The following is a 72089-nucleotide window of genomic DNA, read 5'->3' as shown; positions in this document are numbered from 1 at the left end:
CACTGGGACAGTTTGCCGGTCTGTTTTCATTGACTCCAGGTCACGCAGATTGGTGCACCTATGATGTGGACAGTGGAGACAGTAAGCCGGTGAAGAGTAGGATTCACTTGGTGTCTGATAAGGTCAGGGACACCATCAAGGAGGAGGTTTCCAAGAGGCTGTCCCTACGAGTGACCGAGCCCATCCCACAGCCCATGGGCTCTCCCAGTGGTACTGGACCCTAAGAAGACCAGCGTTGGGAAGACTGAAGTTCACTTTTGTGCGCACTACAGGGGGATCAATTCTGTCATAAAGACAGAGGCTCATCCCATTCCTTGGGCAGATGAGCTCAATAACAAGCTTGCTGCTGCCAAGTACATAAGTACCTTTGACATCAAGGCAGGGCACTGGTTGTTCGGTATGACAGATGGAACAAGAGAGGTTAGCATTCTCAACACCAGAAGGACATTATCAGATCACAGTGATGCCCTACGGACTGAAGAACAGCCCAGACACTTTTCAGCGGATGGTTAACCAGGTTTTGTCTGGTCTGGAAAACTTCAGTGTCACTTATTCAGATGACAATGCTGTGTTCAGCCAACCCTGGGAGTATCACTTATCCCACCTGAAACACATGTTTCAGGCACTGCAGGTCTGACTATATGGGAAGATCACTTATCCCACCTGAAACAAGTGCTTCAGGCACTGTAGTGTTGACTATCAAGGCCAAGATGTTCCAGATAGCACAGGGCACAGCGACTTACCCAGGCCACCTGGTCGATGGAGTTAAGAAACAATCTCTCAAAGGAAAGGTACAGGTTGTGAAGGATTGGACATCCCCACCACACAGACATAGGTTAGAGCTGTTCTAGGTCTCACCGGGTCCTACTGGTAGTTCATCAAGAGGTATGGGACCATTGCCATGCCCATGTCTGATGTAACTTCCAAGAAAAATGCAGAATGAGGTTAATTGGACCCCCGCCTGTCAAACCTCCTTTCAGGATTTAAAGGATGGATTGTGCAGGGCCCCAGTTCTGAAAGTGCCAGACTATGGTCAGAGTTCGTTATTCAGACAGACCCCTTAGATTTTGGGATTGGAGCAATACTAGCTTAGCTTAACTCTCAAGGGGTAGAGCAACCTGTCACCTACATTAGCAGGCAATTGACAAAAAGGAAAAGGAACTTGGCAGTTGTTGAAAAAGAGGCTTACATGGTTGTCTTGGCCGTAAAGAAGCTGAGACCCTACATCTTTGGGTTATACTTTACAATCCAGACAGCCTCTTCAATGATTAATGGCCATGCAAGCAGAGAAACTTAAGCTTTTGCATTGAGCCATATCTTACGGGGATTAGATATGGACTTCCAGCACAACCCAGGCTCCCAGCATGGAAATTCAGATGGCCACAACCCAGGCTCCCAGCATGGAAATTCAGATGGCCACAGCTGGTACTTTTGCCTTGATGATGAACCATACACTCAGTAGGCTGGTGGAATACATGTTGAGGCTGGGGGGCATGTGAATAATTCAACCATCTGCATGGTGGGTGCGCACTCGCTGGGGCTTTTTAGACATTTTGAATGATGGTAAATCAAGCTCAGGAAAATGTATGGGGTTAATCTGAACATATTTTGCGATGCTAACTGCACGACATACACATAGACGTGTGTGCTCTGGGTGGACGAGGCATCACCAGAAGGGGAGGGACAAACCTTCCTACTGCCATAGCCAGCCTGATTAACTGACAGGATCCATGATCCACACTGTTCTTTTGTTGAGCCCTGCAGCAGGTGGCAGCAATTAACATAATTAACATACAAATAGAATGTATTTCAAAAAGGCCCACATGGGGCCTGGCTGCAGAGGCTAACAAAGGAGACAGGAAAACACCAACACCCTCTCATATGCACTGTGTCAACCTGAAGCCAGCTCCCACCCTTCGATCTACAACAGACAGGAAGATATGTTGGACTTAGTAGTACATGTTTACACCCCTTTGCCTTTTCTGTTGCAAAACACTCTGGCTTTGACCTCACACATACATGAGATTGTTGGTGGGGACCCAGGATTGGTCCATTAAGGTACGGTTAGCCTACACCAATCACTGTGGCCAATTAGGCTTTAAAAGAGGGCCGAGGCTCTCTTTTGGGAGATCATCGGAAGACTTTGCAAGGAGTAGCAAAAATAACTCATCATTGGACTCTGGCTGAAGGTACAGTCTGCATAACATCTCCCACCAGTGAAGGAAAGCCAAGACCTCCACAGAGGGAAGCAGGATCCCTCCCGTAAACATCTCCCAGGGAACAGAGGGATATACCAAATCCAGAGTCCCCTCTGCAGCTCCAGAACCGGGTAGCCAGCCAACACACAGTGTGCCTTGCTAGGCTCTCCAGCAGGCTTCCTAGGTCGGAAGTGCCAAAGAGTCTCTGAACTAAACCAAGGACTTGGCACCTGCCTGCAACACTCTCCTCAGCGTTGGGCCGTTTGTCTTAAAGGATGACACAAATCCAGTGAAGAAGTAGGAGTGCACCGAAAAGCATCTATTGACATCTGCCTAAACTGACATTTTCAAGCCAGTCGAGCAGCACGAGCTGCAACTGACTGCACTGCTGACTGCTGTTACGCCACAGTCACTGAAACCATCCAAGACACCTCAACAAGGGATTCAGAAATGCCAACCAGCACTGAGACAACAATCCCTAACCCCAGAGCCGTCATGTAGGCCAGCTTGCAGAAGTCCATCCAGCTTTGCTCACCAAACTGCCTGACACCTGATACCCGTATGCTGTCTCCTGTCTTCAACTCTGTTGTAGAAGCTGCAAAGTACCCTGAAACTGACTGAACCCTGTCGAGCAACACGTACTCTTACACCACACCGGTGTCTCCTTACCGGTGCCCGGTATCCCTTACCGCCAAACTCAGAATGAGGCCCAAGGACTAGAAAGGATTTAGATCTGTGTGAAACTTCTTGTTGTTTTCCAGTGTTCAGTCTCAATTACATAAACTTGTGAATGGTGTATGTCCCTTTATGTGTGTACAGAAAAGTTGTGCACATAAAGGACCAGAGCACTGACTTCAGTTCAAGTTGAAATGCTGTTGCATTTGCAAACAAATTAACCCACATCACAAAAGGTACACATTTGAATAGTATTGCAATGATTGTTTTTTTTCAAAATGTGTACTTTTCTCAAATATATAACACAAATCAGAAAACAGTCTCCTCAAATGCTTAAATAGACACAATTACCAGTCTCATTAGCCATCTGTAAATGAATATGGAAAAAAAAGATGGAAAAAAGATGGACGAAACCCATTCAATCCCTTTGATGCAAATATAGTACACTATACATTTTCATTTTTTGAATCACACTGTTCTCGAAACAGAAAGAAATGGGGTTAATTGATCTGATCCCTCCTTCAATGGAGGTCAATTGGCATTGCAACACTAGACCAAAATATTATATTCACAATAGGGTATATAATCAAACATTCTTTGATGCAGAGATAAATAGTTGCAATGTATTTTTCTGCATGTGCCACACAGAAACACATGTGTCTGCATGCTACATACTCTAAAGGTTGACAAATCCTGCCAAACGGACATGACTCATTTAAAAGTGGATACATCTTGTCAAATGGACCTGACTCATTTAAAGGCTGATCAATTCTGCAAAATAAATGTTGATGTAAATGTGGACTCTAAACTGTTTAGACGGGAACCCTCGGACATTGGAATAAAGTTAGTTGATCAAGCGAATCCTGGTCCTAGATCTGTGGCAGAAGTTGGCCGTGTCGTGATTTCCCTTCCTGCAAAGTCTACTGGATCAGGGATAAGGGATATTTCCATGACATATTCCCCACCCTTAAAAGATATTTGTAGAAGGAAATCTCTTATGCCTATGATTGATTATTCCTCCCTTAGGAGGTTCACTCAGAACGTTCTTCTCACTAATGTTGAAAAGTCTAATGAACCAGAATCAAGGGAATCACTTAAAAAAAAAAAGTTAGCCTGGGTACATTAAAAAGTTGAACTGGGTTGCGTCAGAACTCAGAACCTGAGAGTCGTTCATAGGGTGCAGGTTGACAACTGGTGTTCCACGGATAATCTGGATTGTATTGTCATTGGTTGCGGTCAAAGAAACACCATTATTTTTGAGTGAATGTAAAAACCTCAGGACTATGTCATCTTCCACCAAGCTTAGAGTTACTCTGGACGGATTATTATGTTTCCTCAAAGGTAGCTGTTATTTGAATGACACATATCTGTTTTTTGATGACCTTTACTATTTTCTCTTCATTTCATTTATTTATGTTTAATGTGCATATGTATCATGTACTCGCTCTTCGATGCCGACAGGCTCTGTTCCAGCGTGTTATAAATACAATAAATAAATAACAATATGAGCTTTTGGGGATTGCAGCCAGCTGCATATTATAGAGTGTGCATCTCATTAAAGGAATTCACACCCATTCCATTTATGTACATTTCTGGATGCAGGTTTACCAATTCACTGTCCATTGTGCAGGGTCTATCCTCTAGGCTCCTCTACTATGCAATTGCAATTATTTTTCCATAAAGGAAATCGACTGACAAATCAATATTGTTGTTACATAACTTTTAGACAGGTAGTGATCTGCCACTGGAATCACTCTCTGTGTAGTCTGACGCATTAGCAGAATTTGCACACTAGTTCGTCACAAAGCTTTAGTCAAAATGTGTTTGATTTTGTATGTGCTGTACTGTTATTTTGTTGTATGTTTTCACAAGTAACCTTTGTTTTGTGGAAAATACACTGGTTCTGAACTGTAAACACCCCTGGGACTACCATATCCATATAGGTGTTTTTTTTAAATATTTTCCTTTGTCATCATACCATGTTATTAACTGTTGAATACGTTGATATATACAACACTTCCTACCATATACTTTAACCTATAAGAATACGTGTTTTTCTTTTTCAAAACAATTGGGTACAAAGGGAAACACCCTATTGTTCTAGGTCCTTTATTATTCTAAAACTTTTCTTTCCTTTTCTTTTTGTTATGAGTCCATCGCAAGCCTTAGCCTTACTTATGGTTTTACAGTGTGAAAGTGTTTGAGTGCGATAACATATGTTGGGAGCCCACCCATGTAACTTGTTGGCACTTAACAACTTAACAGCATACACATGTGAATTAAGCAAGTGCTCATAATAAGATAGTCTATATGACTGATCTCTATCCCTATGCACTGAGTCAAAGGGGAGATAGGGGTGTAATTCAATCTTACAAGCCACTATTGGTGCTACATATACAAGAATAGAGAAGCCTAGAGAAGGCTTGTTTTGGCTGTTCTTGCACCTGACACAATGCGCCTCAGTATAATGTTGGCGGTTATGGTATGAACAGTGCCAGTAAGGCACTGGCACCGTTCATACTGTACCACCTAATTACGAGTTCTGCTCGCAGGTGCCTGACAGCCCACTAGGTCTGACCCGGTGGGCTGTGCGGCACCCACTACCAGAACTCGTGATTGCACCGGCACCGTTATCAACGGTGCCAGTACAACCATGCTCCCCACCCCAATTCTGCCCTTTGGGGCAGAATGGGGTTTGGGAGCCCCGCAATACCGCAAATGGGCAATTACCGGCCCATTCAACGTAATGAGCCGGTTATTGCCCAATCGCGGGTTGCAGTGCCGGTAGTGATTTTGGCGGTAGCCGTGTCTGTAAAGCAGGCACAGCTACTGCCAAACTCGTAATAAGGCCCAACGAATGGCAATAAAATGCAGACGTGTAACAAGTGCAAGTGGAACTATAAACAAAGTGTCCCTAAAACCTAGGTTGACTGTCCAATAATTGTGTTTTTAGACACAATGTGATTTAGAGGTGTTTGGTAGAGGAGGCCTCTGCACACATGTAACAAACTATAAAGAGTAGTAAGTATTAATGTGTAAACCTCATGAATGCCACAGCAAAGAGAAGTAACAAGTTAAACACACAAGCAAATATCATGATTCACAGGAGTCCGCGATATTTAGGTATTTAGGTAATCCTATTCCCTTTTGTATCTAGAAATAACATGATATAAAGCACTATAGGGTAGCATAGTGTATAAGATATTAGTGCTGTACAGAAATGGGTTTAATATAGTTGACTCACATTTTCCACTTTGGATCAGCCTACATAAGTGGTACGACCAAATCGTTTCACTTTGCTTTGAGCATATGTAAGTATTATACCTTATATTGTTAGTCGGCTTCAAACTCTTCTTGGTATAATGTTAACTGCGTACTCTGCTGAACTAATGTTGATTCTTCTTAAGAATACAACACACAGTACTCTATCTCTGCAAGCGCTAAATAAAATATGCACCCATCATATCAGCATTGACCAACCGAAGAGGGCTTTATACTCTATTACAGCTCACCGACTATACTTTGCCTTCATCAATGCTAGATCTGTAATTAAGAATGCTGTCAACATTAACGACTTTATCTGTGCTAATAACCTAGACATACTTTTTATAACTAAGTCCTGGTTCACATCTACATGCACTCCTTTTTTTTCCATCTATTAGTTCCTGATTCTTTTCCAATTAAGTGGCCTAATAGGGAAATACAGAAAGGTGGTGGAGTGGCTATTTTGGCCAAAACAACACTGGAGTTGTTCAATTCCCATTCTCTTAAATGGGACCTCACCTCCCAGATCTTAACCTGTTGATGTTGCGTATCTCCCAATGACTCATGCCAGGTTATCCTGTGTTATTGCCCCATGGTGGCTGCTACCCATCAATTGGCCTAGTAGGATTGTTGTCTCTGTCTCCCCATCTTACCCCTCTGTTGCACCTCCCTTGCCTCGACGTGCCTTGTAACACTTGTATATAGGCATGCTTTAAATGCCATATTATACCATATCATATCATACATACATTGCATGCATGACAACAGGATGCCTGCCACTTACCTTGCACACTTCACAGAATATATTTCCGCAGTAACCCATTTCCTACAAAATCCGCAAAAATATCACAAAAAGCAGCACTGAATATCTTAGCAACTTTAAACAAGTACATACAGTGCATGCATACAAACAGGATGCCTGCCCCTTACCTTGCACACTTCAACCATAGCCTTCTGCATTTCTCTGTACAAATAGACCTTCTGCCACAGTTTTTGCATGCACACCACAACGAGAAACCTTATTGATCAATGCCTTAGCCTCCACAGTCCCATTTCCATGCCTGTCATGCCTGTCATCCTGAAAAGGCCCCAATGTGGCACGTGTAATCCTGAAACTAGCGCAGAATCTGTCAAGTTATCGTGCTAGGAATGGGGGGAATTTCAAACAGGGTAGGGGATTGGGTCTTTAGTCATTGCTCAGAAAAGATTTTTTTCTTTTTTTGTCGTGTTTCTTTACATGCTTGCAAACAACCTTTTTTGTTTTTTCTCTTTATATGACTTTCTGTTTGCTTCTCCTCCTTACATCTTTACCAAATTCTGGTCAACGCTTCTTGCACAGTGTAAAAGAAAATAGCATTGCCAATGGCGGTCAAACAAATGCCATTTGCATGGAAACAGTGCACATTTTGCGACTTCATGATCTTATAGTGGGTGGAGAACATCCCATCAGTGCACATAAAATCAGACATGCTTCTGTTTATAAGACACCTTCCGAGCTCTGGCTGGGGACAAATTACACTGGCATGGTCCCATATTCCTCTTGGTGGTATGCATGAGAAAACAACCTTGGCAGTGGGAAAAATCTGCATCACTGCATTCATCAACTTCTTCAGGTGACGTAGCAAATGTCCACATGCCATGTAAGCCAAATGTAGACTTCCATAATGGACCACAGTAAAATTCACAGTTGTGACAGAGGCCACTTATCTGCCAAGTTAACCATCCAGCCGAAACTGCACTGACAGAGACTGCCCCACAAACCGTCCACTTCTTCCAACCTGAAATTAGCAGCAATGTCTCTTTGCACGGCATAACTGTGCAGATCTTGCACAACGGTATCACCCACGATCAGCACTGTGCATCTCTACCTCTCTACCAACCTCACCACATCTTCTCTAAGTGCTTGTATTTCCGAAAGAGTAACATCTTTATCTAGTCTTATGTCATCTAAAATTTATTTTAAGTGTGTTAATTCTTGCTCACTCTTATTAAACAGTTTCTTTCTCTGAGCCATTTGAGAAGGGAGAGCGCTGCATCTAGCTTGAAATTCCGTGTCTAGCTCCCTCTGCTTTAATTCCACTTTTAATTGCTGCACCTAATCACATTCATTGTCCAAACTACATTGTAACTTGCTAATAACTTCACTGTCTTTCCCTTGCATCTTTATGGATCTGTGTAGCAGGAACCACAGTTTTGTGCACAGTCTGATGATGACTCCTTGTGTGTTTTATTGCACGGAATAGCCTAATGAGGCACATCTACACAATGCTTCCTTATCAGACATATTTTCAAATGCCTCCTTTCCTACATCTGTGGTCATTCTTTTTTTCCATATTGTCACATTTTCTGAGGACCAAACTGCATGGGCATAATGCTTTGCCACGAGGTAATATGACAATTCAGAAAACTCAGCCTGAATCTGGGACATGGTGGCACTATTGGCAATTAGACTATAATGAAAGACAGATGAGCACACAGTACTGCACTACCTCACAGTACTAATTAAATCAATGAGTGCACAATATGGTTATGATTTAGGATGCAAGGCCAGGCCCAGTAAATATTTTAAAGTGTCCTGGCCAATGCACCAAATCAGTAGGATATATTTGGGTGGTATATCTATGACTTTGTGGTATTTGTATTGTAGTATTTTGCTATGGTGGTATTTTTCTATGGTGGTGAGACTAATTTCAGAATATTGCCTAATAATTATTTCACCAGGGTTACTAACAACAAACAAATACTGGACTTAGCATACTCTTGTCTGCTTGTGGTATCCTATGTACAATACCATTTTAAGCACTTGTGACTGTCTTTCAAAATACATTGGTAATTTCACATCACAAAATAGTTGTACTCGCACACACGCATAGCACCTCTGAATGTTTTAACTCCCATGAGTAATTTACCTTATGTTTTGCCACATGTGGTAAAATGTGAATTACCGCCTGCGGTAAAATAGGCTTACCACCTGTTGGGCCTCATATTATGTGTTAACAATAACTCTGACACATAATCAAATGCTAGTCCATTTCGTTTTTCTCTTTTATGGTTTTATAAAATGTTCAAATTCAGAAAATGACCAAACAGTTGTATTTTGCTGTACTCCTTCTGTACTCCTTTAGAGAGATTTACATTTTAGAGATGCATTTCATAAGAGAGCTTGCACTAATTAAATAGTTTTTCTAATAATACGCATTAATTACACATGTGGTTGCTGGCTGGATAACACACAGTTTGATGTAACCTGGAATGTTTCTCTCATACAATTCATGGCAGCTATAATTCTCTTATCTTAACAAAGCCGGCTTCAAAGTGGGAATCCGTTCAAAATATAGATCATGAATTACTTTAAGAAAACAAACATATTTCTATCACACAACCTTCAAGCATTTCTCACGTACATCACACACTCCTCAATTACTGTTATTTTTACATATATTAAGCTGGCAATATTCCCTGACTCAGCTTTGCAGTAAATTCTTCCCCAGTCTTTCTGCTTGCCTCGCACAGGGTCAACCCAGATAAAGATTCTCAAAACTTTGCAGTTCTTCTAAAGATGCCAACCCAGAAGAGAGAGACACACAGCCCACCAATCAGCTTGCAAGCAATGGACTCAGTCTGCCCAGGAGCCAATCACTTCTGCCTCCTTTGTCAGTGAGTGCCAGAATAGGAATGCCTCTCTAACTCTGCCTCAAACCCTTTGTTCGCCAAGAACACGTTCCCTCGACCAGATCCTCCCACTAAAACATCACGCAATATCCTATGTGCCTTTCTCATTGTGCTAACTGCATTGCTGACTAGAACATGCTAATTTTTTCTTGTGCTTCCTGCACCAATACAATGCACATTGTTCAGCTTACAACACAGACACAGCTGCACGTTTAAATTCCCATTTTCAGAGCTTCATGCATTTTGCTCAATCTGCATCCAGCTTATTTCATGGACTAATTTGAACTAAATGTTATTATGGAAATCGGGTACTTGTTAAATGGGTTTTTGTTAATTAGTATATTAGATTCATGTTAGTATTATATTTCAGTGGAACTCAGCTCATTAAAATAGCATCATGGACCAAAGTGATAATTTTCTAGCATGTGCTTTGTGCATTGGCATCTATTTCAATTCAGCCTGTGACTCAAACTCTTGAGTCGACAATGAGTCTGACACCCTTGGCCCTAGTTGAAGTTCAAACCTTTGCTAAAATGGAATTCTGAAATACAGAATGTATAGGTTGAAATGTAGAGTCTAGATGTTGAAATGCGAAGCCTAGATTCCTCCTACAGTGCTATCACAAAACCTCTGCAGGATCATGAGCTTGCAAACCTACAGGAAGAGGAATACAAGTTGCTGTTGTCAGAAGGTGATTCTGTCCCAAACACAAATGGTAGCAGTACCACTCTTGATAACACCACACCGGTCCACATATCTTGTGATGGTACTCAGTGTTCCACTGTAAAAGTTAGACAGGAACAAGATGTGCTGGCATGGAATCATCAGCTACAGGATGGGGATGCATGAGTATGGACTGTTAGTCACCTCAGAGAGCAGCAATAAATACTGAGGCATTTGCAGCAATCTGTGTGCCAAATGGAACTGCAGATGCCAGTCTAGAACAATCCAGGCATACACCATTATCTCCAGCAGCTGCGCAAACCACAAACAGTGCAGGCCCAAGTACAGCACAAATGTGCCCAAGCCTTACCTTTGCCTTCACATTCAGGCACATAGGGCCTGATTCACTGAAGTGTTTTATAATGACGCCATCCCATAGGAAAATGTTCCATGAATCAGGCCCATAGTGAGTATGTCTTCAAGGATGCATAGGGCCTGCACATTTGGGGGATTTTGGCTGATCACCCAGCAGACTGTTGTACATTAGCAGCAGACAACAGCGGCTCCTGGAGGAGATCTCAGATAACATCACCCAGATGCAAAGAACGGTGGTCCATGGCATTGAGGACATACACCAGAAGCTGATCTCCTTAAAGTACTTGGTTGCAATTGGAGGGATAATCCATGCATCTCTCTCGCACAAAGCCTTAGTGGAAGAGCTTCAGGCATTGCAACAGTTTGGAGGTAGCACTCTAACAAGCCAGCCACCTGGAAAAGATGAACATGTCTGATAACATTGTGACGAGATGCATGGTTACCTACAGCAGGCTGGTTTGGCCCATTCATAATACATGTGGGTTCACATTGGAAGAGCCCACATTGAGTACTTTTAGTGATGCACTTTCTTTCTTTTAGTTGGACCTTCCCAGTTGATTTTATTGGTGAGGTTTAAAAGTGGCATTTGGCTTCATATTCTGTATCTTCATTATTTAAGTTGTCCTGCTTTGTCAGATTGCTGTTGGCCTACCACTGTTCACATTAGTGAGTTTGTATTTTGTAAGATATTCCCTTTGTTGATAGACGTCTAATAGTGAATGTGTGAGAATTGGTAGGAAATCCCTGTTTGTTTTGGTGCTGGATTTTCATTCAGATCCTGTTAGTATAGATTGGTTTGAAAATGGTCATATATATATATATATTCAGTAATGAAACTTTGTTAAAGGGACGTTATGGTTAAGTTGCGTTACTAAAAACCTATCAGATTCAGTAAAAAAACGTTGTCAAAGGGACGTTATGGTTCCAAGTAAAACCGAAAAACCCCTGAAATTCGCCAGTTATGGTAAGCTAAGCAACTATAACTCGCGCCACCACCGTGCACTGCTAAGACTAACACCCAGGACATCAAAGATGACATCACAAATGTCAAAAAATGAAACTACTACAGAAAAAGAAGCGGTGGATAACACATAAACGAAAAAATGGACCAGTTTATGGCAAATTTTACCAATTTAAAAAAACCTTGTGGAAGATCACTTAAAACTAACAACAAGATACCATTGTCCCACCTGTACTTGCCCCCCCTCACCATATCCCACTCATTTAACCCCAAACCCTCTCCATGGACCAAAACATTTTATATGACATTTCCTTCCCTTCTTCACCTGATCCCAATTATGTTGAAATCCCTAATTCTCCCGTTTTTGTTTCCGTTTCTGCCCCACCTTCTCAGTCATAAATTGTTAATATATGTCAAATAAAGTTACTTTTTTATTTGTAATTAGTTTCAGTTCTTTTTGTTAAAACCAATTTAGGTGTCCACGGACAGCGCGGTTGTTCGGAAATGTTCGTAAATAGACAAAAATATAAGTGTCCTGAGGACACTATGGCCCTCATTACGACCCTGGCGGAAAGTGACTGACCGGACCGCCACAGCGTAAATAGCGTTTCCGCCATTGCACGATGGAGCAAAGTGCGGCCCATTCCGACCCATCGGGCACGAGCACCACGGCATGGCGGAAGTGCAAAGTCCGCGATGGCGGAAATGACCCCAAAACGGCCCACACCGCCGCCGTACGGCGCCCTAGGTGCAATACCGCCACCCATCATAGCGGACACCGCAGTGAGCGCCAACCGGAAAGTACGGTGACCGTAAATATACGGAAACGGAAGTAAAAACATGGGCCCGGAACGGGAAACAACACGCCGTACACCTATAAAACCACAAAATCCACACAACCACTAAAAACACTACCCTGAGACACATCCCAACCCGTCATCCACCCTAGTGAAACCAAGAAAAATGGGAAAAGTAGCGAAGAAAGCGTGCGACCGCAAGCGGCAGGTCCACTTCTCCCGTGAGGAACTCACCGTGCTTACAGAGACCCTCCAGGAGAATGCCGCCGCCGTCTTCTCCACGCAAATGACCAGGACGGCACTTGCGAACAAGAAGGCCATATGGGCCCTGGTGGCACAGCGGGTAAGTGCGGTGGGGACCGCACCCCGCAACCCACAGCAATGCAGAAAGCGATGGGACGACCTGCGGATACGCGTCCATAGCATACTTTCTGCCAACCGCAACATTGCCACAGCCACCGGGGGAGAATCGGAATCACCCATCAAGTTGACCCCCTGGGAAGAAATCTGTGCCTCCACCATTGGAATGGAGAGCATAGAGGGAGTCGGAGGGATGGAGAAAGGAGTGCAGACATCCGGAGAATCAGGTAGGTGGCCCAAATAAAACCATGCCAAATCCACAATGTCCAATCATGTGAATCACATGTGTCCACATAGCGCAACAGCAACACATGGCCAGGAGAACGTCCACACACATTGGCCTGATAGCGCACTTTAAAACTCACAATAAATACATAAATAATTAAAAACCCCAAAAACACCCACTACACGTGCAGCAGGCACACCCTAACTGCAGGGTGCCAAACAACTGCACCCTCACTCCACACACAAATGAAAGCACCTCCAAGGCCCCGACCCAAATCACCCTCAGGTACCACCCCAATGCATGTGATACATTGCCATTCCAATTCCCACAGACCCATTAATAACGCTCGCCCTCCTTTACTCCACCACAGGGTCCGATCCAAACGACGAGCTTCAGGACACCCCTACCAGCACACCTGCAAAGAGGGCCAAGACCGACGGCCAAAGACCCTCCACCTCAGCTGCATGCATCAAGACACGGCAGCAGCACAAATCAAGTGGCAGCACAGAGGAGGGAACATCAACAGGCACCCCAGCAGCCAGCATGCCCACAACAGCAGCACCACAGGTCCCCCCAATGGATGCCACAGAAGGCACTGCCTCTGGTGGCAGCAGCACCATAGGTGACACCCCATTAATGGCAGCATGCTCCGACACAGAAGACGGGGATGTCGAAGTCAGATCCATCCATGACCTGTCCCAATCCCCCTGTCTGTTCCATTCCGTACACCATGAGGATACCACGCAGGGGCACCCACAAGACGACGACTGGCCATCCCCCACAAGCCCTGTGGCAGGGCAACATGAGGCGAACAGCCACTCTGTGACACCACCGCAAATGGCCATGGCCCAGCAGAGGCAACAGTCCCTCGACCAGTTAATCGTGCAACAGCAGCAACTGGCCACGCTCCTCAAGGACCATGCCGATGAATGTGGGGGCACTAAGGCAGACATAGAAACATCAACTGAGACACTTAGGGCAGAAATGGAGAGAAGTACAGAGACACTAAGGGCACAAATGGAGAGTAGCACCGAGTGCCTGAGAGTACAAATGGAGAGTAGCACCGAGTGCCTGAGAGTACAAATGGAGAGTAGCACCGAGAGCCTGAGAGTCCAAATGGAGAGAAGCACCGAGAGCCTGAGGGGGGAACTGCATGCGACGTCCAAAGACGTATGTGCCGAACTTGCCGCAGTGCGCCGTGTGCTCACTGAGCTCTCACAAACCCTTAGGGACATGCATGGACGTGAGCAGGCAGAGACATCATCCGTTGCAAGTTCCGTCCAGGGCAGCCCCCAACGTAGATCTGGGAGGAACCTGCGCTCCACAGGCAGGGGTGCCCCTGATACCCGCAGAGGGGGCTTACAATAGCGACTGCCCACTGACAATGAGCATCTTTGGACACTGGTGTTCGGGGGGGAGGTAGGAGGGTGGAGGGGGTGTGTTGGGCTCACTTGGGTGGCGGGTCGATAGGGTGTTCAACATGATATCACATATGCCATAAACAATGCACGATCAACCAATGAGATGTGTGGACAATGATCTTTGTGTACTAGGCCATCATAGGCGTACAGTCCATATTGTGCATGTACCAGACACACACAGTGCCACGAGTCCCGTGTCCATGTATCAGCCACCAGGCGTGAGTGCTAGAAGCATGCATCAATGAGATGCTGACGAATGTCACGGCCCTCCTGTGCCTCGCGGACTCCTTGAGGTGCTGCCACATCCCCACCCTCATCATGACCATCTTCAGGTGCTTGCAGTTCTGCGTCAGGGGGCATGGGCACATTTCTACGTACGCACATGTTGTGTAGCATGACACATGCCATCACCATCTTTGCCAGACCTGCTGAGGCACCGGAAACGTGTCTTCAGTAGGCCGAATGCCTGTTCAATGACTACACGGGTACGTGAGTGGGCATGGTTGTAGTCCTCCTCATGCTGGTCCCGTGGGTTCCGGACTGGTGTGAGGAGCCATCTCTTCAGTGGATATCCGGCATCACCTGTATGTGGACGATAAACGAATTATGTGGAATGCCATTGCTACGTACGCACCCCCCCCCTTCCTGCCAGGTCATTGCCGCATCACATACCCCACATCATCATGCATGAAATGAGACTCACCGAGTAGCCAGGATCTGTACCATGCGTGTCGCTCCATGTAGCGTGGTATTGTTGAGTTCCTCAAGACCATAGAATCATGGGTTGATCCAGGGAATCGGGCACAACAATGTGTAATGATCCTGTTGGAGTCACACACCATTTGTACATTCAGAGAATGAAATTGTTTTCGGTTGCGGTACTGGGCCTCCATGGCATGTGGGACGACCAATTCCACATGGGTGCAGTCGATGGCACCAAGGCAACCCGGTATGCCGGCAAGTGCATGGAATCCCACTTTTGTGTTGGTAATTTCCTGCTCCGAGCGTGGTAGAGAGATGTAGTCGTCTGCGTGCTGCAGGAGGGCATCGAGCACTTGCAATAGTGTCCGTGAGAACAGTGGCTGAGAAATGCCATGCAACTGTCCGACTGTGTGCTGGTAGGTGCCTGTGGCCAGGAAGTGGAGTACAGACACCACCTTCAGTAGGGGTGGGATGGCGGTTGGGCTATCTATCATGCTGACAAGGTCAGCCTGTGTCATGTCCACAATGGCGGCTATGGTGTCCCGGTCCAAACGGTAGAGGGTGTGGATCTGCTCATCAGTGAGGTTGAACGGATGTGCTCGGAGGCGTGGGATTGCGGGCTGCCTGCGTGGTGGTAGTGGCTGTGCTGGCGGCCCTTGCTGGCCCTGCCTTGCCCTCCTCCTCCTCCTGCGTCTCCTCCGTGCGGCCGGTTGTAGTTGGTGTTCGTCTTCTTCTTGGAGTTGGAGTACTTGCACTGCTATCAGGTCCCCCAGGGCCAACATCGCGAGTCCTGCCGGTAGCATTTCGGAGTGGGTGTGGTTGTGGGAGGAGACTGGGTGTGCAATTTATGTGTTTTCAGGCTGTATGGCCTCCACCTGTGGTGATTCATTCCACCTGTGCAAGCTGCTCTCCCCTTTGGCCGAGCACGTCCCGCACACAACGCTGCAATTCGAGGAATGGCATCTTGCTATTACAATCATGTATTTGTACCCGATGGCCGTGTAACATTGGTTGATATGTTCATTCGGCTATGGTCCCATTGTTTCACATACAATCTTTGCAGTCGCGAACAGACTTGTGAAGGGTCAGTGGAACGTAGTACTCGAGTAACGGTGGACCCTCATGCATCACTGTACCGAGTTTCAACGACGGGCGGGGCGTCCCATTTGTGAGTGAAGGCAGTTGCCATTTTCACACACAGCCGCACTAGATGGATTAATTTGTGATTTCAAGCGGCCACAGATGCCTTTTCGACGTGATGTTGCAAATGAGGAATTCGAAGGGCGGCGCTTTCGGTCTTCAGCTAGCGGCGAGGAGATGCCCACAGGTCTGACTGCAAATATAACGTTCTATTGTTCAATGTCCTTGGGACAGGGGCCATGGCGAGGATGCAATGATTGATATGAATAGTTTGGGATGCGCAATAGCGAAGTGGACGATGAGGCCGGACGTTCCCAAATACATGTTACTTCACAACGCTGGAATTACGGGCTGGGGCACAGTGGATTTTGCATGCTGCATAACGCACAGACTCAATGGAATTCTCACATGTTATGTGAGTATGGAAACAGGCGTTATCATTACGGGATGAGGGAATTATGAATGGATGCATGGACAGATGATTTGATACAGTGTTTGCCATGTACAGGGCTTCTTGGAATCTGTCCGCCTCCCCTGCGCTATGTGATGCAGGGCTGCCATAGTGGGACCATCGTCTATCTGGCCTTGTTGAGCCCTCCCTGTCTCGACGCGCCTTCAGACACTTGTGTCCATGCACGTTACCAATCCCATCTGATGGATTCTGTTTTCACAGACGCATGCACAGGTACACTCGTTTGTGATGGTGTTTTCACCTCGATATAGATAGTTATGAGTCGCAAGTGGTTTTGGGGTGGTGATGATCCTTTGGAGTGGGCTAGCATGCATATGGCTGTGGATTTAGTGTGATCATTGAAGTGAGTTGTTCGAATGTAGTTCTGATGGCCATTCTATTCTTTTTCTTTTCTTTTGGTTGACAGGTATCTCCTCCCCTTTTGCCACTGCCATCTGTATGCCACTCCTGCAGATGGCTTTTACTCCCGACACCTGCTGCTTCGTGTTAATCAGTGGAGCAGCATTACGATCTTATGGGACGATCGCCAATGGGCCACATGCCCTTACGCAGTACTAGTGGCTCGGAGCAACATTTCGGCCTTTCAGCTGGACTAGTGCCTCCCTATTGGGACGGCCCTGCGGTTCTAGGCGCTTCCATGTTGCCTTTTCGTACGAGAATGTAGCCCCTGTGTACCATGAAGGAACAGGGCGTCACACAAGAAGTAGCTGGTCATTTCTTGCGGATGCAGCCCACAATGGTGAAATGTGTTTTGGAGTTCATGGCCTAATGGCTGTATGGGCTTGGTGAATTTGTTGTGCATTAAATTTCTATTCTGATATGGGCCGTGTAGCGTTCTTCTTTGCAAGTGATGTGGCATATTCCTATTTGGGGTGCGATGTATTGTGAGGAGATCTGCATTGGGTTCCAGCTTCGGAGTATAGTTGCGTGGTACTGTGCTGGGCGCGTTTGCCTACGAAGCTTAGTGAGGTCAGGGATGAGGGCTGCCAATATGACTGTTTGAATGATGTCATGCTCAGGGGCGGGGGATTAGGTTTTGTGTAACAGATGCCGGTCAGCCAGGTGGACTGGTGGAATGATGTGATTTTCGGAATATTGCTGGTCACAGGTGCCTGTGTTTGCGTGCGTTTCTTGGTGGGGGACTGAGGTCATGTCCATTGGAATGGCTTCTGTATTCGTGCCATCTGTGCCCTGCAGCTCCCATTGGCCCCTCTTGAGATTCTTTTGTTCGTTGGCATGCATGGGTGACTTGTACATTTCACTGGTTGCATTGTGACTTCGTTGCACCTACGGGGAGTTGTACTATGTGGCCAGGGAGCGGTGTACAGGCACTCAGTGGGGCCGTTTACGGTTGATTCGCGATGCCGTACTTCTCACCATGGCAGAATGGTACTTTCCGCCGTGCTTGATGGCGTTAGGTACATGTCCGCTAGGGTCGGAATTCGCGTACCCTTGCGCCATGGTGGAATTTACGGTTTGGCATGGCGCGCGCGCGCGTACTTGGTGCAGTTAGCGTTGGCGTTCACTACGGTGTCGCTAATGGCATCATACTTTGCGGTGACGGGTCATAGTCGCACCGAGCGCTATTCGATGGCGGTATTGCATTTCCGCCATCGTTTTTCGATTTCCGCCAGGGTCGTAATGAGGCCCTATATCTGTACGTAATGTTCTCATGCAAATTGAAAATGTTCGAAGAACACTCGTAGTGTCCTGAAATGTTCGTAAATAAACGAAAATGGAGGTGTCCTTAAGAACACTGTGCCTGTCCAACTTGTTCGCTAGCAAGTTGAAACTGTTCTAAGAACACTCGTGGTGTCCTGAATTATTCGTAAATAAACGAAAATGGAGGTGTGCTGCGGACGCTATGTCTGTCCGTATTGTTCGCAAGTAAGTTAAACTGTGCTAAGAACAAATGGCTGTCCGCAACTGTTCATTTTACGTGTGACACACTTTTAATTAGTTCAGGACCCGAACACTGTCCGTAGAACATCAATGCGCATGCGCAAAAGCAATGTCCGTACATTGGGCGTCCTGCGGACGGCCGCTTCCTTAGCAAGCATGCTCACGAAGCAATCATGTGACCACGCCCACACTGATCGCGTGTTCTGAATGCGGACACTGTTCGTGTCCCCGAACAGTTTAAAAGTACATTTCCAAGTAATCCACAATATTTCTCTTTAAAAACTCACCATACCACAAATCCCACATACTAATCCTAAATTTCGACATAGTTTTTGTGACTTTTTTAACCTTTTTTGGTGTTCGATCTGTCTTGCGGACGGCGCGCATGTCCGCGAACCCCGTACAAGCAGCCCTATAAAAGACCACGCCCTAGAGCTCATTCTCATTGTGTTTCTGGCTATTCCACAGAGCACACTGCATTTTGCTGCATAAATTGCAGATTTTGAGATTTCCATCTCCAAGCCGATGACATCCATGGCTCCACTATTGCCACCTGGTGCTACATCTGCCTCAGAACCATCCCCGCCCCTTCCACCACCACCATCTCTCCAAGGGCCTGAAGAGGGGAACAGGAGTGAGGATACAGAGGAGGAAGAAGAGGATGATGAGAATGAGGTAGAGGAAATCCCTACTACCCGCCCTCGGCGTGATTCTTGGGTCTGGCGGTTGTTTACCATTCATGGGAATGGTCCTAAGGCTTGTGCGAACAGTGTCACCTGCAATGAGTGTAAAATGGTACTCAGTCGCGAGAGGCATGGTTCGTACAGCATTGGGACCACTACCATGAAGCGACACCTCAACTCATTCCACACTGGGGCCATTCGCCATGTTGTACCTTGCGAAGAGCGTAGTAGGTTGATTGCCTCTACTTCATTCTCCGTTTCTGATCCTGTCACCACAAGGAACACCTCTGTGGGACAGCGTCTTCCTCAAGCTGCCTCACAGGCCATACAGAATTCTGATGACCCTTACCTTTCGAGGGTCACAGTTCTATGTATGTACTGTGACACAGTACTCTGCAGGGGGGAGCGACTTCGGAGTGCTTTTGAGACTATCGTCTCACAGCACGAGAAGACCTGCTCACTACCCAAATAAAACCCACTCTACATCTTCCTCTCTCTGCTTGCCCTTTCTTATCCCTGTGGTTGGTGTCCCCCCCTTTCCCCTCCTTTCGCCTCCTCTCCTAGTGTGTCCTGTATAAAAAAACAAAAAAATACAAAATAACAAAAATAAAAAAAAATAAGGCTCTTTTCAGAGCCGCCTTTCACAGTTAAAAAATAGCAGTGAAGATAAATAAAGCAGGGCCCTTTGTACTTCTTGAAAGTCCGCGGACAGTTTGTGAACATAAAAAGATTTGGGGTACTACCCTATTGTAACATTTGCATTTTTCTCTGGGAGGAAGTGGTGGCTCTGAAAAGAGCCTTTGGGAGGTGTTTGTATGTCAAAAATTATAAATTCTTAACACCTACTTCAAAATGGATGCTGAATTTCTAAAAAAGGTTGCAATGCATTTTGTACATTTCTCAGAAAAATCTGATTGCCAGCATAAGTAAGATGGACTCCATCTCTACGAAAAATGTATGTATTATGAAACATAATATTTTCATTGTGAAAGGAGGACATGCCAAAATCTCTTAGGAAGGCACAAACTGCCTTTTTGACATTGCGCCTTGCTTTCTCCATTTGTGGACCACATGAGAAAGAACGAAGCCACATTTGTCTCTGCGCAATCCGTGAAAAAATTACTTTGGAGTTTGGAAACATGTCCATGATCTTCTGAAGTCCTTCTTTCATTGCAAATTGCAAAGAAATGCCAGACACATGTCCTAAACTGTTCCCTCCACAATGAATTACAATTATGTCTGGATGTTCCTCTATCTTCAAAGTTGCACAGAGAGGTAGCAAGTCCAACCACTTCATTCCACGCACTCCATGCCAGTGCACTTCCACATGTGCGTATCCAAGATCTATAGATACTCCACAGCTTTCTGCATGCACCTTCAACCAATGTATCCACAAGTCTCTCAAAATCCACACAATCTGTTTTTTTAAACACTCAGCCATAGCTATTTGTTCTTCTCTCAGCAAAAAGAATATCTGAGAAAACCTCTCCTAGCACAACACACTCACTAAACTTTACTGACCAATCCCTTGCTGGTTTCAATCTCATTTGCATGCCTCTGCACCCCAAATTCCCCGGATTTAATATGCGGTGTCCTAGAACTACTACCATGTCCACAAACATATTGTAACATGGACAGCCCTTCTACCATTTCCACTTCACTCTCTGTGTCATTCCCTCATTGGATGTAGCTAAGAAAACACATGACCATCCACCAATCAAATCCAAGACCTCTACATGTAAATACATCATCATAGATCAGCACTGCAAATGTACGGTGAATCTCTTGGAGCACAAGTCTCATACCATTGGCAAGCATGATCTACGAGAAATACTATACAAATCTCGAAGATTTCTACTTGCAGCTTCGTCCATATCCATATGCATGAACACAAACTACTGGTATGCATATTTACTATACAGTACATGAACACATTTTCTAACCGACTTTTACCTTGTATAATCTGTAAAATGAATCTACAATCATTTTTCATTGTCCTAAAATGAACTGTGACTTACAAACCTTTATACCATTTAATTTCTTCATACACACACGCAAATAATGTTAAACTAACATTTTTGAAATAACATATATAGACTACATATAATCAAACAAAATTACATGCACACTCTATGATCAAATCTCAAACAATAATATTTGTACAAACACATAATTGGTTTTAATTTTTTTAATTTATATAATGACTTACATATATATAGGACAAGTAGGCTATGACATTGACTCACTATTACGTGGAAAAGCAGGCTATGACATTGACTCACTATTACGTGGAAAAGCTTAGTTACAGGAATAGTGGTATACAGTGATACATTATGAATTTCACAAGCCATAGTAAAGATATTTTCTTTCCTACAGTTAGTCATAAAATAGTTTTAATGGTTTTGAGGAAGGCGCTGAGCATTTCAATTTAATAAATGTATGTCTAAATTAAAAACAGTGCTATATACAAACCAAATTACTAATTTCTTTCTTTTACAATTGCAGTGAAGACCATTCTCCTGAAAAGAAGTAGCCGGTTTTGAAGTACAAAGAACAACTAAGAAGCAAACTGCTCATTTTAGAAAGAAAGTAAGTAGAATGTTACCATAATATTTGAATTATTACTCAAACACACTGTAAGGTTAATTAATGCTATTTCTGTGCCTAGAAATAGAGATTCTGCACCATTCTGACCAAAAATCCCCCCTTCTTAAACAGTGATTTACTGGCAGAATGGCCCACAAATTCCTATTTTTCAACACACAAATTACCCAACTCAGCCACTAGGATTTAGATGTTGTAGAACAAACAACTGTTTTAATTGTATAGCTTTAGATATACTATTTATACTTCTCCACACCACTGGCTTACTTTTTTCTGTCATCTGAACCCCAGTTTAGTAACACATTAATTCAAGAATACCCACCCCTAGTAGTTGTACTTCCCAATGCACAATCACACACCATTACATACTTCTTTATCAGTTTACTAAAACACTCATGCACACAACACACATGCATTGCAGAACACCCCAACCCATACCTTCTGTATTTTTTTCAACAGACCCTAAAGAATGTCTACCAAAAAGCAACTCTGAAGAAAGGAACGCAGAAGTAGAGCAAATGAAAAGAAAAGTCTCCAACATAAACATCCATCTATAGCAGAATTTGTAAAAAAAAGTTGAAACACAACAGCTAATACAGTCATGTAGTGAAACAGAAGAAGTTTCTAGTAAAGAAACTTTGCCTCCTCTATCAAAAAGTAAAACAACCCAAAAAACAATTAACAGAAAATCAACTATCACTACAAATAAGACTTCTTCTATAAATCTTGATATAGTACAAAGTAAGCATACCAAGAAAAGTATTTTAGCCAAAATGTTCCGTCACAAGGTCCTTCAAAATCTTATAAACACAGGAGAGAAACCAGGTTCAACACTTCAAACCTATCGTAGGAAAGTAATCTTAGAAGCGTTGATAGACAGTGCAATTCTTCTCAAAAGAAAGTTATTTATTTTAGTGTTAAACGGAATGAAACCACTAACAAAACTAATAACTAAATTACAAAAAAGACTTCTTAATACACAAAATGTCAACAGAAATAACTTCTTAAATATCTGTGGAGGTGAATGGAGTAACACTACAAGCACAGAACCATACTTTAATGAAGAAGCGTACAAAAAAAAGCAAACAAATACAATTGCCATACATAGCAGTGGTCGAGGTTATGAAAAAGTTAATAATACCATAATGGAACAAGAAGTACGCCTTACAAAAATATGCCCCGAAAACATAGATTTACCCCTCCATTCAACTGAATCAGAACATCTAGTGTACAAATGGCCATGCACGTCAATGTGTAACATTCTCTAAAAAATGCTCAAGTCTTTACGCCAATTCCTCAATCAGTATGTGAAAAGCAAAGACAAAATCAAAATTAAACTACTGCAAAACATGGGTGCTTGCCCAGTACGCAAGTACACAGGACTACAAGGGCATTCATTGGCCTGCATTACAGGACCTACTTGCAAAACAACCTTCCATGATATCAAAAGGATATCAACACATCATACAAGTATAAGAAATCTAGTTTTTAAACTGTACTACGCTAAAAGTCCTGCTTTAGCACTAGCCAATTTAAATAACATTCTTCTACATGGTACAGAAAAAGACCTACTAGAAGAAATCGACAATATCCAGACAAAATATTTTGGAAGTGAAACCCACTTACAAGATTAATTAGCTGTAAACCAACTTCGTAACAATTCTGCACATGGCAACCTTTCACTACACACATACAAAAAAGAAATACTAAAATTTGAAAGTACTTCAGCTGAAGTACCAAACCACGTGTGTGTATGTTGCCGCAGAACTTTTTATGAAAGTAACACAAAAACTGTAGACCTATCATACACAATAGAAGACAATGAAGATTCTAAGGGGCCGATTCATGGAACAAACGTGCGCCGAAAATCTTCGCGCAAGCAGGCGCAAGCAGGCGCAAGCGGAAAAAAAAAGGCGATTCATGGAAGTCCCTGCGCGTGTACACCTCGGGATGTGCGCCAAACCCGTGCATGGCGCACAAGTCACTGCAACATCCCGAAAGGCGTGCACGACGCGCACAGTGAAAGCGCACAACCTCGGCGCATACACCAGAAAGTGGGCGGGACACGGGGCGTAACGCGCGGAATGGGGAACAACACGCAAAAATAAGGGCGTAACTGGGGATGTACTGCAGGGAAGCAGACGGAACGCCCACACGCACTCGAACCACACGTATTCATGGAATCGAATAGGGCAAAGCCAAGCACAGCCAAAGACACGCACAAGCTGAAACACGTCTGCCACACGAAGGCAGGCGGTAGAGTCCCAGCGCATCACAAAAGTGGCAACATACAGCAATTGGGCCTGTGCGAGCGGGGTACGTGTATTTCGGGGGCGCAGGGGAAGTTACACACGCAATTGAGTGGGGTACGTGTATTTCGGGGGCGCGCGGGAAGTTACACACGCGATTGAGCGGGGTACGTGTATTTCGGGGCAGCGCAGGAAGTTACACACGCGATTAAGCGGGGTACGTGTATTTCGGGGGCACGCGGGAAGTTACACATGCGATTGAGCGGGGTACGTGTATTTCGGGGGCACGCGGGAAGTCACACACGCGATTGAGCGGGGTACGTGTATTTCGGGGGCGTGCGGGAAGTCACACACGCGATTGAGTGGGGTACGTGTATTTCGGGGGCACGCGGGAAGTCACACGCGCGATTGAGCGGGGTACGTGTATTTCAGGGGCTCGCGGGAAGTTACACATGTGATTGAGTGGGGTACCTGTATTTCGGGGGCGCGCGGGAAGTCACACACGCGATTGACCGGGGTACGTGTATTTCGAGGGTGCGCGGGAAGTCACACATGCGATTGAGCGGGGTACGTGTATTCCAGGGGTGCGCGGGAAGTTCCACACGCGATCTCATCAGGGTACGTGTATTACAGGGGTGCGCCGGGAGCAGCACACGTGAATTGCACGTGTGGGTCCTCCTAGGTGTTACCTCTACACCTTCCACGGCCCCTGCAGGTGGCTCACACTACAGAGGCCTACCCAGCACATGTCCTGCAAGCACCCCATCCACCATGGCCATGCCCACCAGCCAACCCACATGTCAACTTGCACTACTGCCCACCAACGCATGTCCCCCTGCACGCCCAGGCACCAGGGGCACCCACCACCAGGCCCCCACCCATGTCCAACTCATGTTCCCCACCACCCACACCCCCCAGCAGTGCAGGGGCACCCACCACCAGGCCCCCACCCATGTCTCCCAGCACTCCCACCCCCCAGTCACCAGGGGCAGCCTCCGCCAGGCCCCCACCCATGTCTCCCAGCACCCCCACCCCCCAGCAGTGCAGGGGCAGCCTCCACCAGGCCCCCACCCATGTCTCCCACCACCCCCAACCCCCAGCCACCAGGGGCAGCCTCCACCAGGCCCCCACCCATGTCCAACTCATGTTCCCCACCACCCCCACCCCCCAGCACTGTGGGGCACCTGCCAGCAGGCCCCCACCCATGTCCAACTCATGTTCCCCACCACCCCCACCCCCCAGCACTGTGGGGCACCTGCCAGCAGGCCCCCACCCATGTCCAACTCATGTTCCCCACCACCCCCACCCCCCAGCACTGTGGGGCACCTGCCAGCAGGCCCCCACCCATGTCCAACTCATGTTCCCCACCACCCCCACCCCCCAGCACTCTGGGGCAACTGTCAGCAGGCCCCCACCCCTGTGCAACTCATGTTCCCCACCACCCCCACTCCCCAGCACTGTGGGGCACCTGCCAGCAGGCCCCCACCCATGTCTCCCACCACCCCCACCCCCCAGCACTGTGGGGCACCTGCCAGCAGGCCCCCACCCATGTCCAACTCATGTTCCCCACCACCCCCACCCCCCAGTACTGTGGGGCACCTGCCAGCAGGCCCCCACCCATGTCCAACGCATGTTCCCCACCACCCCCACCCCCCAGCAGTGCAGGGGCACCTACCACCAGGCCCCCACCCATGTCTCCCAGCACCCCCAACCCCCAGCCACCAGGGGCAGCCTCCACCAGGCCCCCACCCATGTCTCCCAGCACCCCCACCCCCCAGTCACCAGGGGCAGCCTCCACCAGGCCCCCACCCATGTCTCCCACCACCCCACCCCACAGCAGTGCAGGGGCACCCACCACCAGGCCCCCACCCATGTCTCCCAGCACGCCCACCCCCCAGCCACCAGGGGCAGCCTCCACCAGGCCCCCACCCATGTCTCCCACCACCCCCACCCCCCCAGTCACCAGGGGCAGCCTCCACCAGGCCCCCACCCATGTCTCCCACCACCCCCACCCCCCCAGTCACCAGGGGCAGCCTCCACCAGGCCCCCACCATGTCTCCCACCACCCCCACCCCCCAGCAGTGCAGGGGCAGCCTCCACCAGGCCCCCACCCATGTCTCACACCACCCCCACCCCCCAGCCACCAGGGGCACCCACCACCAGGCCCCCACCCATGTCTCCCAGCACCCCCACCCCCCAGCCATCAGGGGCAGCCTCCACCAGGCCCCCACCCATGTCTCCCAGCACCCCCACCCCCCCAGTCACCAGGGGCAGCTTCCACCAGGCCCCCACCCATGTCTCCCAGCACCCCCACCCCCCAGTCACCAGGGGCAGCCTCCACCAGGCCCCCACCCATGTCTCCCACCACCCCCACCCCCCAGCAGTGCAGGGGCAGCCTCCACCAGGCCCCCACCCATGTCTCACACCACCCCCACCCCCCAGCCACCAGGGGCAGCCTCCACCAGGCCCCCACCCATGTCTCCCACCACCCCCACCCCCCAGTCACCAGGGGCAGCCTCCACCAGGCCCCCACCCATGTCTCCCACCACCCCCACCCCCCAGCAGTGCAGGGGCACCCACCACCAGGCCCCCACCCATGTCTCCCACCACCCCCACCCCCCAGCAGTGCAGGGGCAGCCTCCACCAGGCCCCCACCCATGTCTCCCAGCACCCCCTCCCCCCAGCACTGTGGGGCACCTGCCAGCAGGCCCCCACCCATGTCCAACTCATGTTCCCCACCACCCCCACCCCCCAGCACTGTGGGGCACCTGCCATCAGGCCCCACCCATGTCCAACGCATGTTCCCCACCACCCCCACCCCCCAGCAGTGCAGGGGCAGCCACCACCAGGCCCCCACCCATGTCTCCCAGCAGCCCCACCCCCCAGCCACCAGGGGCAGCCTCCACCAGGCCCCCACCCATGTCTCACACCACCCCCACCCCCCAGCCACCAGGGGCACCCACCACCAGGCCCCCACCCATGTCTCCCAGCACCCCCACCCCCCAGCCATCAGGGGCAGCCTCCACCAGGCCCCCACCCATGTCTCCCAGCACCCCCACCCCCCCAGTCACCAGGGGCAGCTTCCACCAGGCCCCCACCCATGTCTCCCAGCACCCCCACCCCCCAGTCACCAGGGGCAGCCTCCACCAGGCCCCCACCCATGTCTCCCACCACCCCCACCCCCCAGCAGTGCAGGGGCAGCCTCCACCAGGCCCCCACCCATGTCTCACACCACCCCCACCCCCCAGCCACCAGGGGCAGCCTCCACCAGGCCCCCACCCATGTCTCCCACCACCCCCACCCCCCAGTCACCAGGGGCAGCCTCCACCAGGCCCCCACCCATGTCTCCCACCACCCCCACCCCCCAGCAGTGCAGGGGCACCCACCACCAGGCCCCCACCCATGTCTCCCACCACCCCCACCCCCCAGCAGTGCAGGGGCAGCCTCCACCAGGCCCCCACCCATGTCTCCCAGCACCCCCTCCCCCCAGCACTGTGGGGCACCTGCCAGCAGGCCCCCACCCATGTCCAACTCATGTTCCCCACCACCCCCACCCCCCAGCACTGTGGGGCACCTGCCATCAGGCCCCACCCATGTCCAACGCATGTTCCCCACCACCCCCACCCCCCAGCAGTGCAGGGGCAGCCACCACCAGGCCCCCACCCATGTCTCCCAGCAGCCCCACCCCCCAGCCACCAGGGGCAGCCTCCACCAGGCCCCCACCCATGTCTCCCACCACCCCCACCCCCCCAGTCACCAGGGGCAGCCTCCACCAGGCCCCCACCCATGTCTCCCACCACCCCCACCCCCCAGTCACCAGGGGCAGCCTCCACCAGGCCCCCACCCATGTCTCCCACCACCCCCACCCCCCAGCAGTGCAGGGGCACCCACCACCAGGCCCCCACCCATGTCTCCCACCACCCCCACCCCCCAGCAGTGCAGGGGCAGCCTCCACCTGGACCCCACCCATGTCTCCCAGCACCCCCACCCCCCAGCACTGTGGGGCACCTGCCAGCAGGCCCCCACCCATGTCCAACTCATGTTCCCCACCACCCCCACCCCCCAGCACTGTGGGGCACCTGCCAGCAGGCCCCGCCCATGTCCAACGCATGTTCCCCACCACCCCCACCCCCCAGCACTGTGGGGCACCTGCCAGCAGGACCCCACCCATGTGCAACTCATGTTCCCCAGCCAACATGTCATCACAATCTAGATCCAAGGTCCCTATGGTCAGCCTCCAAATGCAAAACACCCACCCGAGCATTGCATCCACCCACTCATAATTTGCAATTACATCACAGAACACCAATTGCAAGTTCCGAAACAAACACATTTCCCTCACATACACCCAATGGGTGTCAGTGAATCTCAAAACACATATCAAGGAATGCATGAAACCAATGAGATACCACACATTGAAGTTCACCAAAAAAAATATGTATTAAAGGAAACATAAATAGAATAAAAAATGAACAGAAACGTGAATGTACAAAAATGAAAAGAAGCATGTCCGTTAAAAAAAGCAAAACAAAAAATAAAATTCCAAAGTAATGTTGTCCAAAGTCAATGTCCACAAAACAAAATCCAATGGGAAATAAAAAAGAAAGCCATTGCTCCATGGTTAAAAAGTGAAAAAAAAATACAATCCAACTGTGAACTATGTACATGGGAACAAGCCAGGGTCCATTATCCCAACAAAATAAAGGACACCTATCTAACTACACTAACTAATAAAATAAACTATATACAAAAATGTGGCCAATGTCCGAAAGGTCCAAATAAAATAAAAACAAAAATGAAACCTAATACTACCTACATAACTATGTACAAGGGCAGCGGGCTAGTTTCACGGCTCGCTTGTGGATGTCCCGGGTCAGGGCATCATCGAACTCCTCCTCAATGTCCGGGAGGCGGTCCTCCCCCATGGCCCCGAGGGTCCGCAGGGCCGTCGACGTCTCCACCTCCAAACCCCTGCGGATTGCCTCGAGGCACTCGGCCCGCCTCAGGGCCCTCCGCATGGAGTTCTCCGACCTGACATTTGTGAGCCGTGCCTCTTCCGCCCGCTGCCGCTCCGCATCTATGGCGTGGCCCAACCGCTGCCACACGGAAGACACTCTCTGTCCTGGGTCCTCCTGCCCTCCGGCCGATGCCTGCCCCTCCGATGTTGAAGGCCCCGAGCCTTCATGGCTCCCACCACGTTGCTGCTGCTGCTGTGCCTCTGCCCGTGCACTGCCTCCTGCTGCCTGCACATCCTCCACTGGCTGGGGTGCAGTCGTAGATGTGGCCACCCCTGCTGGACGTCCGACTCCCGACTGTGGCAGGGATGCCTCCTCCACCAGCCTGGCCGCACCGTCAGAGGCAGCTCCACAGGGCACCCAGGTGACTGATGGGTGGGAAGATGGCACAGAGGACGACTGGCGCGTAGGGGGTCCAGTTGAGGAGGGGGTCGGAGGAATCCGGCCTGGGTGACCTGTCCCAGCAGGCTGACGTGGTCAAGGAGCCATTCGAGATGACGTGCAGTCTCTTCATGAAAAGACTGCAGGTCACCTCGCATGGCCCGTTGACGCAACGCCACACCATCCAGGACAGGCTCAACCCGGACCTGGATAGCCACGTCCGCAGGCAGAGGAAGGCCAGTTGATGTGAGCTCATCCCCTGCCTGAAAATGGGTCTGGACGTAGGCATCCCTGCTGGTGCAAGATGATGCAGGGACAGGATCAGGGACAGGATTGCACACAGGCACCTCCGCGGCGGCCTGTGCTGCCTCCTGTCCCTGGTCCTGCACTGCACCACTAGCACCAGTGGGATCCCCACCTCCAGACCCCGTCTCTGGTGCTTGCACGGCCTCCTCCTCCACCAAACCCCCCACCAACCTGGATGACTCCGTGCCATCTTCCCCTGTTGGGCCCTGTGGGGTCCCAGCTGCCCCTTCTGCTGCTGAGGAGTCCAACTCCAACCTCCGCCTCTTGGACCTCCCCCCGGCAGCTGCGGCCTGGGACACGGCACCGGACTCCTCACTCCCCGATGAGATCACAACATGGGATCCCCGCCGCTGTGCTCCACAGCACCTTCTCCACCCTCTTCATCAGTTGACGCTGCAGACAGGGAGAAACAAAACACCGGCATCAGGGCACTGTACAATGGACACATATACACATGACAGTTGTACATGAGTGGCATTGGCAAACCTCAGACATGTCATCACAATCCCCAACACACATGTCATTACAACTCGCACACATGAGCCATACCAAAGCCATATCGCAACTGCCACCACCATCCATACACATACAACAGCATGAGCAGCCAAAGGTGAGCCAGACATCACATGCAACACAGGAAGTGCACCACAAATGTACACACACCACCACACTTGCATGCATGTGTACACCTCTGCCAAGTGTCGCAGTGTTCAGACGGGCATCCATGTCACATCTGCCAATCAGGCTTCCACATACTGCTGTCACATGCATCCATGTTGCATCACTGTTGCACTCTTGTCAAATACACACACATGCACATGTACACAGTGCTGATACATGCAGCCAAAAACAACATACATGCGTGACATCATGGACATGTCTACTTACATACACATTCATCCAAACATGTGTGCCCACACAACTGCATTTGGCATGCAAGCCTACACACACAAGCACCATCCATGTCTCACACGTTACAGCCCTCGCATGTGTCAGCCCCACGGCCCTGTACACCCCCACCCATACTCGACCCCATACAAACAGATGTGCAACTGCACACTACTGAATAATCACCACACGCACTGCTCACAATCAGGATGCATGTACACTCACCGCTCGACTCCAGACGGGTCTGCTTCTCAAGGACCTGGACGTGGAGCGCTGGGGATATGCGTTCCAGGACCCTCATCTGTTCTTCCGACAAGTGGCCCTGGCGCCCCTTGGCATCCGCTGCCTTCAAGAGGCGCCGGGCCTTGTTCAGGGTCCTGGACCTGAAGTCCTCCCAGCGCTTCTTGACATGTTGTAAGTCGCGGACTGCCACCCCCTCCGCGTTGATGGCAGTCACGATGTCAGTCCAGATCCGAGTCCGTCCTTCCTTGTCGGCGCGGGAACTTCCGAAGAGGGCATCATACTGCCCCAGGACTTGCTCCACCAGGACACCAACTTCATTGGCACTGAAGCTGGTGCCCCTCTGCCTCTCTGGCCGGGGGTTGTCAGTGGTCCCAGATGGTGTTTGCCCCGACATGACAACCCCAGAGGCAGGAGTGGGTGGGAAACTGGGTCCTCGGGCTGGGCTGTGGAGCGATGGAACCCCTGCGGATTGCCTCGAGGCACTCGGCCCGCCTCAGGGCCCTCCGCATGGAGTTCTCCGACCTGACATTTGTGAGCCGTGCCTCTTCCGCCCGCTGCCGCTCCGCATCTATGGCGTGGCCCAACCGCTGCCACACGGAAGACACTCTCTGTCCTGGGTCCTCCTGCCCTCCGGCCGATGCCTGCCCCTCCGATGTTGAAGGCCCCGAGCCTTCATGGCTCCCACCACGTTGCTGCTGCTGCTGTGCCTCTGCCCGTGCACTGCCTCCTGCTGCCTGCACATCCTCCACTGGCTGGGGTGCAGTCGTAGATGTGGCCACCCCTGCTGGACGTCCGACTCCCGACTGTGGCAGGGATGCCTCCTCCACCAGCCTGGCCGCACCGTCAGAGGCAGCTCCACAGGGCACCCAGGTGACTGATGGGTGGGAAGATGGCACAGAGGACGACTGGCGCGTAGGGGGTCCAGTTGAGGAGGGGGTCGGAGGAATCCGGCCTGGGTGACCTGTCCCAGCAGGCTGACGTGGTCAAGGAGCCATTCGAGATGACGTGCAGTCTCTTCATGAAAAGACTGCAGGTCACCTCGCATGGCCCGTTGACGCAACGCCACACCATCCAGGACAGGCTCAACCCGGACCTGGATAGCCACGTCCGCAGGCAGAGGAAGGCCAGTTGATGTGAGCTCATCCCCTGCCTGAAAATGGGTCTGGACGTAGGCATCCCTGCTGGTGCAAGATGATGCAGGGACAGGATCAGGGACAGGATTGCACACAGGCACCTCCGCGGCGGCCTGTGCTGCCTCCTGTCCCTGGTCCTGCACTGCACCACTAGCACCAGTGGGATCCCCACCTCCAGACCCCGTCTCTGGTGCTTGCACGGCCTCCTCCTCCACCAAACCCCCCACCAACCTGGATGACTCCGTGCCATCTTCCCCTGTTGGGCCCTGTGGGGTCCCAGCTGCCCCTTCTGCTGCTGAGGAGTCCAACTCCAACCTCCGCCTCTTGGACCTCCCCCCGGCAGCTGCGGCCTGGGACACGGCACCGGACTCCTCACTCCCCGATGAGATCACAACATGGGAGGGGAGCCGGGCCTTGCGTCTCCGGCTGGCGGTGGGATCCCCGCCGCTGTGCTCCACAGCACCTTCTCCACCCTCTTCATCAGTTGACGCTGCAGACAGGGAGAAACAAAACACCGGCATCAGGGCACTGTACAATGGACACATATACACATGACAGTTGTACATGAGTGGCATTGGCAAACCTCAGACATGTCATCACAATCCCCAACACACATGTCATTACAACTCGCACACATGAGCCATACCACAGCCATATCGCAACTGCCACCACCATCCATACACATACAACAGCATGAGCAGCCAAAGGTGAGCCAGACATCACATGCAACACAGGAAGTGCACCACAAATGTACACACACCACCACACTTGCATGCATGTGTACACCTCTGCCAAGTGTCGCAGTGTTCAGACGGGCATCCATGTCACATCTGCCAATCAGGCTTCCACATACCGCTGTCACATGCATCCATGTTGCATCACTGTTGCACTCTTGTCAAATACACACACATGCACATGTACACAGTGCTGATACATGCAGCCAAAAACAACATACATGCGTGACATCATGGACATGTCTACTTACATACACATTCATCCAAACATGTGTGACCACACAACTGCATTTGGCATGCAAGCCTACACACACAAGCACCATCCATGTCTCACACGTTACAGCCCTCGCATGTGTCAGCCCCACGGCCCTGTACACCCCCACCCATACTCGACCCCATACAAACAGATGTGCAACTGCACACTACTGAATAATCACCACACGCACTGCTCACAATCAGGATGCATGTACACTCACCGCTCGACTCCAGACGGGTCTGCTTCTCAAGGACCTGGACGTGGATCGCTGGGGATATGCGTTCCAGGACCCTCATCTGTTCTTCCGACAAGTGGCCCTGGCGCCCCTTGGCATCCGCTGCCTTCAAGAGGCGCCGGGCCTTGTTCAGGGTCCTGGACCTGAAGTCCTCCCAGCGCTTCTTGACATGTTGTAAGTCGCGGACTGCCACCCCCTCCGCGTTGATGGCAGTCACGATGTCAGTCCAGATCCGAGTCCGTCCTTCCTTGTCGGCGCGGGAACTTCCGAAGAGGGCATCATACTGCCCCAGGACTTGCTCCACCAGGACACCAACTTCATTGGCACTGAAGCTGGTGCCCCTCTGCCTCTCTGGCCGGGGGTTGTCAGTGGTCCCAGATGGTGTTTGCCCCGACATGACAACCCCAGAGGCAGGAGTGGGTGGGAAACTGGGTCCTCGGGCTGGGCTGTGGAGCGATGGAATCCCAGTCGGGAGTCTTCGGTTCCAGCAGGGGTGGTCACAGCAACAGCACCCCTGGCTGATGTGCAGGCAGAAAATGGCAGGGCACGTGGGCAGCAGGCAGTCAGGCAGCAGCAGATGGCAGGTGGGAGCGTGCTCGGGGCTCTTGGGGGCAGTAGTTCGGCCTTCTGGGCAGGAGCGTGGTCTTCCGTGTGCTTACGCGTGGCCAGCTTGATACGGAGTGATTTGGCACGTGAAAAATCTGCACGTCAGCGTGTAATTCGAGGAAAGGCCCTTAGCGCGTAAGCGCGTCTGCACGCATACGCATTTTCATTGGACAGAAGGCCCCTCAAGCGCAAGCGCCCCTGTGACGTGACGCGTACAGACGTGCATGGGCATTACAGCGCGCGTGAAAAACTGCACGTCCGCGTGTAGTACGAGGAAAGGGCCCATGCGCGTAAGCGCGCGTGGAAACTGCACGTCCGCGTGTAATACGAGGAAAGGGCCCATGCCCGTAAGTGACGTGACGCGCGTGTGTGTTTCCCTCAGCACGGGTTAAAGGTGAGCGGGCCCAGCAGTTCGCTGTACGTGCCTTTCGTGGAGACCGACGTGTGTTGCTGCTTCCTGTTGTTTCGCGCGCCATCACAACTTCACAGCTATCAAGGACGTATCTCTTCTTTTGGCGGGGGTATTGGCTACGCGTGTTTTTCTGCATCGCACCAGTCAGACGGTGAGTCGCACACGCTCTTTTTCCCACTGCGGGTGCTCCTGTGTATCACACCCATTTTCGATGTCATAGTAGCCTGCGTGTCCCACGCGTACGCGTTATTCGTGTTACTGGGTGCCACCGCGTACTGCTGGCGGTTGAATCCACGCACGTCGGCTGCAGGGTTGCGTGCACGGTTTTACTGCAGTTTTGGGGTGCCTGAGCGTTGCGTGACCCGTCACCACATCACCGGGGTCACATACAGCCTTGCAGGCGCAGGGTGGCTGTTAACATCTTGCTTCCCACCCCCTTCACCCCAATTGCCCAGGTCAATTGTGGTGTACACCTCCCATTGGCACCACTCCATCTGTGCCAGCACTACTACATCTGTGCCATGGTTGGGAGGCCACCAAAGGTGAGGGGCGCCTCAGCTGGGCGTACTCCTCGTGGCGGGCGTGGTCGGGGACGTGGCCGTGGTGATTAGGGAGTAGGGGGACTCCAGGGTGTCCAGGGCAGCCACAGAGGGGGAAGAGGCAGGGGTGCGCCACTTGAGCACAATGTTGTGCCATGTGTCGGTGCAGCCATGCCACCACCCCCTGTGGTTCCGGGGCATGCAGCTCCTGCATCTGGCACTGGCACCCATATGACCCGGCAGTCCATTCCATCGACTGCCACGGGCCCAAGGGTAGTGGTAGCTGCAGGTGCAGCTGTGGACACCGCCACCCAGGCTCAGGGTCTGCCAGCGCCGGCTGCGTTGGCACTTGAAGAGCCCTTGGTAGATCTCCAACAGGCCAGGGGTGAAACCATAGGGGCAGGCCGGGCTGCTCAGACCAAGACACGTGTCCCTGGGGCAGTCATGTCATCTGCTGCCCCGAACAGCCGGGTGTTGGCAAGTGCAGGGGCAGATGCACCCAACAGCACCCCGGTTGTGAGTCTACCAATCAGGACCGTTGCGGTCAATGACCCTGCCACATCTGATGTTGCTGCGCAGGGTCCATTAGTGGGCACCCAGCTGCCACTGACACAAGTCAGGCCTTTGGTCATCCCTCCACCTGCCACTCCCTTGGCTCAATTCACTGAACCCACTGGCCATACTGGTCAGGATGGCATTAGCCAACCAGGGTCTGCGCCACAGTCCAAGAGGAGGAAGGTTGCACCTGCAGCACAGGCTGGGACCCCACACACAGCCACGACCTCCTGCACGTCGAGGAAGAAGCCTTTCTGTAAGCAGGAACTGGACTTCCTCGTGGACTACGTGCGGGGCGACAGCCGTGACATGCTAGTGGGTGCCAATAGTCAGACTACGGCTGCCCAACGTGACACCCACTGGAAGCATGTTGCGGAACATGTCAGTTCATTCGGCCATGAGGTGCGCACGGCGCAGGAGTGCAAAAAGCGTTGGAATGACATCAAGCGCAGCACTAAGGCTAAGCGTGCCTAAAATTACAACTTGACTCTGGTGACTGGCGGTGGGCCTGCACCAGAGGAGGAAGAACTCACTCCGCATGAGGCTCTCGTTGTGGAGTTCATACCACCTGAATTGGTCGAAGGAGTGGGAGAGAAGCTGGACTTTGATGCCCAGTCCAGTGAGTGTTGATGCGTGTTTGTTGAGGATGTGTGTGTTTCACTTGTGGGATGTGTTGTGCATGATTGCTGCTACATGTGACGTGTACATGGTTCTGATGTGTAAGTAATGCAATGCTACCGTCATGCATGTCTCCTCTGCCTGCATGCGGGACTCCATGTAGGCATGCTCCCTTGCCCCTCCTCCGCCACTCTGCACCCCAGTTCCACCTTTGCACTGGTCTGCTTCAACCTTGCCAATGTGTACTTTCTTGTTCATGTGTCCTGTGTAGATGCTAACTTCCAGCGTAGAATCTGCCAGACATATGCCGTGTGGTACAGCCTTAGTACTCGATGCAGGGTATCTCACTTGTACTGTGCATGGGTCAGATGTCCCGCAGGGACATGAGTGCCCATTCATGCTCCATGTGCATTGCACGCATGCCCCTATGTGTCCTTGACTGGATGATCACTGTAATATAAGTCCTTGGTTTCATACATTGCCTGCCATCTCATCAGCCTTCCCATGTCAACTGTGGCTCAGTCCTGCGTTGCACACATGTTTAGGCTCTGACAATCTGTGTGGCTCACAGGCCTCAGCCTGTTCAATGGCCAATGACTCTGTCCAACTCTTGTTGTGTCTTCTTCACACGTGGGCGGCCTCCGGAGTTTCCATCATGTGTCCTGCCCACTGTCCCTGCATCATTTGCAGTGTTGTAATTTGAATCACATTAAGCTGTTGATGCCAGTCAACACTGCGTGTCAATACACAGGTGTATGGTCAGCCTTTTGATACCATGCTAGGCACCACTGCTTTGGTACTGGGGTGGAGGGGTGCTTGTCTTCTAGACATGGTACACATTGAATGCACAATGCACGTGGTGTCTGAATTTGACATTGCACTGCCTTCACATTTCCTGGCACACACCATGTAGTGCTTGTACATGTAGGTAGTGAGTGGCGTACACATTTTCTGCACTGCATAGACCCACTTCCATGGAAACTACCACCTTTCAACAGGTCTGATCATAGAAGCTATTCAAAGTATACCCAGCATGCATGCCAGGTCATATGTTGTGTGTCACATGTCTGCCGGATGCCTTTGCTGTCGGTGTGTGTGTGTGTGTCGTGTGCTTCTGACATGTGTATTGACCTTTTTCTCTCTATTTTTCAGGTGATGACGCAATGGAGGCGGAGGATGGTGTTGTCATGCCAGACACAGGGTTGGTAACACCACATCAACCCAGCACTAGTGGGGGTCGTGGGGTGGTAGGCCACGAAAACCCCCAAGTGCTGCAGTCCATCTTGTCTCTGGCTGCCTATGAGTCCAGCCTTGATGACGACTCTGACGTCCATGTTGAGTTGGATGAGCATCAAGTCCATGTGTCAGGGGTGAGTGATTCTGATGTGGACACTCCTCTGTCTGCGATACCTGCACTGAGGGATCAGACAGTCTTGGTTCCTCCGCCCGTGTTGGATCGGGACGCAGGGTCACCCTCCACACCAGTCACTGATGTGCCTGGGACATCACGTCGACGGGGGCATGTAGTCGTGCAGCCGCAGGCGGTGCCAACACAGCGAGGACCCCCGGTCCTTGGGTCCCGCAGGGGTCAAGCCCGGCAACGCGGTCGCCGCGCGCAACCGCTGTATACTGAGTGGGAGCAAGACATGACTGCCAATTCCGAACGGCAGGGGGCAGCAATGGATAACATCGCTGAGAGCATGGAGTGTGTGGCCTGATCTGTGCTCCCCACTGCTAGGCAGTAGCTTCTCCAGCAGCAGGCGGCACGGTCCACGGCCCGCTCGCTCAGGCTGGGCATGGCGGCCTCAGACAGGGCACGCCAGGCTGAAATGTCATCTCTGCATCAAGCAATTGCTGCTCACGCAGAGGCACACATGGATGCCCTGAGGGAGGAGTATGCTTCCCTCAGATCCACTCTGGGTGTCCTTATGATGTCCCAGAGGCAGCAGGCAGAGGAGAGGTTTGCATAGCTTGAGCGTACCATCTCGGCTGAGCTACAGGCTTGCCGGGAGGTGCAGCGGTTGTCCAGCCAGGCCTTGCAGGAGGAACTCCGTGTTACACATGCTACCTTGCAAGAGGAAGCACGTGTATCACGTGAGGTTCTGCATGCAGACCTACGTCACATCGCCACACAGAACCAGGCTCACCCATCCGGCAGACTTGCTGCCGACGAGGGGCAAGCTGCGGCTAGGCGTGGCCAGGCTACTGTGCCACGTCCTCCTTTCCAGGATGAGCCAGACTCGGACGACCATCTATCTCCCACATAGGTCGTGCTGTGCAGGCGTTGAGCCCATGGAGGATTTTTTTTTGGCTTGGCTCAGCATCATCGCATGTGGATGTTGAGCAGCACCCTGTACCTCCCCCCTCCTGGGTGCCTCCCCTCCCCCCCGGGTCGTATGTGGCCATTTTTGATTTTTCTTTTAGTTTAGTTAGTTAAGTTTCTGTTTGATAGTTAGTTTAAATAGGTAATGTCGGTTTTCCATTGTTAGTGTAATTAGTTAATAGTTGATTTAGTTTAAAATTGCTAGTCTATTGTGCTTTCATGTGACGGTGCGGTGCTTTGTGGCTTTTGAAGGCATCCACTGTCTGTTCCAGCTGGTCCCTTCATGGTTGTCTTGTGTATGTGTTTGCTGCTTGGGGTCCTTGACTCACATATGCCACTCCTGCCTCCCTTATCCATGGGCTTGCAAGGATGGTTCGGTGTTACAGCATTTTACACAAGGGCTTTGGACTGTCATATCTGTTGCATGTCTGGTGCTGTGTGACTTGTGTTGACACCCCTAGTGGGGATGATTTAGGTGTCATTGTCCACTGTTCAGCTTTTGCTAGATGGGGTGTGTCATGATTACTGTGGACATTGATTGCTATGCATTGTGTAGTATGTTTCATATCTTCCCTGTACATGTGCTTGTTGCAATTCATGATGTAGATAGTGTTCCACACTTTGGAGGTGAAAGACGGACTGATGGTGTGACTTGTGATGTGACTCTCTGACATGGTCAAGTAATGAGATGCCTGATGAGACACACGCAGATGACTTTGAAGCAATAATCATGTGTTTCATGCCCTTTCTGCAGGGGGATGAGCCTCCAGAGCACCTTTGCCAGCAGACATGGCCCATTGGACGATGGAATTCTGGACCCGTTTGTTGGTGCCCACATGCACATGTGTGCACAAGCAGAGGCACAGTGAATGCAGACCCACATCCTAGAACTGCTGACATGTTCCAAGGAACTCCAGGCAAGGTGAGCATCACAGGGGGGCCACGACACTGCAAAGCTTGCACCAGGCGAGTTGCACATGCAGGCTTAGTCACAGCACTGAGGGTGAGCTTAGACGAATATTGGTGTTGAAGCACACAATGCAGCTCAGATGTGTTTGTGGACTGATGGCTGTTGATAGTAGGGTTGTCTGGGACACATGCAAGGGCAGTGGCACATACCCCCCGGTACACCAAGGTCCATTGAGGCACTTGTATCAACCATGTAGCCTTCCGAGACATGGAAAGGGGCAGCTCACAGGGACATACAGCAAGGGACATACTCGGGTGCAGTGCATGTCTTTTCCACGTACTTCATGATAAATGCACTGCCAACTTTGTTTCGGTCATGGTGGTACGCAACTTGCTCTGTAGTCATGGCTTGCTATATGGGTCTGTCTGCTTACCCAGGGAACATTGCATGTTGTGTGAATTGTGACACATTGGTGTTCCATTTGCCACGCACCCACCAGCGGCTGCCTTACTGCATTGACTGTGTATGACCCGTCACAGGGGTGATGTTATATATGGGTACGAAGCATCAACCACAGATTATCTGTTTGTAGAGTAGTTTGTTGCTATGGGGCATGTTTGGTGTTGTGTTTTTGTGTAATTGGCACGTACAGGTTGTTGACTGTGGCTCTCTTTGCAGCATTGCAGTGCTCCTGTAACCGGACCTGAGAGTGCGCAGGCAGGAGGCCAGCACTCAAAACCAGAGCTAAGTGTCTTGTTGTTTTTCTTACAAACTGCTCTGCATAGGCTTGCTGGGGAGTGTACTGATGCATGGATGTCTGTGTGGTTCAATTTGCTATGTTTTTTTCTCCCTAATCACCCGTGATCCTATGTAATTTTGAAACCTGTACCCTCTACCCGGTGTTCCTGCTTCCCGTGCCTATTCAAGCAACGTTCCCTGACCCTCTTTCCCCACTGGGGTTGCGGATGCCTGTGTAAGCCCCGAACTTGCAGGCGCCAAAACCCTAGAGGGGGTGGTTGGTTCGTACCACTCCTGAGCCTGGACTACAGAAGGCCATGACAATGATGTCCAAGTTTGTTTGGATTGTGTATGTGTTCATGCAGGTTGTACATTTTCGTGCATTCCCTAGTTTCATGTGTCATTCCTCCTCCCCTCTCCTGCCACTCATTCCAGTCATCCAGTGTGTCTACACCTGTCCCGACTGCATATCCCTGAACCTCATTCCCCACCAAGGTCTCAGGGGCCTGTGTGAGTTTGACCTTGCAGGCACCCGGGACATGGTGGGGGTGGTTGTTTCGTGACACTCCTACGCCTGTACAGGGGACCTGTGACAGTACACATCCATTCATGGTGCATCATCCTATGTCATGTACCACACATGTCTCACATCCTGTCGTGACATTGTTTTGCTGTGCTACCTTGGTTGTTGCATCATTGTGGTAGTACTTGGCCTTTGTGAGGTACTGCTACATCAAGTCATCTACTGGAGGGTGTTCGGGTTCGTTTTTATGCCTTGGATTTTGTGATTTTGGAAATGAGTGTGGATTCTGAGGGTTCAGGCATATTTTTACACACAAGGTGGGAGATGGTGACGAAGGGTAAAGGTGATCCTGTGGCCAGGTGGAATTGAGGTTTGGAGGCTCCATGACCCAGGTGCAGTTGTTCAGTGGGTCATGGTCATTTGTGAGGGAGGGGGGGGGTTGTTGTTGATAGTTGCCTTGCCCTGCAGTGTGATGGGAACTCTGACATAGTATTGGTGGTATCCTATGTACATGTTGTGTTCTGCTGATCAATGCCTGTTCATGTGTTGTGTTTTCCTTTCAGGTGCGAGGGGATAGTTGTGGTTTGACATGCTGGGGTGTACACATGGTGGATGTTCACATGTGATGTGTAGGGAACACTGATGGTCACTTGAGTGCACATGCATATGTGGAGTGCATGTCCTTGCAGAACCACACACTTGCACTCTGATGCACTACATGTACTCCCACCCTTGCATATCCACGTGTACACTGTTTGCCTTCTGGTGCCCACTGTGTCCCGGCAGCACATGTTTGGTGACCGATCATGGATCCAGTACATGCCTAATTTGATGTTTGACGTGGTCTGTCACTTAGATGTGATGCTCAGGGTGTGCATCACACACAATGGCTGTTCACTGTGCTGTGCGCTGAGCAGTGTGATGCAGGAGTAGGTTACTGCACACATGAGCTGCAGTGTTGATTTTGCAATGCATAATGTGCATGTAGACAGGCATTCATTGTGATGTTACGTCTACGACTGTTGTAATGCATTTGGAAGTGACTTATTTTGGGTGGGAGATTTTGTTGATCTGTCATTTCATCTGATTGCGGGTCAGGCAGCAGTGTCCGATGCCACTGTACATTTAGGACATGGCAATGTGTACCTTATCGTTACTGCATTGGTGTATGGGTATTGCTTGCCATGTCATGTTGATGTTTGGGAGGGTTTGAGTGACATGACAGTGATGGCCATGGCCTGTTTTGCAGGTGTGTGTGATGCAGACCTTGCATGTCCGGGTCATCCGCTTCTCAGAGCAACTAGCTGGGGGTAGATTTCTCTCCGCAGCAGGGCCCTCCCCCTGGAACAGACTTCCGGCCTGACTTGAACTTGAGGGGAACCATCTCCAGTTCTGGAAGCACCTCAAGACCTTCCTCTTTGCTTCTGCTTACTGTCTGCCTCTCCCTTGCAGAATTCTCCGCTGGAACTGCACAGGAGCTGCAACTGGGCCACTCTCACCAACCTCGGTCCCTGGCCCAGCCACTCTCCACTTGCACTGCCTCCCTGGCAACCCCTGCACTGCAGTACTGTCTCTCTATCCCTACAGCCCTCCCTTCCCAGCACTTGTCTGCACTTACCTTTGTAGTTGCCACCAGGCGACCTACGTATTATTTTTTTGGGCTACTTCCCCTGTACTGGACTCCCCCCACCCTTCCCCTTGCACTTTTCCCATTCCCCCTACCCCTGCACTTGCACGATCTCAATGACACCTGGCCTAGTAGTACCGTTCTCTGTGTTCCCTTGTTCCCCCCTCCCTGCCTCATTGCGCCTTGGAATACTTGGGTATGGCCCATATCATGTCATATGTCATATGTGTGCCTTTTGTTCACACAGGATAGCTTATGTTTAAGTAGCTAGGGATGCAGACGATGTGGCACTTCCATGGCAACTATCTCAGGGTGGTAGGGTTGTGACAGTTGACTGTCTCTTTGTCATCATCGATTGTCACCTGGTATGTGCCAGGCCTGTGTGCACTCCGCAGGGTGGGAGTTTAGATGAAAAATGTGGCCACAAGCTGGGTCCGGGCTTCCTCGCCACGTGCCCTGTCCCCTCCCATGGGCAGCGCCTGTGCCTGTGGTTGGGGATGTGGGGGCACCACCATGTCCACCGGGACGCCCTGCCGTGTTGCAACATTGTGCAGGACACATGCTGCCACAATGATCCTGCACACTACTGGTGGTGCATAGAGTAGTTGCCCACCAGAGCGGTCAAGGGAGCGGAAACGTGACTTGAGCACTCCGAATGTTCGCTCCACTATGCCCCTGGTTGCAATATGGGCGGCGTTGTATCTTACCTGGGGTGGTGTGGTGGGGTTCCGGATTGGCGTCATCATGTGGTTGCTCAGAGGGTAGGCACTGTCCCCTGGGGAGGTGATAATAGTTGAGATTATTAGGGTTTGGATATTTGTCTGTGTGTGACTTGCATGCATGTGCAAGGGCATTTGTACTGAACTAGGAGCCATGTGTCGCCATGCTGCCCAGCTTCCAGGGCCCGGCTCAGGGCGAACATTCTGTATATGAAACTGTCATGGGTGGATCCAGGGTAGTTTGCATAGACAGAGGTGATGATTCCCTTTGCATCACATACCACCTGTACATTGATGAAATGCCAGTGCTTGCGGTTTCGGTAGATGTGCTCAATGGCCCTAGGTGGATGTAGGGCCACATGGGTGCAATCTATGGCACCGAGCACTTTGGGGAAGTGTGCCACCCTGAAAAAATCCAGGACAACGGCCTGCCTTTCTGCGGGTGTTCTGGGCATGTTTATGTGCCTGCGGACTCAGGGGCGCGCTGTCATGATTGCCAGTACCTGGTGTAGGCAGCGTGACTGCGTGGCCTGTGAGACCCCCCCACTATGGCAGTGGTCCGCTGAAATGACCCAGTGGCCAAAAAATGCAGGACATTGAGCAGCTTCTCCAAGGGGCTCAATGCTTGGGAGCAAAGGGTGGGGGATGTGAGGTCATCTTCCCACTCCCTGACCAGGTCTAGGATGATATGGGGTGGAAACCTATACCTGCCATAGATCTGGTCGTCAGGCATCCCAAAAAGGCTTGTCCGTGGTGCGAAAATGCGTTCCCCGGCTATTCTCCTCCTTCTGGCGGTGTCCCACGATCAGTGCAGCGACAAATGGGGCATTCATCGTAGCTGTATATACGCGTTTTTTGTTTGCGCGCACTTTTATGCTGTGCGCGGGGACGGCTCCGCCTGCCTTCGTGTGGGCGGACGCATTGACGCCTGTGCACGTCTTTTGCCGTGCGCGGGTATCCCGTATTTGGATACGGTCCGAGTGTCATCGCGTGTGATCGGAGGGGAGTGAGCGTACACGCAACTGGCCTGGGTATGTGTGTTTCGGGGTGCGCGGGAAGTTCCACACGCGATTAGCCTGGGTACGTGTGTTCCGGGGTGCCGGGAACTTTCACACGCGATTGGTGGAAATCCACGTGTGTTCTGTCATCACGTGCAATGAGAGAAACACCTGCGCGCATCACGTCACAGACGCGCTCATGCGCTTAGGGCCTTTGTATTACATGCGGACGTGCAGTTTTCCACGCGCGCTTACGCGCATGGGCCCTTTCCTCGTATTACACGCGGACGTGCAGTTTTTCACGCGCGCTGAAATGCCCATGCACATCTGTACGCGTCACGTCACAGGGGCGCTTGCGCTTGAGGGGCCTTCTGTCCAATGAAAATGCGTATGCGTGCAGACGCGCTTACGCGCTAAGGGCCTTTCCTCGAATTACACGCTGACGTGCAGATTTTTCACGTGCCAAATCACTCCGTATCAAGCTGGCCACACGTAAGCACACGGAAGACCACGCTCCTGCCCAGAAGGCCGAACTACTGCCCCCCAGAGCCCTGAGCACGCTCCCACCTGCCATCTGCTGCTGCCTGACTGCCTGCTGCCCAGGTGCCCTGCCATTTGCTGCCTGCACATCAGCCAGGGGTGTTGTTGCTGTGACCACCCCTCGGATCTGGACTGACATCGTGACTGCCATCAACGCGGAGGGGGTGGCAGTCCGCGACTTACAACATGTCAAGAAGCGCTGGGAGGACTTCAGGTCCAGGACCCTGAACAAGGCCCGGCGCCTCTTGAAGGCAGCGGATGCCAAGGGGCGCCGGGGCCACTTGTCGGAAGAACAGATGAGGGTCCTGGAACGCATATCCCCAGTGCTCCACGTCCAGGTCCTTGAGAAGCAGACCCGTCTGGAGTCGAGCGGTGAGTGTACATGCATCCTGATTGTGAGCAGTGCGTGTGGTGATTATTCAGTAGTGTGCAGGTTGCACATCTGTTTGTATGGGGTCGAGTATGGGTGGGGGTGTACAGGGCCGTGGGGCTGACACATGCGAGGGCTGTAATGTGTGAGACATGGATGGTGCTTGTGTGTGTAGGCTTGCATGCCAAATGCAGTTGTGTGGGCACACATGTTTGGATGAATGTGTATGTAAGTAGACATGTCCGTGATGTCACGCATGTATGTTGTTTTTGGCTGCATGTATCAGCACTGTGTACATGTGCATGTGTGTGTATTTGACAAGGGTGCAACAGTGATGCAACATGGATGCATGTGACAGCGGTATGTGGAAGCCTGATTGGCAGATGTGACATGGATGCCCGTCTGAACACTGCGACACTTGGCAGAGGTGTACACATGCATGCAAGTGTGGTGGTGTGTGTACATGTGTGGTGCACTTCCTGTGTTGCATGTGATGTCTGGCTCACCTTTGGCTGCTCATTCTGTTGTATGTGTATGGATGGTGGTGGCAGTTGCGATATGGCTGTGGTATGGCTCATGTGTGCGAGTTGTAATGACATGTGTGTTGGGGATTGTGATGACATGTCTGAGGTTTGCCAATGCCACTCATGTACAACTGTCAATTGTGTATGTGTCCATTGTTCAGTGCCCTGATGCCTGTGTTTTGTTTCTCCCTGTCTGCAGCGTCAACTGATGAAGAGGGCAGAGAAGGTGCTGTGGAGCACAGCGGCAGGGATCCCACCGCCAGCCGGAGATGCAAGGCCCGGCTCCCCTCCCATGTTGTCATCTCGTCGGGGAGTGAGGAGTCTGGTGCCGCGTCCCAGGCCGCAGCTGCCGGGGGGAGGTCCAAGAGGCGGAGGTTGCAGTTGGACTCCTCGGCAGCATAAGGGGCAGCTGGGACCCCACAGGGCCCAACAGGGAAAGATGGCACAGAGTCATCCAGGTTGGTGGGGGGTTTGGTGGAGGAGGAGGCCGTGCAAGCACCAGAGACGGGGTCTGGAGGTGGGGATCCCACTGGTGCTAGTGGTGCAGTGCAGGACCAGGGACAGGAGGCAGCACAGGCCGCCGTGGAGGTGCCTGTGTGCAATCCTGTCCCTGATCCTGTCCCTGCATCATCTTGCACCAGCAGGGCTGCCTACGTCCAGACCCGTTTTCAGGCAGGGGATGAGCTCACGTCAACTGGCCTTCCTCTGCCTGCGGACGTGGCTATCCAGGTCCGGGTTGGGCCTGTCCTGGCTGGTGTGGCGTTGCGTCAACGGGCCATGCCAGGTGACCTGCAGTCTTTTCATGAAGAGACTGCAAGTCATCTCGAATGGCTCGTTGACCACGTCAGCCTGCTGGGACAGGTCACCCAGGCCGGATTCCTCCGTCTGATGGGGCTTGCTCCGACCCCCTCCTCAACTGGACCCCCTACGCGCCAGTCGTCCTCTGTGCCATCTTCCCACCCATCAGTCACCTGGGTGCCCTGTGGAGCTGCCTCTGACGGTGCGGCCAGGCTGGTGGAGGAGGCATCCCTGCCACAGTCGGGAGTCGGACGTCCAGCAGGGGTGGCCACATCAACGACTGCACCCCAGCCGGCGGAGGATGTGCAGGCAGGAGGCAGTGCACGGGCAGAGGCACAGCAGCAGCAGCAAGGTGGTGGGAGCCATGAAGGTTCGGGGCCTTCAACATCGGAGGGGCAGGCATCGGCCAGAGGGCAGGAGGACCCAGGACAGAGAGTGTCTTCCGTGTGGCAGCGGTTGGGCCACGCCATAGATGCGGAGCGGCAGCGGGCGGAAGAGGCACGGCTCACAATGGTCAGGGCGGAGAACTCCATGCGGAGGGCCCTGAGGCGGGCCGAGTGCCTCGAGGCAATCCGCAGGGGTTTGGAGGTGGAGACGTCGACGGCCCTGCGGACCCTCAGGGCCATGGAGGAGGACCGCCTCCGGGACATTGAGGAGGAGTTCGATGATGCCCTGGCTCGGGACATCCACAAGTGAGCCGTGAAACTAGCCCGCTGCCCTTGTACATAGTTAGTAGGTAGTGTTAGGTTTCATTTTTGTTTTTATTTTATTTGGACCTTTCGGACATTGGCCACATTTTTGTATATAGTTTATTTTATTAGTTAGTGTAGTTAGATAGGTTTCCTTTATTTTGTTGGGATAATGGACCCTCGCTTGTTCCCATGTACATAGTTCACAGTTGGATTGTATTTTTTTTTCACTTTTTAACCATGGAGCAAAGGCTTTCTTTTTTATTTCCCATTGGATTTTGTTTTGTGGACATTGACTTTGGACAACATTACTTTGGAATTTTATTTTTGGTTTTGCTTTTTTTAACGGACATGCTTCTTTTCATTTTTGTACATTCACGTTTCTGTTCATTTTTTATTCTATTTATGTTTCCTTTAATACATATTTTTTTTGGTGAACTTCAATGTGTGGTATCTCATTGGTTTCATGCATTCCTTGATATGTGTTTTGAGATTCACTGACACCCATTGGGTGTATGTGAGGGAAATGTGTTTGTTTCGGAACTTGCAATTGGTGTTCTGTGATGTAATTGCAAATTATGAGTGGGTGGATGCAATACTCGGGTGGGTGTTTTGCATTTGGAGGCTGACCATAGGGACCCGGGATCTAGATTGTGATGACATGTTGGCTGGGGAACATGAGTTGCACATGGGTGGGGGCCTGCTGGCAGGTGCCCCACAGTGCTGGGGGGTGGGGGTGCTGGGAGACATGGGTGGGGGCCTGATGGTGGGTGCCCCTGCACTGCTGGGGGATGGGGGGGGGTGGGAGACATGGGTGGGGGCCTGGTGAAGGCTGCCCCTGGTGACCGGGGGGGTGGGGGTGCTGGGAGACATGGGTGGGGGCCTAGTGGAGGCTGCCCCTGGTGGCTGGGTGGTGGGGGTGGTGGGAGACATGGGTGGGGGCCTGGTGGTGGGTGCCCCTGCACTGCTGGGGGGTGGGGGTGGTGGGAGACATGGGTGGGGGCCTGGTGGAGGCTGCCCCTGGTGACTAGGGGGGTGGGGGTGGTGGGAGACATGGGTGGGGGCCTGGTGGCAGGTGCCCCACAGTGCTGGGGGGTGGGGGTGGTGGGGAACATGAGTTGGACATGGGTGGGGGCCTGCTGGCAGGTGCCCCACAGTGCTGGGGGGTGGGGGTGGTGGGGAACATGAGTTGGACATGGGTGGGGGCCTGCCGGCAGGTGCCCCACAGTGCTGGGGGGTGGGGGTGGTGGGGAACATGAGTTGGACATGGGTGGGGGACTGCTGGCAGGTGCCCCACAGTGCTGGGGGGTGGGGGTGCTGGTAGACATGGGTGGGGGCCTGGTGGAGGCTGCCCCTGGTGACTGGGGGTGTGGGGGTGGTGGGAGACATGGGTGGGGGCCTGGTGGTGGGTGCCCCTGTCCTGCTGGGGGTGGGGGTGGTGGGAGACATCGGTGGGGGCCTGGTGGAGGCTGCCTCTGTGACTGGGGGGGTGGGGGTGGTGGGAGACATGGGTGGGGGCCTGGTGGTCGGTGCCCCTACACTGCTGGGGGGTGGGGGTGGTGGGAGACATGTGTGGGGGCCTGGTGGAGGCTGCCCCTGGTGACTGGGGTGGTGGGGGTGCTGGGAGACATGGGTGGGGGTCTGGTGGAGGCTGCCCCTGGTGGCTGGGGGGTGGGGGTGCTGGGAGACATGGGTGGGGGCCTGGTGGTGGCTGCCCCTGCACTCGTGGGGGGTGGGGGTGGTGGGGAACATGCGTTGGACTTGGTGGGGCCCTGCTGGCAGGTGCCCCACAGTGCTGGGGGGTGGGGGTGGTGGGGAACATGAGTTGGACATGGGTGGGGGCCTGCTGGCAGGTGCCCCACAATGCTGGGGGGTGGGGGTGGTGGGAGACATGGGTGAGGGCCTGGTGAAGGCTGCCCCTGGTGGCTGGGGGGTGGGGGTGGTGGGAGACATGGGTGGGGGCCTGGTGGTGGGGGCCCCACAGTGCTGGGGGTGGGGGTGGTGGGGAACATGAGTTGGACATGGGTGGGGGCCTGCTGGCAGGTGCCCCATAGTGCTGGGGGGTGGGGGTGGTGGGGAACATGAGTTGGACATGGGTGGGGGCCTGCTGGCAGGTTCCCCACAGTGCTGGGGGGTGGGGGTGGTGGGGAACATGAGTTGGACATGGGTGGGGGCCTGCTGGCAGGTGCCCCATAGTGCTGGGGGGTGGGGGTGGTGGGGAACATGAGTTGGACATGGGTGGGGGCCTGCTGGCAGGTGCCCCACAGTGCTGGGGGGTGGGGGTGCTGGGAGACATGGGTGGGGGCCTGGTGGAGGCTGCCCCTGCACTGCTGGGGGGTGGGGGTGGTGGGAGATATGGGTGGGGGCCTGGTGGAGGCTGCCCCTTGTGACTGGGGGGGTGGGGGTGGTGGGAGACATGGGTGGGGGCCTGGTGGAGGCTGTCCCTGGTGACTGGGGGGGTGGGGGTGGTGGGAGACATGGGTGGGGGCCTGGTGGAGGCTGCCCCTGGTGGCTGGCGGGTGGGGGTGGTGTGAGACATGGGTGGGGGCATGGTGGAGGCTGCTCCTGGTGACTGAGGGGGTGGGGGTGGTGGGAGACATGAGCGGGGGCCTGGTGGAGGCTGCCCCTGGTGGCTGGGGGGTGGGGGTGGTGTGAGACATGGGTGGGGGCCTGGTGGAGGCTGCCCCTGCACTGCTGGGGGGTGGGGGTGGTTGGGAACATGCGTTGGACATGGGTGGGGCCTGCTGGAAGGTGCCCCACAGTGCTGGGGGGTGGGGGTGGTGGGAGACATGGATGGGGGCCTGGTGGAGGCTGCCCCTGTTGACTGGGGGGGTGGGGGTGCTGGGAGACATGGGTTGGAGCCTGGTGGAGGCTGCCCCTGGTGGCTGGGGGGTGGGGGTGGTGTGAGACATGGGTGGGGGCCTGGTGGTGGCTGCCCCTGCACTGCTGGGGGGTGGGGGTGGTGGGGAACATGCGTTGGACATGGGTGGGGCCTGCTGGCAGGTGCCCCACAGTGCTGGGGGGTGGGGGTGGTGGGAGACATGGGTGGGGGCCTGGTGGAGGCTGCCCCTGGTGACTGGGGGTGGGGGTGCTGGGAGACATGGGTGGGGGCCTGGTGGAGGCTGCCCCTGGTGGCTGGGGGGTGAGGGTGGTGTGAGACATGGGTGGGGGCCTGGTGGTGGCTGCCCCTGCACTGCTGGGGGGTGGGGGTGGTGGGGAACATGCGTTGGACATGGGTGGGGCCTGCTGGCAGGTGCCCCACAGTGCTGGGGGGTGGGGGTGGTGGGAGACATGGGTGGGGGCCTGGTGGAGGCTGCCCCTGGTGACTGGGGGGGTGGGGGTGCTGGGAGACATGGGTGGGGGCCTGGTGGAGGCTGCCCCTGGTGGCTGGGGGGTGGGGGTTCTGGGAGACATGGGTGGGGGCCTGGTGGTGGCTGCCCCTACACTGCTGGGGGGTGGGGGTGGTAGGGAACATGCGTTGGACATGGGTGGCGCCTGCTGGCAGGTGCCCCACAGTGCTGGGGGGAGGGGGTGGTGGGGAACATGAGTTGGACATGGGTGGGGGCCTGCTGGCAGGTGCCCACAGTGCTGGGGGGTGGGGGTGCTGGGAGACATGGGTGGGGGCTGGTGGAGGCTGCCCCTGGTGGCTGGGGGGTGGAGGTGGTGGGAGACATGGGTGGGGGCCTGGTGGTGGGTGCCCCTGCACTGCTGGGGGGTGGGGGTGGTGGGAGACATGGGTGGGGGCCTGGTGGAGGCTGCCCCTGGTGACTGGGGGGGTGGGGGTGGTGAGAGACATGGATGGGGGCCTGGTGGCAGGTGTCCCACAGTGCCGGGGGATGGGGGTGGTGGGGAACATGAGTTGGACATGGGTGGGGGCCTGCTGGCAGGTGCCCCACAGTGCTGGGGGGTGGGGGTGGTGGGGAACATGAGTTGGACATGGGTGGGGGCCTGCTGGCAGGTGCCCCACAGTGCTGGGGGGTGGGGGTGGTGGGGAACATGAGTTGGACATGGGTGGGGGCCTGCTGGCAGGTGCCCCACAGTGCTGGGGGGTGGGGGTGCTGGGAGACATGGGTGGGGGCCTGGTGGAGGCTGCCCCTGGTGACTGGGGGGGTGGGTGGTGGGAGACATGGGTGGGGGCCTGGTGGTGGGTGCCCCTGCCCTGCTGGGGGTGGGGGTGGTGGGAGACATCGGTGGGGGCCTGGTGGAGGCTGCCTCTGTGACTGGGGGGGTGGGGGTGGTGGGAGACATGGGTGGGGGCCTGGTGGTCGGTGCCCCTACACTGCTGGGGGGTGGGGGTGGTGGGAGACATGTGTGGGGGCCTGGTGGAGGCTGCCCCTGGTGACTGGGGGGGTGGGGGTGCTGGGAGACATGGGTGGGGGTCTGGTGGAGGCTGCCCCTGGTGGCTGGGGGGTGGGGGTGCTGGGAGACATGGGTGGGGGCCTGGTGGTGGCTGCCCCTACACTGCTGGGGGGTGGGGGTGGTGGGAGACATCGGTAGGGGCCTGGTGGAGGCTGCCTCTGTGACTGGGGGGGTGGGGGTGGTGGGAGACATGGGTGGGGGCCTGGTGGTCGGTGCCCCTACACTGCTGGGGGGTGGGGGTGGTGGGAGACATGTGTGGGGGCCTGGTGGAGGCCGCCCCTGGTGACTGGGGGGGTGGGGGTGCTGGGAGACATGGGTGGGGGTCTGGTGGAGGCTGCCCCTGGTGGCTGGGGGGTGGGGGTGCTAGGAGACATGGGTGGGGGCCTGGTGGTGGCTGCCCCTGCACTGCTGGGGGGTGGGGGTGGTGGGGAACATGCGTTGGACATGGGTGGGGCCTGCTGGCAGGTGCCCCACAGTGCTGGGGGGTGGGGGTGGTGGGGAACATGAGTTGGACATGGGTGGGGGCCTGCTGGCAGGTGCCCCACAGTGCTGGGGGGTGGGGGTGGTGGGAGACATGGGTGAGGGCCTGGTGAAGGCTGCCCCTGGTGGCTGGGGGGTGGGGGTGGTGGGAGACATGGGTGGGGGCCTGGTGGTGGGGGCCCCTGCACTGCTGGGGGGTGGGGGTGGTGGGAGACATGGGTGGGGGCCTGGTGGAGGCTGCCCCTGGTGACTGGGGGGGTGGGGGTGGTGGGAGACATGGGTGGGGGCCTGGTGGCAGGTGCCCCACAGTGCTGGGGGTGGGGGTGGTGGGGAACATGAGTTGGACATGGGTGGGGGCCTGCTGGCAGGTGCCCCATAGTGCTGGGGGGTGGGGGTGGTGGGGAACATGAGTTGGACATGGGTGGGGGCCTGCTGGCAGGTTCCCCACAGTGCTGGGGGGTGGGGGTGGTGGGGAACATGAGTTGGACATGGGTGGGGGCCTGCTGGCAGGTGCCCCACAGTGCTGGGGGGTGGGGGTGCTGGGAGACATGGGTGGGGGCCTGGTGGAGGCTGCCCCTGCACTGCTGGGGGGTGGGGGTGGTGGGAGATATGGGTGGGGGCCTGGTGGAGGCTGCCCCTGGTGACTGGGGGGGTGGAGGTGGTGGGAGACATGGGTGGGGGCCTGGTGGAGGCTGCCCCTGGTGACTGGGGGGGTGGGGGTGGTGGGAGACATGGGTGGGGGCCTGGTGGAGGCTGCCCCAGGTGGCTGGGGGGTGGGGGTGGAGTGAGACATGGGTGGGGGCCTGGTGGAGGCTGCCCCTGGTGGCTGGGGGGTGGGGGTGGTGTGAGACAAGGGTGGGGGCCTGGTGGATGCTGCCCCTGCACTGCTGGGGGGTGGGGGTGGTGGGGAACATGCGTTGGACATGGGTGGGGCCTGCTGGAAGGTGCCCCACAGTGCTGGGGGGTGGGGGTGGTGGGAGACATGGGTGGGGGCCTGGTGGAGGCTGCCCCTGGTGACTGGGGGGATGGGGGTGCTGGGAGACATGGGTTGGGGCCTGGTGGAGGCTGCCCCTGGTGGCTGGGGGGTGGGGGTGGTGTGAGACATGGGTGGGGGCCTGGTGGTGGCTGCCCCTGCACTGCTGGGGGGTGGGGGTGGTGGGGAACATGCGTTGGACATGGGTGGGGCCTGCTGGCAGGTGCCCCACAGTGCTGGGGGGTGGGGGTGGTGGGAGACATGGGTGGGGGCCTGGTGGAGGCTGCCCCTGGTGACTGGGGGGTGGGGGTGCTGGGAGACATGGGTGGGGGCCTGGTGGAGGCTGCCCCTGGTGGCTGGGGGGTGGGGGTGGTGTGAGACATGGGTGGGGGCCTGGTGGTGGCTGCCCCTGCACTGCTGGGGGGTGGGGGTGGTGGGGAACATGCGTTGGACATGGGTGGGGCCTGCTGGGAGGTGCCCCACAGTGCTGGGGGGTGGGGGTGGTGGGAGACATGGGTGTGGGCCTGGTGGAGGCTGCCCCTGGTGACTGGGGGGGTGGGGGTGCTGGGAGACATGGGTGGGGGCCTGGTGGAGGCTGCCCCTGGTGACTGGGGGGTGGGGGTTCTGGGAGACATGGGTGGGGGCCTGGTGGTGGCTGCCCCTACACTGCTGGGGGGTGGGGGTGGTGGGGAACATGCGTTGGACATGGGTGGCGCCTGCTGGCAGGTGCCCCACAGTGCTGGAGGGAGGGGGTGGTGGGGAACATGAGTTGGACATGGGTGGGGGCCTGCTGGCAGGTGCCCACAGTGCTGGGGGGTGGGGGTGCTGGGAGACATGGGTGGGGGCTGGTAGAGGCTGCCCCTGGTGGCTGGGGGGTGGGGGTGGTGGGAGACATGGGTGGGGGCCTGGTGGTGGGTGCCCCTGCACTGCTGGGGGGTGGGGGTGGTGGGAGACATCGGTGGGGGCCTGGTGGAGGCTGCCCCTGGTGACTGGGGGGGTGGGGGTGGTGGGAGACATGGGTGGGGGCCTGGTGGCAGGTGCCCCACAGTGCTGGGGAGTGGGGGTGGTGGGGAACATGAGTTGGACATGGGTGGGGGCCTGCTGGCAGGTGCCCCACAGTGCTGGGGGGTGGGGGTGGTGGGGAACATGAGTTGGACATGGGTGGGGGCCTGCTGGCAGGTGCCCCATAGTGCTGGGGGGTGGGGGTGCTGGGAGACATGGGTGGGGGCCTGGTGGAGGCTGCCCCTGGTGACTGGGGGGGGTGGGGGTGGTGGGAGACATGGGTGGGGGCCTGGTGGTGGGTGCCCCTGCACTGCTGGGGGGTGGGGGTGGTGGAAGACATGGGTGGGGGCCTGGTGGAGGCTGCCCCTGGTGACTGGGGGGGTGGGGCTGGTGGGAGACATGGGTGGGGGCCTGGTGGAGGCTGCCCCTGGTGACTGGGGGGTGGGGGTGGTGGGAGACATGGGTGGGGGCCTGGTGGAGGCTGCCCCTGGTGACTGTGGGGGTGGGGGTGCTGGGAGACATGGGTGGGGGCCTGGTGAAGGCTGCCCCTGGTGGCTGGGGGGTGGGGGTGCTGGGAGACATGGGTGGGGGCCTGGTGGTGGCTGCCCCTGCACTGCTGGGGGGTGGGGTGGTGGGGAACATGCGTTGGACATGGGTGGGGGCCTGCTGGCAGGTGCCCCACAGTGCTGGGGGGTGGGGGTGGTGGGGAACATGAGTTGGACATGGGTGGGGGCCTGCTGGCAGGTGCCCCACAGTGCTGGGGGGTGGGGGGGTGGGTAACATGACTCCGACATGGGTGGGGGCCTGCTGGCAGGTGCCCCACAGTGCTGGGGGGTGGGGGTGCTGGGAGACATGGGTGGGGGCCTGGTGGAGGCTGCCCCTGGTGGCTGGGGGGTGGGGGTGGTGGGAGACATGGGTGGGGGCCTGGTGGTGGGCGCCCCTGTACTGCTGGGGGGTGGGGATGGTGGGAGACATGGGTGGGGGCCTGGTGGAGGCTGCCCCTGGTGACTGGGTGGGTGGGGGTGGTGGGAGACATGGGTGGGGGCCTGGTGGCAGGTGCCCCACAGTGCTGGGGCGTGGGGGTGGTGGGGAACATGAGTTGGACATGGGTGGGGGCCTGCTGGCAGGTGCCCCACAGTGCTGGGGGGTGGGGGTGGTGGGGAACATGAGTTGGACATGGGTGGGGGCCTGCTGGCAGGTGCCCCACAGTGCTGGGGGGTGGGGGTGCTGGGAGACATGGGTGGGGGCCTGGTGGAGGCTGCCCCTGGTGACTGGGGGGGTGGGGGTGTTGGGAGACATAGGTGGGGGCCTGGTGGTGGGTGCCCCTGCACTGCTGGGGGGTGGGGGTGGTGGGAGACATGGGTGGGGGCCTGGTGGAGGCTGCCCCTGGTGACTGGGGGGTGGGGTGGTTGTCGACATGGGTGGGGGCCTGGTGGAGGCTGCCCCTGGTGACTGGGGGGTGGGGGTGGTGGGAGACATGGGTGGGGGCCTGGTGGAGGCTGCCCCTGGTGACTGTGGGGGTGGGGGTGGTGGGAGACATGGGTGGGGGCCTGGTGGAGGCTGCCCCTTTTGGCTGGGGGGTGGGGGTGCTGGGAGACATGGGTGGGGGCCTGGTGGTGGGTGCCCCTGCACTGCTGGGGGGTGGGGGTGTTGGGAGACATGGGTGGGGGCCTGGTGGAGGCTGCCCCTGGTGACTGGGGGTGCAGGGGGACATGCGTTGGTGGGCAGTAGTGCAAGTTGACATGTGGGTTGGCTGGGGGTCATGGCCATGGTGTATGGTGTGCCTGCAGGACATGTGCAGGGTAGGCCCCTGTGGTGTGAGCCACCTGCAGGGGCCGTGGAGGGTGTAGAGGGAACACCTGGGAGCACCCACACGTGCAATTCACGTGTGGTGCTCCCCGCGCACCCCTGTAATACACGTACCCTGATGGAATCGCGTGTGGAACTTCCCGCGAACCCCTGGAATACACGTACCCTGCTGAAATCGCGTGTGGCACTTCCTGCGCACCCCTGAGATACGCGTACCCCCAATCGCGTGTGGAAATTCCCACGCACCCCTGAAATACACGTACCCTGCTGAAATCGCGTGTGGCACTTCCTGCGCACCCCTGAGATAGGCGTACCCCCAATCGCGTGTGGAAATTCCCGCGCACCTCTGAAATACACGTACCCTGCTGAAATCGCGTGTGGCACTTCCTGCGCACCCCTGAGATATGCGTACCCTGCTCGCACGGGCCCAATCGCGTGTGGAAATTCCCGCGCACCCCTGAGATACGCGTACCCTACGGAAATTGCGTGTGGAACTTCCCGCGCACCCCTGAAATACGCGTACCCTGCTCGCACGGGGCCAATCGCGTGAGGTACTTCCCACGCACCCCAGTGATACACGTAGCCCGCTTGCCGTGCTGGTACAGGGTTGGCGCAGCCCTTTGCGCTGGATTGGGTATATTGATGGTTTTTCCCTGCGCGAAAGGCGTTCTTGGGGGCGTAACTGGCGCTGCTGCAGGGTCGCTGCGCCACTGTGCGCCACGGCTGGTTTTGGTGGCTGGAATCCATGAATACGCTGTGCGCGGAAATGGATTTTAGCGCACGCGGCTGGCGCAGGGATTCGCACGCGCACACTGTGCGCCAGCTGCGTGCGCCACTTGTGCGCTGAATTCTATGAATTACCCCCTAAATAGTTTGAATTATCTCTCTACCTTATAGCAGAAAACAAATACGAAATAACTGACCCATAATACTTTGCAGTTACTGCACTACAAAACTTGACAACAACCAAACTCCTTCACGTTCTATCACAAATAACTTGAAATTATATCCACTACCAAAACCCCTTCAACAACTTAAATTATATGAGAGCATCATAATTCAAACAGTGCACCCATTTCAATCAATAATACGCATTCAACCAAAAACTGAAAAATGACCTCCCTCTAAATTAGTGAAAGGTATTCGTGGAAAAGTAGTGTATTTACCATTAGATCTAAAAGAAAATGTGCACACTATAGGAGTGCAACGTCCAATGCAACAATCTTTAATTATCTTGGTAAATGGAGTACCTACAAAAGACAAAACAATTTGGCAACAACTGGGAGATTTACATAAAGTTAGAGAAGACCTGCAATATCTCAAAGAGAATAATGAATATTACAAAGAAATTAATATTGAAGAAAACTTGAAAGATACAACTGAAATAATTCAAGAGACACAAGAAGCTGGTCAATTTGATCTCCTAGATCCTGCTACAATATCAAACACTTTAGACCATAATACAATTCATCCATTGCACTCTAATGAAACCATAGAAGATGCACTGGAAATGTACCAAATGCGTCAAACAAAAGGATCACCAATCAAAATATGGGAAAAAAATATAGAAGCACATGCTTTTCCTCTACTCTTTCCGACTGGCAAAGGAGGAAGATACGATGATAGACCTATTCAAATATCAGCATCAGAATATCTCTCATTACAAATGTATTCTGAAGATCCCAGATTTCGACAAAATGTGGAATACATTTTCCACCTACTCTTTGAAAGTGAACTAGCAACTTTATGTTACGGAGTTGCACACATATTAAAATCAGGATCACACTTTCAAAATATGACAGCTACACAATTATTACAAAAAGTTCAACATAAAGATGAGGTTTTACAAGCAAATCTTACAAATCTATTAGCAAATATGCGTGGTACTAAAGAGTACTGGTTTCGACGTCATGGAGATGTACGTTGTATGATCAGAAACCTTGGTCCACCCACTTGGTTTGTTACATTAAGTTGTGCAGAATATGCATGGGAAGATATACATGCTTTCCTACGCATATCAAATGAAAACAAAACAAACATAGATATACTAACACCTGGAGAATTTTGTTCTCAGGATCCTGTTAATGTTTCAAGATATTTTCACCATCGCTTCATTGCTATGCTACATTTTATTTGTAATAAAACTGTTCCTCCCCTTGGAGAAGTGCAACACTTCTTTTGGAGAAAAGAATACCAAGCCAGAGGAGCACCACATGTCCACATGCTTTTATGGATTAAAGATGCTCCTAAATTTGGTCAAGACAGTGATGCCACTGTTTTACAGTTTATTGAAAAATATGTCACTTGTGAAATTCCATCAGAATCCACAAATAGTGATCTTCATGCAAAAATGTTACAATTCTAAAGACACAAATGTGGCAAATACTGTTGTCGCAAATACAAAAACAAAGGGAAATATGACACCAAATGCCGATTTGGTTTCCCTAGACCAGTTACAAATACAGGTCAAGTTAAAAACCTCATGTCTTCAGTTAGACATATGTTAAAGGTAAGTCACCTAAAAATACATATTACATAAAAAGAAAAGAAGAAGAAAAATATATCAATGATTACAATGCAATCATTGCCCACTTATGGAATGCAAACATAGATGTGCAGTACATTGCAGACAATTCTACTGCAGTTGCACAATATGTCACAGCATACTTAACCAAATCAGAAAAGACAGAGCTCCAAGACCTCTGGAATGACCTGTCATCAGATAAAACAGTGTCTCAGAAATTATACAGCTTGGGCATAAAAATGCTGTCCCATAGAGAATGTGGATCCTATGAAGCAGTTGATCGATTAACTGGTACTGCATTGTATGGTAAATCTGAAAATATAGTATGGCTAAGTCTTGGTCCATCTAAATCTAGAAAAAGAGTTCTAAAATCATACGAAGATATAGAAACAATAGCCAAACATGATCCCAACAGCCAAGACATTTTAAAAAACAATTTATTGGACACACACTACCCAAACAGGAGTACTACTTTGGAAACCATGTGCCTATACCACATAGCCCAAAACTACACATACAAAAATAATATAAAACCTGATGAACAAAACAGTAAATAAAAAGTGACAAACTGTGAAGGCAGCTTAATAAAACTCACCAAACCAAATTTAATTAATCTTATCAAATTTTCATTAAAGACTCCTCAACATAAAGAAGTATATTACATGTCCCTGCTACAACTCTTTAAACCATGGAGAAAAGAAGAAATACTAGATAACTATGACTCATATGAAGATGCTTTCAAAGCAAACGAAAGCGGTATAACTGATGTAAACATTGCACAGTACAAAACAATGTTGCACAATGAACAGCAACACGAAGAAGAACTCCAGGCCCAACTAGATAAGGACACTCCTGACAGTAGTCAACCTTCTGTCACAGGAAGCCAAGAACCACTGGGAGACCCACTAATAACAAATGAGGCAGAATTAGCTATGATAGAAATAGAAAACACCATGTGTTAGTATGAAGATAAAGAAGACTTAACTATGCTACAATCAAAGCTAAACAATGAGTAACGTAGCATTTTTCAAGAAGTAACAAAAGAAATTGCACATGGTGTACAACATGAAAACAAAGAATGCACCTGTCAAAATTACAAACCTATACTATTGTATGTCAGTGGTGAAGCTGGTTCTGGCAAAACATTCCTAATCAAAATCATCAGTAAGTTCCTTCAACAATTGACAAACAACAAACTGTCAGCTGTTGACACTGCCCCCACAGGTTTAGCTGCCTACAACATGGTGGTGTCACTTTACACTGATTACTACTCCTGCCAGTAGAACACCAAAACAAATTAGATTATTACAAACTTTCTGCAGAAGCTGCAATGGAACTACGCATAGTATTGAAACAAATGAAAATGCTACTAATAGATGAAGTGAGCATGGTGTCCAACCTAATGTTGGCTTTGATTCACCTCAGATTACAAGAAGTAGTCAAAACAAACTATGAAGAGCTCTTTGCAGGAAAACACATTATTGTTTTCAGAGATCTTCTTCAATTGACACCAGTAAAACTGTGAGCCTATTTTTAAAACATTAGGACACAAACTCTGCCGTAACACTGTTGGCAGCATTGGAAATGTCAACCTTTGGCAACATTTCCAATACAGAGAATTAACAGAAAACATGCGCCAATCTGCAGATCTCACTTATGCCAACATCTTAAAAAGTATCAGAGTTGGTATACTTTCTAAAGAAGCAGAAGCAATATTGAAAACCTGGCACATTCATGCACTTCATGGTGATAATGCGTGTCCTACAGATGTTATGGAATAATTAGCCCACAAAAATGTCAATTGTATGGCCTTAATGCCAACTCTTGCAAGCTGTTTCAAATTCAATGAAATAATGTTCAGTAAAGAAATGCAACCAATAATGGAAATTAGCGCCACAGACAAACTAGATGTACATGGAATAACACTACCCATGTGTGACCAAGCCACAACAAGGCTAAATAGTTTAGAAAAATCAATCTCAAACACAGCAGGCTTGGAAAAGATATTAAAATTATCCTTAAATCACACAGTAATGCTGAAACGTAACCTTGACGTGGACCAAGGACTAGTTAATGGAGCACTGGGTACAGTTGTTGGCTTTCAAACATACCCACGTGACAACAAAATTCAGTTTGTCAAAATTCTCTTTGACAAACTTTCAGAAGTAAAAAAGAATAGGACGCTCAACAGCTCGATTCCTTCTCTTCAAAGACATGTATGTACGCAGAGAACAATTTTCTCTAACTCTTGCACACACAGTCACATTCATAAATCACAAGGTCCTACCCTCGACAAAGCAATGATAGACATTGGTAACACAGTCTTTAAAGAAGGCATGAGCTACGTAGCACTATCACGCTTACATACACTTGACTGTCTATTTCTAATCAACTTTGATGCAAGTAAAATAAATGCTGATATTCCTTGCATTTTAGAATACAATAGACTTCGTTCACTATACACTCCCCATCTAAACACATATTCTGTTCCACAAAAAGTAAAACATTATAAAAGAAAAATAAATCACACAGAAAAGCAACAGGATGTCACTGCAAATCCTCCAAAGAGAGTAAAAGAAAGTAATACTTCATCAAGTGCCACAAGCAAAAAAGAATCAATTAGGGAAAGTAAACCAGGTACTTCTTCAAAGAAGGAAGACAAACTCCAAAAAAAGCAGTCAGATACAGACTACCTGGTCCATTTAAACTTTCAAATATAGTTGGTGTAAGTTGCTATGCAAATGTAGCCATGAATATTCTATTTCAATTACCACCAACTTTGAGAACATTTACTTACACAGTACAGACCCATTGTGTTTGCAAATGTTAGTACTTCACAGAAATGCAGCAAACATTCCTGACAACACGTATAGTGTTTATGGAATAAGACAACAATTGGACTACTGTGCTGGAATGGTGAAATTCACTATAAACTCAGAGGAAGATCCACAAGAATTTCTAATGTACTTACTATTAGTACTGGAAAACAAAAACAAAACAAAAACGTACCTATAAATGAAATCTTCCAGATTTCATACATGTGGAAACATACATGCACTCTCTGCAACAATGTGACACAAGAACAAATCCCCAAAGAACGCTTTGTGTATATATCAATACCTAATTGTGAATCTGTTCTTTTTCAGCAACTTGTACAAAATGCAAACCATGGTAGATCATGTTCGACCTGCAATTTAGATAATCGCTCCACGTTAGTAATACAAACACATAGTAAATACGTAATACTAATGCTTCTACGTTACAATGCAGATGGTACCAAAAACAACTGCAAGCTGACTGGATTCACACATGGTCAAATATCACTTGCTAGGAAAACCTTCACAACAATAGGTATAATCTACCATGCAGGAGCCACAACCAATTCAGGGCACTACACTGCATATATAAAAAATAAATGTGGATGGTTTGAATGTAATGATAGTAGATTTTTTTTCTCCCACAGACCCAATGATTTTAGCAACAAACACAGAAACTTAGAAACTTGCACAGTACTCTGGTTTGTCATCTACTAAATATGAGGGTCAAAAAAAAGAGGAAAATGTTTATTGTACAATGTAATAAGTCTTTATAAAATACTAATACTAACATGCTATTTTCTTTTATCACAGAAATGACCAAGAAAAACATGGACTGCCGTTATTAAACCAAATAGTAAGTATAACATGATAAATACAACCATCGCAGCATATCACACCCATACTGGCTTATAACATTGTTCCTTATAAATTTGTTTTTGACCCAACGTTATAAGCCACTGAGGGGGTAATTTATAGAATTTAGCGCACAAGTGGCGCATGCGGCTGGCGCACAGTGTCCACGAGCGAATCTCTGCGCCAGCCGCGTGCGCTAAAATCCATATCCGAGCACTGCGTATTCATGGATTTCAGCTACCAAAACCAGCCGTGGCGCACAGTGGCGCAGCGACCCTGCAGCAGCGCCAGTTACGCCCCCAAGAACGCCCCTCGCGCTGGTAAAAGCAATCAAAATCCCCAATCCAGCGCAAAGGGCTGCGCTAACCCTGTACCAGCACGGCAAGCGGGGTACGTGTATTACTGGGGTTCGCGGGAAGTTTTGCACACGATTGGCCCTGTGCGAGCTGGGTACGTGAATTACAGGGGTGCGCGGGAAGTTTCACACGCGATTTCAGCAGGGTACGTGTATTACTGGGGTTCGCAGGAAGTTTCACACGCGATTGGCCCTATGCAAGCAGGGTACGTGTATTTCAGGGGTGCGTGGGAAGTTTCACATGCGATTTCAGCAGGGTACATGTATTACTGGGGTTTGCGGGAAGTTTCACACGCGATTGGCCCTGTGCGAGCGGGGTACGTGTATTTCAGGGGTGCGCGGGAAGTTTCACACACGATTCCAGCAGGGTACGTGTATTACAGGGGTGCGCAGGAAGTTTCACACACGATTTCAGCAGGGTACGTGTATTTCAGGGGTGTGCGGGAAGTTTCACACGCGATTTCAGCAGGGTACGTGTGTTACTGGGGTTCGCGGGAAGTTTCACACGCGATTGGCCCTGTGCGAGCAGGGTACGTGTATTTCAGGGGTGCGCGGGAAGTTTCACCAGCGATTCTTCTGGGTACGTGTATTACAGGGGTGCGCGGGAAGTTTCACACGCAATTTCAGCAGGGTACGTGTATTTCAGGGGTGTGCGGGAAGTTTTACATGCGATTCCAGCAGGGTACCTGTATTACAGGGGTGCGCGGGAAGTTTCACACGCAATTTCAGCAGGGTACGTGTATTTCAGGGGTGCACAGGAAGTTTCACACTCGATTTCAGCAGGGTACGTGTATTAATGGGGTTCGCGGGAAGTTTCACACGCGATTCCAGCAGGGTACGTGTATTTCAGGGGTGCGCAGGAAGTTTCACATGTGATTTCAGCAGGGTATGTGTATTTCAGGGGTGTGCGGGAAGTTTCACACGCGATTCCAGCAGGGTACGTATATTACAGGGGTGCGCGGGAAGTTTCACACGCAATTTCAGCAGGGTATGTGTATTTCAGGGGTGCGTGGGAAGTTTCACACTCGATTTCAGCAGGGTACGTGTTTTACTGGGGTTCGCGGGAAGTTTCACACGCGATTCCAGCAGGGTACGTGTATTTCGGGGGTGCCGGGGAGTCCTACACATGATTTGGCATTGTGGGTCCTCCCATGTGTTCCCTGTACACCCTCCACGGCCCCTGCAGGCAGCCCACACCACAGGGGACTACCCTGCACCCCTGGTCATGTCCCGCAGGCAGCTCACCCAGCATGGGCATGCCCCCCAGCAAAGGCACATGTCTCCTTGCACTACTGATCACCAACTCATGTCCCCCTGCACCCCCACCCCCCAGCAGTGTGGGGCACCTGCCAGCAGGCCCCCACTCATGTCCCACTCATGTCCCCATGCACCCCCAAGCCCCAGCAGTGTGGGGCACCTGCCAGCAGGCCCCCACTCATGTCCCCTTGCACCCCCATCCCCCAGCAGTGTGGGGCACCTGCCAGCAGGCCCCCACTCATGTCCCACTCATGTCCCCTTGCACCCCACCCCCCAGCAGTGTGGGGCACCTGCCAGTAGGCCCCCACTCATGTCCCACTCATGTCCCCTTGCACCCCCACCCCCCAGCAGTGTGGGGCACCTGCCAGCAGGCCCCCACTCATGTCCCACACATGTCCCCTTGCACCCCCACCCCCAGCAGTGTGGGGCACCTGCCAGCAGGCCCCCACTCATGTCCCACTCATGTCCCCTTGCACCTCCACCCCCCAGCAGTGTGGGGCACCTGCCAGCAGGCCCCCACTCATGCCCCACTCCTGTCCCCTTGCACCCCCACCCCCAGCAGTGTGGGACACCTGCCAGCAGGCCCCCACTCATGTCCCACTCATGCCCCCCTGCAGCCCCACCCCCCAGCAGTGTGGGGCACCTGCCAGCAGGCCCCCACTCATGTCCCCCAAACACCACGCCATGACTATACAGACCCATGGCCCTAATGCTAACGGAAAATCCCACCCCTCCACCCCCCAGTGCAAACACCCAACGAACCACTGCACCCACTCCCTAGTAAATCACCCATTCCATGATAGTCTGAAAAGAACCAGCATGCCCATCAGCAAATGTCCTACAGAGCCACACAGTTGCAACACATGACTGTGCCAATGCTCATGGAGACATGCACCAAAATCATCACTGTACACCACACCAATAATGTTGAATAAAGAAATGTATTACAAAGTATAACAAATGTCAAAATGAAAAGCACACATGAAAATGAAGAAATAATATGTGAAATAAGAAAAAGAAAGTCAAATCCAAGCAAGAAAAGAAATCCAAAACATGAACAAAAATAAGTGGTGCATCCCCAAAGTCCATAGAACGAAATCCAAAGATGGAAAGCATAAAAAAACATTACTCCATGTGAATATGACTAAAAGAAAGTATATACATGTCCTGAAAATTGAAAACGAAAGTCTGAAGGGTCCATTATCCCAAAAGCAAATGAAACCTACCAAGAACCCTATCTAAAATACAACTATATACAAAAAGTGGAGCAAAGTCCGTGGACTCCAAATCATAATAATAAAGAAATTAAACCTAAACCTAAATAACTATATACAAAGGCGGCGGGCTAGTCCGACGGCTCACTGGTTGATGTCATGGGCCAGGGCATCATCGAACTCCTGGCATGTTCCCTGGCCCCGAGGTCTCGCAGGGATAACGCGGTGTCCAGCTCTAACTCCCTGCAAATACCCTCGAGGCACTCAGCCCGCCTCACCGCCCTCCGCATGGAGTTCTCTGCCCTGACCATTGTGAGCCGTTCCTCCTCCCCCCGCCACCGCTCCGCACCTATCTGCTGGCCCAACCGCTCCCACACGGAAGACACTGCCATTCCAGGGTTCTCCTGCCCTCCGGCCGATGCCTGTCCCCCTGATGTTGATGGCCCCGAGCCATGATGCCTCCCACGTCAAGCCTGCCGCTGCCTCCGACGCAACTGCCTCTGCCAGCACGACGGCATCCAAGCTGATGGAATCCACCAACGCCGTCGTGCACGTGCCCTGCCCGATGATGCAGTCACATACTCCATCTGCTGGGGTCCAGTTGCTGGTGTGTCCACCCCTGCTGGACCTCCGACTCCCGACTGTGGCAGGGATGGCATCCCCACCGAGTTGGCTGCGTTGGTCGGGGCAGGTCCCCAGGGGGCGCTGGTGGCATCTGGGCCGGAAGACGGCATGGAGAACGACTGGTGCATAGCCTCCACAGAGGAGGAGAGGGTCGCCAGAGTGGCCGACACATGTACGAAACCCCCGACCATGGGCGCTCCCAACTGGGCCACGTTGGCACGGTGCTCTTCGTGATGACGTGCGTGCTCCCCCGGGAAGCATGCACGTCATCACGAATGTCACGCGTGCGCAACGCGACACCAATCAGGACCTTCTCCATACGGCCAGGGTTCCCCTCGTCCGCAGGTGGAGGGGAGTCAGATGACATGGACATCTCCCCTATCTGCGGACGGGCCTGGGATGGGGCATCCCTGTTGGTGCATGGTGGTGCAGTCACAGTGTCAGGGACAGTAACATGCACAGGCCCCTCCAAGGCGACCTGTGCTGCCTCCTGCCCCTGCCCCTGGACTGCAGCACTTGCACCAGCAGGGATGCCCCCACCAGGCCCCATGTGTGGCTCAGTAGCGGCCTCCTCCTCCTCTGTGGAAACCACCAACCTGGATGGCTCCACACCGTCTTCTGCCATTGCAAGCCCCTGTGGGGGCTCACCCACCCCTTCCGTTGCAGCCGTGGGGGCATCCCCGCCGCTTTGCTCCACAGCGCCGTCTCCTCCCTCTTCTTCACTTGGCGCTGTGTAGAGGGAGACATAGAAAACAAGCATCAGGGTACTGTACAATGGTCCCCTAGACAGGAAGCAATAGCAGATGAGTGGCACTGTCAAAGATCACTTCCATCATGTCCCTCCACAACACATGGGTCAGTGCAGGCAAAACACATCCAGTAACAGGCATGGCGCATGCTATGGACATTAGCATACATGTCCAAGGGACTCTTGAAACATACAATGTTGTTTTGGAACTCACATGCATCATGGGTCATGCCTATCACATGCACACACTTCACCGTAGTTTCATCCATCTGGCCTCGTACACCCCAGACACAGTGGATGCAAGGATAACTAGGCTGCATCAGTGAATCTGAACATTGTCACAGACATGTGTCATGCATCCATGGCATTCATAAGTCATAGACACGCAGGTCAGACACACAGACATGGACACCATACATGTACATGGCAACAGCACCCATCCCTCACCCCCACCCATGTCCAGGAACAGAGACTGGCATGCTCTCATGTGTCCATTCCGCATAGGGCTCCCCATGTTGCATTTAAACACATGCACCAACCGTGTGGTTCACACATTACTGGTCTCACATGCATGACCATGATGTCCCTGCAAACACACATGCTTACATGGCCTATGTCACACATACAGGCAAGTATCAGACAACCAGCACACTGCAACATGCCCTGTCTCACACAGCAATGCTTGGCCACTTACCGCTTGACTCCAGACGGGTCTGCCTCTCAAGGATCTGGGCATGGAGCGCTGGGCGTACGCATTCCAGGACCCTCATCTGGATGGTACTCATGCTGCCCCGGCCCACCTCCACAAGGCGCCGGGCCTTTATGAGGGTCCTGGACCTCAAGTCCTCCGAGCGCTTCTTGATTTGCTTGATGTTGCGGGTAGCCACCCCCTCCGCGTTGATGGCAACCACAAAGTCGTCCCAGATCCTGTCCTGTCCTTCCTTGTCGGCGTGTGATGATCCGAAGAGGGCATCATAATGCCCCAGGACAAGCTCCACCAGGACACCAACTTCCTTCTGACTGAAGCTGGTGGCCCTCTGCCCCTCTGGCTGGGGGTCGCCAGTGGTCTCAGATGGTGTTTGCCCCGACATGGCGACCCCCAAGACAGGCGTGGGTGGGCAACTGGGTCCTGGGGCTGGGCTGTGGAGCGATAGTATCCCAGTCGGGAGTCTTCTGTTCCAGCAGGGGTGGGCACCGCAACTGGACCCCTGCAGATGGCTGATGTGCAGGCACCAAATGGCAGGGCACGAGGGCAGCAGGCAGTCAGGCAGCAGAAGATGGCAGGTGGGAGCATGCTCGGGGCTCTGGGGGGCAGTGATTTGGCCTTTTGGGCAGGAGCGTGGTCTTCCGTGTGTTTTTGCGTGGCCAGCTTGATACGGAGTGATTTGGGACGTGAAAAAATTGCACGTCAGCGTGTAATTCGAGGAAAGGCGCTTAGCGCGTAAGCGCGTCTGCATGCATACGTGATTTCATTGGACCAAAGGCCCTTAGTGCGTAAGCGCGTCTGTGACTTATCGCGCACGAGCGTTGCTCTGGCAGGGCTTGAAGATCCCACATGGATTTCCATTGCTCTGTATGTGCTTTCCAGGCGTTCGGGTTCACACGCTATTACTTCACAGCGGGTGGGTGTTGGCTACACGTTCTTCTACACGCAGACGGTGAGTGGTACCCCACTCGCCCAAGGCCTATCGTGTGTGAAACTTCCTGCGCACCCCCGAAATACACGTACCCTGCTCAATCACGTGTGAAACTTCCCGCGCACCCCCGAAATACAAGTACCCCGCTCAATCGTGTGTGAAACTTCCCGCGCACCCCCGAAATACACGTACCCCGCTCAATCCCGTGTGAAACTTCCTGCGCAGCCGCGAAATACACGTACCCTGCTCAATCGCGTGTGAAACTTCCTGCGCACCCCCGAAATACACGTACCCCACTCAATCGCGTGTGAAACTTCCCGCGCACCCCCGGAATACACGTACCCCGCTCAATCGCATGTGAAACTTCCCACGCACCCCCAAAATACACATACCCCACTCAATCGCGTGTGAAACTTCCCACGCACCCCCGAAATACACGTGCCCCGCTCGCACAGGCCCAATCGCAGTATGGGACATTCATCATTGCTGTATTTGCCACTTGTGTAATGCGCAGGGACGCTACCGCCTGCCTTCGTGTGGTGGATGTGTTTCGGCTTGTGCGTGTCTTTGGCTGTGCGTGGCTTTGCCCTATTCGATTCCATGAATACGTGTGGTTCGAGTGCGTGTGGGCGTTCCGTCTGCTTCCCTGCAGTACATCCCCAGTTCGCCCTTATTTTCACGCGTTGTTCCCCATCCCGCGCGTTACGCCCCGTGTTCCGCCCCTTCCTTGCGCCTCCTTGCGCCAATGTTTTCGGCGCACGTTTGTTTCATGAATCGGCCCCTATGAGTGTGATATGGTACAGTGCTTGTGGCCAGGGCATAGACTCTTGGGTACATGGCATATGAGTGTGATATGCTGTGGTGGTTGTGGCCAGGGCATAGAGTCTTCGGTGCATGGCCAAATGGCCATGCACCCAACATTCTATACCCTGGCCACAACCACTGCAGCATATCACACCCATAGATTCAAGTATTGCAACCATTCTAATGTCCGCGGACACAAGGAAGTTCCTAGAACACAGAAAACTTGCCAGAGGACGATACGGACAGCGTCCTCTGGACACCCCCATTTTCTTTATGTACGAACATGTCAGGACACCGCGAGTGTTCTTAGAACACTTTCAGCTTGCCAACGAACAATACAGACAACGTCTTCAGGACACCTCCTGCGAACATTCCAGGACCCCACAAGTGTTCTAAGAACACTTTCAGCTTGACACCAAATCCATTCTGTTTATTTACGAACATTTCAAAACAGCCGTGTTGTCCGCAGACAAATCGAACACGACAAAAGCGTCTAGCACATAAAAAAAATACAACATTGCACCTATCTCATACTCCCCCACCCTCCCCAAACACTCTTACACACCAACATACTCCACTAAATACAATTTTTAAACCAAGTTTCACCTCGCTGTCCGTGGTCGTGTGCGAATGAAAGATGTTGGGCACCACCAAAAATCTGACGCGCTCCACGCCCCACGCCGTCCAATCAGCGAACATGTCGGATGTCCGCGGACATCGCACAAGCCCCTCGGCCAATCAGGGCACTGTCCGCGGAGCGAACCGGGAAGTCCGTCCGCGGAGCGAACGGAGATATCACTCATTTTTTTGCCTTACATTTTGGTCATTTTAAAAAAAAACTACTGGACGGATTTACACCAAATTTGCAAAAGCACGCTTTCGGGACCAAGCCCCCGCTCCTGCCACAAATTTGGTGTAAATCCGTCCAGCGGTTTGGGCTGTAGGCGTGCGCAAAGTTTTTTCCCATTATGTCTATGGAAAAAACAAAAGTTTTGGAACCCCCCCTATAACTTTGCCCCCCCTGGTCCAAACCTCTCCAAACTTTGCAAAAAAAGTCAGAGTGGGCCATATACTTTTTTTTTTCAAAGTTTGGTGAGGATTTGTCCAGAGGGAGCGAAGTTATAAGCCACCCAGAAAATACTCTTCCTATGGAAACACCAACTTAACCATAACTACATGGACACTACCGCGTCCATGTAATATATATATATATATATATATATATATATATATATATATATATATATATATATATATATATATATATATATATATATATAATATATATTCACTAAAAAAAACTTTGTTGAAGGGACGTTATGGTTAAGTTGCCCTAACAAAAACCTGTACACTTCACTACAAAAATATACTTTCCATCACCCCTTTATGCTTCAAATTAAAACCGGAAACCCCCTGAAATTCGACAGTTATGGTAAACTAAGCCCCCAACCGTGCCACCGCCCCTGTGCACTGCTAACACTAACACCCGGACCATGAAAGATGTCATCTCCATAACGTCCCCTCAACAAAGTTTTTTTTAGTGAATTGTACGGGTTTTTAGTAGTAGAATGTGCGTATAAGGTGTACCTAAGAAAAAGAGTTCTACTGCATGGCACAAATTTTCAGTAGTGCAACATAACCAAAAGGTTCCTTTAGGAAGGGTCATTTGGTAAACAATATATTGCTTCTGAAGAATGCCAAATGAAAATATACTGTCGTACAGCACCGTGACATGTCCCATAATCAGTACACACTTACCTGAACGAAGTATGCCTGTTGGGAAATGTGGAAATAGATTTTATATTCATGTAGGAACGTCCACCTTCAACATTTGCCTTAGACAACGCCAACACGTATTGGTATACAGCGATTGCGAATGCACTACACATTATATATTGGTAGGGACAGTTGTACTTATCTGAAAAAGACATCAGCTAAATGCAGCTTCCTCCCTAAAAAACAGCAGCAGTGGTGTAATGCAAAAGCATACGAAACTGTGTTGATACCTTACACATAACAGATGGAAAAAATGTGTTGCCACACATACAGTCACTCATATTACCGTTTGATGTGTTTTTGCTCAATGCCGGTCTCATATTACCTTATTGCCTGCCATGGCAAAAAATAAAGCCACCCGTAAACAAAGTTAATAATGGGTTAACAACGACCTTTCACAGTATAACTGAAAAATAAATAAAACTTGAATACACTCCACGCACTCCTTATTTCTCTTTAAAGTACATAGTCACAATAATCTTTGCCAGCAATAGTCTAAATTACGAATGCAGTAACATGTGCTACTAAAAAGGACGTGTACTTGTTGTAATCCGAGGTGACTTTGGCAGTAAGGATCACAAAAGAAAATCCTCTTTCAAGATGGCCGCCATAGAAAGGGAAGGTAGTTATTGCATACATAGCCCCGCTTCCCTTTCCATTGTAGGTTGCAAAAAGCACAAGTATGTGGAGTGACGCAGAACCTGTAAATAAACATTCAGCGACGTACAAGGTAATAAGTTACATTTGCAAATAAAACAGTGGAATGGTAAAGAACACGTGACCATTTTACAGGTTACAAACTAGATTTATGTAATAACAAACTTGCAGAGACCATCGGAATAATCGCATAATCAATGCAATGATTACAATGCTGGTTAGGGAGGCATTGCAAATGTTGAAGATAAGGAGGCCATTGTTTTGCGCAAACAAACATTTTGGGGTCTTCATTGAAGCAGTCGCTTTGTTTCCACAGTTGTTTCCTAGAAGTCATCATGACGTTGAGCCTACAGCACCATAAATGATGTCACATTGATCTGAGTAACAAGTTCAGCGAACGGACAAAGCAGGCTTACAGTGTCGTTCCACATTATTGTTATGGACAGGCAACCGCTCACCAGCAGTTGTATTTGCCGTCCGAAGAAGCCCTCACTCAGGATTTGAAAACAATGACACGCACAGTACGGAAAAATATAATTAGGCAGGAAAGGTTACAAAAAATAAGTGTCAGTAACCAAACTGTACCAAAAATGTTTAAAAGATCAAATAGAAAATGTCCAAAGTGCTATACAAAAATACGTGCTCAAAGCTGACATTTTAGTAATATGTTACTAATGTCCAATTGTACCTATAGGTGGAGGTTAGAAACGGTGAGATTTTGCATGCGCCGTAAGAGAAAACAAAATGGCAAGTACACAGAAAGAAGATAATTTATGTATGAAACAAAAAAGAGTGGACAAATAAAAAAAAATTACGTCTCGTCATTTCAAAAAAGACCAAAAAAACGTGCAAAGTTATACACAAAGCTATGTGGACAAAGTAAGCGTTTCAAATTAGAAATACAAATAGTAAAAAAGGTTCAGTGCAGTCATACCTTGCTAATGAGCAACGTGTGCACTCTACAACATTACAGGAAAATTGTGCAAGGGCAGAAAAATAATACATCAATTATATTAGCACAATTAGATGTGCAGTTATATAAAAATAAAGCATTGTTTGCTGTACAGTGGTCCAAAGTAAACTTACAAAATATTTACAGCCTCCATTCTTTTCAAATCAGTCACAAATGTGTTTGCAGCAAAGAATCTTCGTTGA

This window comes from Ambystoma mexicanum, chromosome 5p (genome assembly GCF_040938575.1).
Source record: "Ambystoma mexicanum isolate Mex_15411 chromosome 5p, UKY_AmexF1_1, whole genome shotgun sequence".
Lineage (NCBI taxonomy): Eukaryota > Metazoa > Chordata > Amphibia > Caudata > Ambystomatidae > Ambystoma > Ambystoma mexicanum.
Note: the sequence above shows the minus strand (reverse complement) of the source record.